This window comes from Triturus cristatus, chromosome 6 (genome assembly GCF_964204655.1).
Source record: "Triturus cristatus chromosome 6, aTriCri1.1, whole genome shotgun sequence".
Lineage (NCBI taxonomy): Eukaryota > Metazoa > Chordata > Amphibia > Caudata > Salamandridae > Triturus > Triturus cristatus.
The window spans coordinates 1317321808-1317393896 of NC_140589.1; positions in this window are offsets into that span (position 1 = coordinate 1317321808).

Here is a 72089-nt window from a genome sequence, read left to right on the forward strand (position 1 = left end):
TGAAGTCCATGGTTGTGTATGTATTTGGGCAGGTTGCTCCACCCCAACGTGCCGTCAACGCCTGCTGAGGATGTGTCTCCTGTGCGCAGCTTGGCCTTCTGTTTCCTGATCCTGTGTCAGTCATCTTTGGTGATTGTTCATCCATTTTCTCTTGGTGAGCCATGAGTAACCTGACACTCCTTCCTTTACATACGCCTGTTGCAGTTGTCCTTTCTAACATCCTTTTCTTTGTGTGCTGCTTTCGGCCTAGTTTCCAGTACATGCCGCCTGCGGCAAGAGCCCACCAAGTTCCCGGATTCTGCAACCCACACGCCTCCAAGATGCTCCTCCCTTCCTCCCTGCACCCATTCATTAGGCTGTCATCAGCTTGTCAGTGCCACTGTTGTGGCCACGCGGTACCAAAGGCAGGACCGTCAGCACATGCAACGTGCACATTGCACAACCCTCATGTCCTTGCATGACCCACAGCACACAACAGTTTCATGTTGCAGCCACCCTCCAAGCAATGTCCAACCAAAATTCAACCGCCTGCTCTCAGGCCTACCCTAAGCGCACACACGACACCTTCGTATGCTGAGTGTGCAACTCCAACTTCCTACACAGCGCTGCCCCACCTTCCAGGCCCTGTCACACAAACCAGGTCATGTCCCTCCTACTCCACACCAGCTCCGTCCAACAGCACGCCATTGGACTCTGTTACCTCCTCAACACAACAGGCCCACACATCACCTTCATGACAGTGACCTAGATAAAAGCATCCTCAGCACACAACTTCTTCATTGCCATCTCAGACGGATACAAGAGCACCCGCAGGGACGGCACTAACAATCCCGGAGGATGAATTGATATCTATTCACAAGTACGCACTCAGGGTCACAAATCCGGTTTGGCACTAACCCCCTGCAAACCCTCAGAGTAACACTCATCTACAGATATCCAGGCCTACATCCACAATTCCGCAAAGCCATCAACACGTCCATTGTCACGCACGCACTTACATCCACAGGATACATGTGGCTGTGGGCCAGGAACTTCTGGCTGGATGAGAACCACACCAGCATCCATCATTGGTCCATCTACATTAGCATCCACGTCTCCGACGAGCAACACACTGCTACACACCCCGCTACCAATCACCCAAAGATGCTTGATGTAAGTCAACACAGACATGCTGTGTGTGACACTGGAACCAACACCACCGCCACACCCAGCAACCTCACACACTGGATCAGCAACTTATCCAACAATCTAGCCACGTTGACGGACTTTCCTGTGACGCACATCAACAATTAAGCCACCTGGGACAAGGCAGACCTACTGGACTCATACACGTCTAGCAGGACTCTTGTGCACAGCTTGCAACACAAATAACCATCAGTGGCCTTACAACCCTGGAAAACAGCACACACAGCCATCACCATATCATCAGCAAGGACAATTGGAGATCCTTTAGATGGGTCCGAGGCCAAAAAAACGCACAACATCAAGGAGCTCATCAGCATTGTGAGTGCACTGACATCAGCTCTCCATCCAAAAGACACCCCACCCTTGCAAGGCTGAGCCAATCCCTTGCAAGTTTCTACCACTGCAAGCTCATGGACATACACGCAAGCCTTGGCACACAAAGGCAGAATGCACTATTATACGCGGGACCAACCCCCCTCAGGTTTTGGACTTCCATCATCAGCAGATACAACACCTGGCTCATGTGCAACATCCCCTGGGGATCTCCATCAGGCCCCTTCCCACACAACATCTCAACCACATCATTCCCCGTCCTTGTAGCCCCCGTCCAGCACATCATGTATGTATCATTGGAGTTAGCCACATTCCATGGTAGATAGAGGCATGCAGTGACCCAGGCCCTTCTTAGACAATGGACGGCAGGAACGCAGGCTCTCAAGGAACATCACCGTGCTTCCCTAGCCAGCAAATGTCATCAGGAAGACAGTCAACGAGCAACTGACAAACTTCCTCCATGTAAAGAGCTCCAGCCAACCTGCACAAGACCATCTTCCACAGTAATCACCCCACTGCAACCGTCATCATTGCCACCAACACTGACAACTTTGCCCTGCTCAACAAGAGTGAGGCCACCCCCCTTGACCTCTCCACAGCATTATACACGATGTGCTCACACACTGTCAGCTCACACATCTCCAACGCTGGAATCCAGGGGATGGACCAGGATGAAATCACCAAGTAGCTCACCAGCAAGGCCATGGGAGTGGGACTCAAGCCTTCAGCATGTAGTACATTGGCGTCATCTGCCACATGGCCCAGGGCTCATCTCTCAGCGTGTCAATCTTCAATGTGTCCATGACCCCCCTCTCCACCATCACATGCGCACACAACCTCATCATCATCTCGTATGCCATTGACAGCCAGCTGCTCCTCACCCTCACCAAAGACACAGCCATTGCCAGTTCCAACCTTCAAGAAGGCATGAGGTCCGTTGATGAATGGCTGAACATCAGCCACCTGAGGCTGGACTTGTACAGGACTACGGTAATCATCTGAGGATTGTCCCCTTACAGCTGGGTCAACTCCTTCTGTCCCACCCGCCAGCACCCAGTGGCTACGCACGCAAGATGGTGTGCATCATGGACTCGTTGCTCACAATTGCCATGCAACTCACCAGCATCTGTACCTCATGCTGCAACACCCTCCGCATGATGCACATGATCCACAGATAGATCCACTCCAAGGCAAGACAGACCGTTCCCCGGGCCCACAACACCAGCCGTGTCAACTACAGCCCCGCCCTCTACGGAGTAAGTACAGCCAAACTCCCGCAAAACTTGTCCACATCCAGGGTGCATCTGCACACCTCAGCTTCAACATCCTGCGCCCCAGCCACATCACCGTCCACATGAGATAGCTGCAATGGATCACTGTCTGCTGCAGGATGACCTTCACACTCCTCACCCACAACCCCAGACCCCAAACCAACCTTGGACGTCTGTCATCCAAGACCCCGTTGGGCCAACTCCTTGTATCCAACCTTGCCCTGGCCACCATTCTTCACATCCACCGAACTACAGCATGCAGGAGATAGTTCTCCCACCTGGCCAAACATACCTGGGACTCCCTCCCTGGGAACCTCCACATGAGCCATGACCTCTCTGCCTTAATGATACTCTTCCAAATTGGTCTGTCCGCACAGTATTCCAAGCCCCCCTCAGCAGCTTGAGGCCATCACGGGTGAGTATTGTGCTCCATGTCTGTATTGGATAATACATTGTGACCCATGTGTGTCCTGTACGGGACTCAGATCTCAGGGTGTGGATGGCTGGAGTTAGTTCAACACTCAGGCATAGTTTGACATTTCCCCACACATATGTTGTGGACTCATGCAAAATGACTGCAACATCTAATTAAAGAAATTTATTTTTATTCTCGTGGGGGGCCTGTTTTGTGGGGAAAAATAGGTGCTATACAGTGTGCCTAGAATCCAAAGTTCACAGGGGGTGATGGAATCCTTGGCATTTGAAGTCATCAGAGTCCAGAACACAGTGTTTGTCATCATTGGTCAGTTTGTGACCAGCAAGTCCATGTGGCAAAGAATGTCAGTGAATGAGGTGATGCTGTTGTGCATGAAGGCCAGGTGCCAGGCAACCTGGGAGATGTGATGGTCCGCTGCCTCTCACGACCCACCTTCCTCGCGGGACCCTCAGATGCAGGCCTTGACGATGCTTGGGACGCTCCGTCGGACCAATCCTCCTCCTCTTCCCTCCCTGTGGCTGGTGGTGGTCTTCGCCTTGCGGCACAGGGAGGGTTGCCCATGTTGTCGGCGATCCGACGGAGTGAACGGCTTATGTCCGTTTGCACCGCCAGGAGCTCAGCCAGTCTTGCCGCCATCCGTCCTTGGTGTTCTTGTTGACTGGCGTGTTGCTCGGCCTGCTGGTTCTTAATCTCTGTGAGGGTCTCCACTACCTGGCTGATGGCCCTGGTGTCACGCCGGTATGCGTCCATGGTGTTGCGTATGTGTGACATACCGGTCCCTTTAGCTGGCTGGTCAGGTTCTCGCCTCCGCCTGCCTCCACTCCCACCACCCCTGCCCACACGAGCCTGGCCTGCCGTTGTGGGCACATCAGGTCTACGGGACCCCTGAGGGATGGCAGTTGCGGGGTTGTCTGCCTCCTCCTGGGTGCCCGGCGAACCTTGGCCCTCCAGGTCGGACTGGCTCAGTTGTTCACTGCGGGCAGGGCTCCTGGGTGTCTCCTGGGATGTGGCAGGAATGGGGGTGGTGGTTGGCACAGATGTTCCTGAAGCAGGTGCTGCAGGGGCTTGGACACCAGAGGGTTCAGGTGGGTTGGGGTCATCCGCGGAGTGTTGCGAGGCATTGCTGCCGGTGGGCTCAGGTTCCTCCCGAGCCTGGGACTGTGATTCTTCCCCCCCATTGTTGGGGGGAGATCCATGAGGTTGCCCTATGTGTGAGAGAGAGAGACAATATTAATGCTGTTTCATGCGACATCCATGTTTCATACATATTCAAGTTAGCACCGTTCCTCCAGGTAGTTGGATGTGCCTAGCATTCTCCTCACTGTTCACTTGTGGATGAGTATGTTGCGGGAGACAGATTGATATGTTCTCATGAGTGTTTGACATGTAGATTTTTGGCTTGGATGCTTCTTTGGCTATGGATTGATCTTGTTGTGTCACATGTCCATTGTGAGAGTGGGTAAATCCATTGCCTGCCCCGGGGGTGTGTGCTTGTGTAAGGGGTGTGTGTGACAGGGCCTGCTGGTGGGTGTAGTGTGATTTGCCAGTGGGTCTCCCAGGTGATGTATCTGTCCCCCCATGGAGCATGCTGCCATGACAGTGAGTGTGAGTTCCTGTCCTAGATATCTGAGCTTGTTGTATTGGTGTTTGAGTTTTCAGTGGTCACAGGAGGGCCTTGTGCTGCCTTCTGCAGGGCCAAGTGTCAGCTACCTTGTCAGTACTTTGCCAGTCCCTGTGCATTGAGCATGGTGCATGGGTATGCCCCTGGGCCATATGGGCTGAGGGCAATGGTGTCTGATTCAGAGTTGAACCATGTGTTTTGTGAGCCCCACCCTCCCAGCATCCCGGACCTCCAGTCTTGGGTTAGTGCTTCGTGTAGCCTGGGACATGGCATGGCGTTGCTTTGTGAATGGGGCATACACATGTGTGTGGCATGAGCGTTGTTTTTGAGTGTGGTTGTGTCCGGTGAGGGCTTGGGGGTAGTTGCGTGCATTTGGTGTAGTTGGGGTGTGGATGCCATTACCCCCATGTCACGTAAGTTGTTTGTGTACTCACCAGGCTCTGCAACTCCTTCGAGTCCGTGTACTCCCACCGGCGGTAGCAGGGCCATCACCTTCTCCTCCCAGGGATGGTAATGTACCGGTCTGCAGGGCAGCCCACCTCCAGTGATGTTGCTCTGGGCGTAGTCCTCGTTCATTTTGCGGTTGACTGCCCTCCGCAGATCGTACCACCTGGCTTGGCATTAATTCCTGGTCCTTCTGATGGGTGCAACAGCATTCACCCTATCGACGATCCTCTGCCACAGGCGTGATTTTTCGGCTATGCTGGTCTGTCTGACCAATGTTCAAAGAGCTGTGGCTCGACTCTGATGACTTCATTGACAAGGATGTCCAGTTCCTCCCTTGTGAACTTTGGATTCTTGTCTGTGGGCATGGTGTGGGGTGAGGGTGTGGATGGTTGTGGGTGTGTGGGTGTGAATGTGAAGAGGGGGTATGTGTGAAGGAGTTTGTGTGAAGGTGTATATGTTAAGGTGTATGGGTGCAGTTGTTGGGGTGTGCTCTGTAGCTGCAGTGAGTCTGTTGCAAAGGCTCATGGTTTGTGTGTGTGGGCCCTTTTTATTGGTCCATTTGTGGGTGTGCCTGAGTTGGAAATTTTGGTGGGTGTGTTATAAAAGGTGGTTTGTGAGTTTGGGCCTCTGTTTGCCTGTTTAGATGTGCCAGGTCAGTCATTTTGATGTTTTTTCTACTGTAGACGTGTTTTGTGGTGTTGTGAGAGTCGAATTGACCCTCCTTGTCCTGGTTCAGTACGAGTCGTTTTCGCGTATGTAAGGTGCGTACATACGCAATGTTGTTGTACCGTGCTCGCATACGCAATGTTGATGTAAGGTCCGTACATATGCGATGCTGGGGTACGGTGCTGGGGTACGGAGCGTCCAAGTAGGGGCTGGGGTACGGTGCGTCCAAGTACGGGGCTGGGGTACGGTGCATACAAGTACGGGGCTGGGGTACGGTGCGTCCAAGTATGGGGCTGGGGAACAGTGCTGGGGTACAGTGCGTGCAAGTACGGGGCTGGGGTACGGTGCATCCAAGTACGGGCCTGGGGTACAGTGCGTCCAAGTAGGGGCTGGAGTACGTTGCTGAGGTATGGTGCATCCAAGTACGGGGCTGGGGTATGGTGCGTACAAGTACGGGGCTGGGGTATGGTGCGTACAAGTACGGGGCTGGAGTACGGTATGTCCAAGTACGGGGCTGGGGTATGGTGCTGGGGTATGGTGCATACAAGTATGGTGCTGGGGTACGGTGCGTCCAAGTACGGGGCTGGGGTACGGTGCTGGGGTACAGTGCGTCCAAGTACGGGGCTGGGGTACGGTGCTGGGCTACGGTGTGTGCAAGTACGGGGCTGGGGTACGGTGCGTCCAAGTACGGAGCTGGGGTACGGTGCTGGGGTACGGTGCGTACAAGTACGGTGCTGGGGTACGGTGTGTCCAAGTACGGGGCTGGGGTATGGTGCTGGGGTACGGTGCGTACAAGTAGGGGATGGGGTACGGTGCTGGGGTACGGTGCATCCAAGTACAGGGCTGGGGTACGGTGCTGGGGTACGGTGCGTCCAAGTACGGGGCTGGGGTACAGTGCTGGGGTACGGTGCGTACAAGTACGGGGCTGGGGTACGGTGCGCTCAAGTACAGGGCTGGGGTACGGTGCTGGGGTACGGTGCTTACAAGTACGGGGCTGGGGTACGGTGCGTCCAAGTACAGGGCTGGGATACGGTGCTGGGGTACGGTGCGTCCAAGTACGGGGCTGGGGTACGGTGCGGACATGGGGGGGTACGGGGCTGACATACGGGGGTACAGTGCGGACATACACGGGAGAGGGGGAGGCTGTACGACTCGTATCCCGGGCACAAGTTTACCCGGGATACGAGTGGTACAGAGTTCGCTACGTACAGGACATTTTACATCCGCTTGTGTATTCGGAAGGGCGGTACGGATCGTACATGTGCGCTCGGACTTCAGTTTCACGATTTGTACGTAAAACTGTCCGGGTACGTCTCGTAGACCTTTTCCCGATGCGATTCGTATGTATTTTTGACGTACGAATTGTGCTTCACCGGTGGGACGGGACTTGTACGATTCGTACGTAAAAATATACGGATACGAGCCGTACGGGAAATTTTTTTACCGGATCGGAATCGGCACCTTATTGATGTTTTTTAATTAATTTTATTTTTTAGTGTTAATTTTGTGAATTAATGTATTAATAATGATTTATATTTTGCTTGTAAATTATTATTAATTAATTAATTAATTAATTGTTATTTAATTATGTTAATTTTGTCATGTTTTACGAAATGGGTGGTGGCATTTATAGGGTATATGGTGGGAGGTAATTTATTTATAATTTATTATTTATTTGTTATTTAATGCAATTAATTAGTTTAAATATGCCGTTTGTGTAATAATTTTGATGTGTGAGTTGTGGTGTTTATAGTGGTAAATGGTGGGAAGTACTTTTTAAAATTAATTTATGATTTGTTGTTCATTATTATTAATTTATTAATGTAAAATTAGTTATGGAAATTTTGTAAATATTTTTAGGTGTGTGTTTTGGTGTATATTGGGGTAGAGGGTGGAAAGTAATTTAGTTTAAATTAATTAATCATTACTTGATTATTAATATTTATTTATTAATTGATAAATATTTTTGGTAATTGTTCAGTTTTATTTTGTTTGGGGATTTAGGTTCAATAGCTGTAATGTTTGGTTTGTACATTAACTTTTACATTTTTAAATGTGCTTTATAATTATAAAAATGTGTTTCATTGATAATTAATTGTGTTAATTATGGAGGTGCACTTTTTTCTTTAATTGAGATGTGTGTTGTAAATTGTGTGGTGTTATAGGGTAGGAAAATAAATTTTACATTTATGCAATTTTTAATTAAAATTAATTTCTATTGTTTAAAATATTTGTTTGTAAATGTTTTGTTAAATTAAAAAAATAATATTTTTATGTCAGTTTCAGAGTTTAGCTACATTAAAATATTTTCATATGTTTTGTTAATTTTTATATTTTTATGTATGTTTTGTTTTGTTTTAGTGTTTTTTTAATTATATTTTATATTGTAGTTGATATTTTGTTTGTTTTAAAATTTGAATTTTGTTCTGTGGCAATAGTAATTTTTACCCCTCCGCTATCCAAGACTTTCCCTACTGTTGCATTTGCAGGAGTGGGGATAGTAATTTATACCCCTACACTACCCAACACTTTCCCTACTGTTGCACTTGCTGGAGTGGGAATAGTAATTTTTGCCCTTAAGCGATCCAATACTTTCCCTACTGCTGCACTTGCAGAAGAGGGAATTGTAATTTTCTCTCCTCCGCTATCAAACACTTTCCCTACTGTTGAACTCATTGGGGTGGGAATAGAAATTTGTACCCCTCCGCTATCCAACACTTTTCCTAATGTTGCACTCCCTGGAGTGGGAGTATTAATTTTATCCCCTTTGCGATCCAATACTTTCCCTACTGTTGCACTCCCTGGGGTGGTAATAGTAATTTTCATCACTCCGCTATCCAACACTTTCCCTACTGTTGCACTTGATGGAGTGGGAATAGTAAATTATTTCCCTCTGCTATCCAACACTTTCCCTACTGTTGCACTCGCTGGGGTGGGAATAGTAATCTTTATTCCTCCGCTATCCGACACTTTCCCTACTGTTGCACTTGCTGAAGTGGGAATAGTAATTTTTTCCTCTCCGCTATCCAACACTTTCCCTACTGCTGCACTCGCTGGAGTAGGAATAGTAATTTTTTTACCCTCCGCTACTGTTGCACTCATTGGAGTGGGAGTAGTAAATTATTCCCCTCCGCTATCCAACACTTTCCCTACTGTTGCACTCGCTGGAGTAGGAATAGTAATTTTTTTACCCTCCGCTACTGTTGCACTCATTAGAGTGGGAGTAGTAAATTATTCCCCTCCGCTATACAACACTTTCCCTACTGTTGCACTCTCTGGAGTGGGAATAGTAATTTTTTACCCTCCATTATCGAACACTTTCCCTACTGTTGAACTATGGGGCCGATTCCGATGTCGGACGGAATCGGTCAGGAGCCGTAACCGACCGACCTGCTGTCGTCGGTTACGGCCCTGCTAGTACAATGCGACCGAACAGGGTTCGGTCGCACTTGTATACAACACAATGCAAGCATGCATTCCGAGCGGAATGCATGCTTGCATCGTGGAAAGCAGGGGTGCAGTTCATCCCTGCACCCTGTGGGCGGCACCCCAAAGTGCCTGCCACCGGGTGCAGGGATCCACAGAGGGGCACCGTAGGTGCCCCCAGGCCACCATACGGCGGCCTCGCACCCATGAGGACCCTACTGGGGGCCCCCAAAGACAGTTACCGCCTGCCTTTTTGTGCCGGAATAACCGACACGAAAAGGCAGTGAAAAACTGCCATCGTACTCCCTCGGTCGCAAAGAGGCGGCCGGGGGAGTACTAAGGGATTTCCGGACAGCGGACGGGCTCTCTGAGCCTGTCGTCCGCAATCCGGAAATCCATGTCGGATTCCTTTACGACCGAGCCCATCAGAATGGCTCGGTCGGAAAGGAATCCGGCCAACATGATCCGATTCGGTCGGAAGGGCTCCGACCGTCGGTCGGAGCCCTTCTGACCGAAATCGGAATCGGCCCCTAAATGTAGTGTAAAATGTAGGTTTAAAACATATTACATATTTTAATATTTTATTTTATATTATAAAAAAATGTTGCCATTTGTTATCTTACAGGTGTATGTAGATATATTTTTATGTTTATTTTTAATATATTTCTAACATTTTATAATTAATTACAATTATTAGTTATTATTTATATCTAAGTAAATATATCTATATATATTGCATTTTATATATGTATGTTTAATTTATGTTAAATTAAATTTATTACTTATAATTGTTAAAATTTACTAAATGTATTATTTAGTTTATTTTACATTTTTTATAATACATATAAAAAAACGATATTTGTACTTCGATATTTTTAACAATGATATTTTTTTCCAATATTTTTTCTGCTCACCATTATGAAGATAGGAGGTCGGTATTTTTGACGATATTTATGTCCCGATATTTCTGTAGGTCGATATTAGTGTTGTTGATATTATGTCTGTGATCCATATGCACTAATAATACTGGAGCTTATATACCGCAAACAGCTACCTCAAACAGAGGTGTCCAAGCGCTCTAACAGCAGGCATTACGCGCAGAGGGGTTTAGGCAAAGAACCCAAGCTTAGTCAAGCCTTACTACTGCACTAAGTTCATGTGAACTTTGCCCAGAACGACCATACAGTAAAAAGCCATCCAGAACCCCCCAGGGCATACAGGACATATTGGGTAACAACTGTAGTTATCTCTGGTTTTCTGGGGGTATGACCTACTATAACTCTGCAGACTGGGCCAACTACTCTAATTCCACACTTGACTCTCAGGGTAGCAAGGGCAAGTAGACACAGATTTCTTAGGGAGATAGTGTGAGCGGCACACATACACAATATTTCACTGCCCAGCCCAATTCTTGTATTAAGAAAAGAAAAGTATTTTAACGTCGCAGGAAAAGAAAATACTATTCACACTAATGTGGGTTTCAGTACAAGGTTTGATATTCCTAACTATGGGTTTCTGCTGAGTGTCCCATCACCTCTAATGCTCTACACCTGGTTCCTATGTGGTCCAGAAAGTCTGTGGCATCTAATGGGGATAAGAGGATACGGGCAGAAACAGGCACAGATTTGAGTTCACGAAACAATCATCATGTTTAAGTAATTTGTAGGTCAGTTTGTGCGATTTTGAGCAAAAAGAGTTTGCACTGGTAATGTTATTTCTCTAACCATGCGCTTTGGGAGGCATCAGCCCTGGTTTCACAGCAGCGCATCAAGTACTCTTTGTTTATTATGTGTAGGACAATCTCCATACTCAATCACAGATGTTTTTTCAGAAATCTTTACAGCTTAGCAAAAATACCTATGCATAGCAGAATGTCATATTTTGGCATCTGCAAACTCCAGTTGCAGGATAGTATGCAAAACATTTCCATTGTCTAGAGAAGCTTTATCGATCTCAATCTTGTGCCATGCTAAACCAGAGGTCATCCAAAATGGACCCCACTGGTCCCAGTGATCATAGGGACAGTGCACAAGGATCCTTGCTACTACACATGTGCCCTACATCCAACATGCATACATACTCTCGACAGACACATGGAATGCCTGTGTAGGGGTCTGTGTTACATTTCAGCTGCACCTTACAAGAGTGGGTCTGCTAGCCCTCACTCCCCCCAGAATAGAAAATGCTCTTGTAAGGACTATTAATCTAAAAAAGCGAATCCGCTGCAAGCAATATTATGGTGCCAATTCCGATCCTGGAAAAACCAGGTACGAACCGTCGGTCGGAGGGTTTTCTCCGTCCGACTCGTACCCGGTTGTAAAACTTTACAAACATGGAAATACGATTCGCACGGAAACACCATTTCCGTACGATTCGTACAAAACACCAATCGAGGAAAATAAACATACAAATGACATCCGGAAAAGCGCCGAGGTGACGTTGGGACGCATGCAGCCTGCTTTCCAGGAACCAGGAAGTACGATTCGCACCGACGTCATCCCGCACGGAGAATATTTTCTGCCGGGAAATCAGGACGACGCGCACAAGGAGCACCTGTACGTGACGGACAGCCATGGACCCGAACCCACGTGTCATCCCGGCCCTCATAGCAGTCGACCTCCTCTACAGGTACCGACGCAGACGCTGCAGAAGGTCAGAACAACACCCAGGGGCAAAGGGGGGGGGGCAGGGGCAGGACACAAAACCCCCACCCAAGTCACACAGCACACATGCCCTGGACATACCAGACCTCCAGGCCCTGGTCACTTCGAGGGGGTGGGGGCGGGTCCAGCAACGCCAGCGTCCGCCACAACGGAAGTGGGCGACGATGCGAACCGGCAACACAACAATACAGGTACGTACCGTACCCACGCCTTAAGAGCGTGGGTACGAGTCGTACCACGCCCATACCCACGTCACCCCAACAATGGCGGTACGGCCCGTACCCATGTGCCAAAGGCCTGGGTACAGGCCGCACAAGCATTCCACAGCGTGGGCACGGGTACGTACGGACCGTACCCCCACCCGTGTATGTATGGAGCATACCCCCACCCCAACAGTGGATGTACGGACCGTACCCTCACCCGCGTATGTATGGAGCGTACCCCCACCCCAACAGTGGATGTACGGACCGTACCCCCATCCGCGTATGTATGGAGCGTACCCCCACCCCAACAGTGTATGTACAGACCGTACCCTCACCCGCGTATGTATGGAGCGTACCCCCACCCCAACAGTGTATGTACGGACCGTACCCCCATCTGCGTATGTATGGAGCGTACCCCCACCCCAACAGTGTATGTACGGACCGTACCCCCACCCGCGTATGTATGGAGCGTACCCCCACCCCAACAGTGTATGTACGGACCGTACCCTCACCCGCGTATGTATGGAGCGTACCCCCACCCCAACAGTGTATGTACGGACCGTACCCCCACCCGCGTATGGATGGAGCGTACCCCCACCCCAACAGTGTATGTACAGACCGTACCCCCACCCGCGTATGTATGGAGCGTACCCCCACCCCAACAGTGGATGTACGGACCGTACCCTCACCCGCATATGTATGGAGTGTACCCCCACCCCAACAGTGTATGTACGGACCGTACCCTCACCCGTGTATGTATGGAGCATACCCCCACCCCAACAGTGTATGTACGGACCGTACCCCCACCTGCGTATGTATGGAGCGTACCCCCACCACAACAGTGGATGAACGGACCGTACCCCCACCTGTGTATGTATGGAGCGTACATGGCCAGACGCAGGAGGGGTGGGTGCAGAGTCCTCCCAGCAGTGCCCAGACGCAGGAGGGCTGGGTGCCTATCACTCCCAGCAGTGCCCAGACACAGGAGGGGTGTGTGCAGAGTCCTCCCAGCAGTGCCCAGACGCAGGAGGGGTGGGTGCCTATCACTCCCAGCAGTGCCCAGACACAGGAGGGGTGTGTGCAGAGTCCTCCCAGCAGTGCCCAGACGCAGGAGGGGTGGGTGCCTATCACTCCCAGCAGTGCCCAGACACAGGAGGGGTGGGTGCAGAGTCCTCCCAGCAGTGCCCAGACACAGGAGGGGTGGGGGTAGAGTCCTCCCAGCAGTGCCCAGACACAGGAGGGGTGGGTGCAGAGTCCTCCCAGCAGTGCCCAGACGCAGGAGGGGTGGGTGCCTATCACTCCCAGCAGTGCCCAGACACAGGAGGGGTGGGTGCAGAGTCCTCCCAGCAGTGCCCAGACACAGGAGGGGTGGGTGTAGAGTCCTCCCAGCAGTGCCCATGGAACGCAAAGGTTGGAGTACCCACAGATACAATGCCCACAAATGTCAGTCAGGTGCACAAAGACCCTGCAGTACATGTACCACATGTGTGCGAGGCTGGGAGTACACACATGCATAGTGCCTAAAAGAGAACATGTCCACATGAAGTCATGTCAACAGTCTACATACACAAGTACAGTGACCACCAAGGATGCCACGAATGATGCAGGTGGAAACATCACTCAGCATGCATGTGCAAAGTTGAAGGAGTCCGTCACACACCCAGCTGATGTAGACACAGCTCAGCACCACATATTGGAAACACCCTGCAGGGAAGATGTCAGGTTACACAGAGGAAGGAACACACCTTGGGACGATGTCACCATGCAGTAACTGCTTACATGAACAAAGTAAATTAGCCAACAGCTTGTGATGGCACACAGATACCAGGGTCCACCCTATGACCAGCACAAGGCTACATTTCCCACACACCCAACACATTATCACCACCCAAAATCATGGAGCAGGTCCACCAACAGCAATACCAGATAAACAGTAGTGTTCCATGGAAAAAACAAATTGCTTTATTCAGCAGGATGTAAGTAATAATCATCATAAATGTCAATATATACAAGGCCCACAGGGCAGTCCATGACTCAAATCCGGATGGGGGACACAGTGGTACGTGTGTCCCCTAGCTTGCCTGCACAGTCAGACTCCTTTGTCTTCCACAGGGGGGGCATCATGTTGGGGGGAAGGACCAGGCACCGCAGGGACAGGAGGGGCAAGGGTAGGTGTTGTGGGTGCAGGGACGGACGACTCCAACACAGGGGGTGGGGCAGCGCCAAAGGTGGATTGGAGCACGGCGCTGCACACTACTGCCAGGTCGCCCAGCGTCTCCCCTGCACCCGAAGGAACCACAGGCCCCAAGGAGGGGGGGGGGTCACAGGGATGGGTCGCAGCGCTACCCGGGGAGGGTGTGGACAGGGGGGGGACTCAAACACCCTGACCGGGGACTGCTTTGACCGCTTGCGGGGTGGTGTCACTGTGGGGCTCAGGGACACAGCGGCCATGAAGGAGTCCTTGCTGGATTTGTGGCCAGGAGAGCTGAGGGGAGTGGATTTGGAGGGAGTGGATTTTGCAGAATGCGGACTCCCACTCTGGCTGCGTGTCTTACGTTTGCCCCTCGACCCAGTGGGTGTGCCTACTTCACCCTGTGTGTGCGTGCCAGGAGGTGTGCGCTTGTCCTTCCCTGCTGGTGTGGTGCCTGTGTCTGGTGGGGTGTGTGCATGCTGACGTCTGGGTGTACGCGGGACAGGCATGGGAGTGGGAAGTGTGGATGGGGCATGGGTAGGAGGTGGGACGAAGTGCTGCAGGAGATCCACTGCTGCAGCCAGTGTCGAGTCAATAGACCGCAGCAAGTTGCGTTGGTCAGCCTGTGCTGCTAAAATGCCCTCCAAGTATGCCTCCATGTTGTTGAGCACTCGGCTGTGGCCATGGAGGACATTAAGCATCGCAGCCTGACCAACCTGCAACTGCCGCAGGATGTCCACAGACTTGGCATTGGCGGCAGCAGTGGAGACAGGGGCAGGGGGTGCGGTGCCTGGCAGGAAGGAGACACGTGGTGACCTAGCACGCCGGGAAGTGACACGAGCAAGTGGGAGGCCGGTGATGGCAATGGAGGGGGCGGGGAGAGATGTTGTGCTGCTGTCAGCTGTTGGAGCAGCCTCCGCCCCCTCGGAGAGCTCAGCCTCGGACCCGTCAGCTTCATATTCTGTGGTGGCAGTGGACAGGTTCTCCGGCTCACTCCCCTCGGCCTCAGTTCCACTCGATGTGCCAGCTAAGATGTCACTGCTGGCACTGGTGCTTGGTCCCTCCGCACGGTCCGTGCCGGTGTCTCCATCCGTGTCCCCCGATGATGCTGTAGGCAAGGTGAATAAACAGGAATTAATCAGACACCTGTATACATATGTCACATGAGTCAAATCTACATAGGTTACAGTGCATAGCCTGAAAAGAAAGATGAGTAACATCTACAATACAAGGTACATATATAGGCCCTGCAACACACAGTTGGTTCACCCACCATGCCACTGAGAAACTATGGAGAACATGACACATTTGCAAATGACATGATATGGATTTGGACAGAGGAGCCAGGCTCTGGGGACAATCCAGCACTGCATCTGCACCACACAGCGTTGCCGTAACTAGGGATGAGCAGGGACCATCTCCATGAACTTGAGGCACATGCTGCAAAGGTAATACTTAAAGACATGCCCAACATGAATGGGTCACTGCACCTTGAGTGTATGTCCAGACAAACATCACACACTGGCCAGACCGAGCAATTAGATTTCAGGTGTCGACATGTAGGCCTTGCCCGCACCAACCACCCCCTACATGAGACAATTTGATGAGACACAGGAAGCACTTGCATCTCTTGGTCTGGGAGAAATACACATGGGCTGCCAGAAACCCATATTGGACCCAAAATACCCCATGTGCGCCTGTACAACGATCTCATGTACAAATGGCCATCATCAGATAATTGTAACAAGACACACAGGCACTGGCCACCGTGAGTATGAACGAGGAAAATTAGGTCAGGCTGTACAGTGGACACTTGTAGAACACGTTACGTAAATATACATGGTGCCAGGGGACAATGGCACAGAGCACATCCTATGCTGTAGACACTGAGAGTGTCCACATATTGTGATGACACACATGATACCTAGCAAAATATGCCCCAGGGGACAGTAGTGGCCACAATATTCCATAGTCCTGAATGGTAATGACTGCAACACAGGCCACCATCCCTGCACTCTGCGTATCGCACACTCATGCACATCATGTCACAGGCCACAACATAGGACATGCTTGCTGTAAGGCATTACACTTCAGAGACATACTCCTATGTCTGGACTCAGCATCAGTGCCAATTGACATGGACCCCACAAGTACTGAACTGGACAGGGCACAGGCAAGTTCCCAAAGCCTGTTACACAGCACCCCCACACCTGATGCTGCAAGCATTGGTCACGTGGATAAACTGCCAGCCCAGATGACCTTGTGAAAGAGTGACTACACACAGACCAGGGAACACATGGCAAGGAGGGGAAGGGAGGAAGGACAGCACCGCTATACTGTGGGTGACAGGACCTGCACCGCACATTTAAACACTGGCAGTGTATCCATGCAACTGCGCACTTACAAATGCTGGTGACACACAACAAACACACATGTACCTACCCCCTTCCTGCTGCTGCTTCTCCCGTAAGCGCCTGTCCATGTCAGGAAAGACCACCGCCAGCACACGCTTGTGGATGTGGGTCAGACGGCGACGCCCATGGTTCTTAGGGCCCACAGGTGAGTCCCCCAGCAGTACCCGTGCGATCCTCCGCGTCCAGCACCGGATATCCTGCCAGCGTTTTCTCACCTGGGCCAGGCGCCGCTTGCGACCATCCGTCCTCCTCACGGCACTGACGGCGTCCCTCCAGATCTGATCCTTGGCAGAGGCGCCTACCTGTGGGGTTGAAAAAGTGAGACTACGTCAATACACCTGCCACATGTCACAGAGACACACATTAGAACAATTTTGCTGATTTCAACAAGGCATAGTATGCAGCCAAAGCATTGCACCTTTGTCATAGGGACATTTTTCTCTGTGTAAGGGCAAATGCACCACGTGCCATTGAAAGTACACAGGTGGCATGAGGGGTACGACACAATAAATGATCCAGACTCACACTGTGCATCAGAAGGTACACCAGGATTATGTGCAGCACCTCAAAGCAGTCACATGCCACAGGCCATTGACGCTACCTCAGCAGAGTACACAGACACACACAGGCACAGGACATTCACCTGCCATTGCCAAATGCAGCTACAAACCTCACTCTGCACATGTGCCACTAGACTGGGGGGGCTCACAGGTGTGGGGCTGGCTCTGCACGTCAGACACACAGCACTGCTCCCTGCTCACATCAGATGGGCAGGGTATATCCATCCCTCATGCAGCTGGGGTGCTACACTCCACATATGCACCCACCCACATGACAGGGGACTTACACACATACCGATATCCAGGGTACGAACACATCATGTGGACACTCTCAGCACAGGTACACTGAACAAACACACATCTGTGGGTACAGTCACCTGTCACACTGGGGTGACCACAGAATCACATGAGGACTGTAGAAGCAACATTCCCAGGAGGATTAGACAGGCAGAATGTGGCATGCACCATGCAGTGATTGTCACAGTAAACACAATGCAAGTGAGGACAGCAGACATGCACCACAGCACACTCTGGCTGGGAGACATTAGGCATTCCCCCCCTGGGACCCACCCTACAGTACAATGCATGTGTGTCACACCTGGACACAATGCCAGAAGTCACAGTCACAAAAAAGGTCCACAGTCTGTGCTAGTGGACTCAGCACTCACCTGAAACCCTGGTCGGCCATACAGCATGGGGTACTGTGGGAGGATGACATCCAGCAATGCCACATTCTCCTCCAGGGTGAAAGGCTGGGCCCTCTCCACAGACCTTGACATGGTGCCAGGGAATCACGAGCAGCAGCAGTGTTGTGGAATCAAAAGATGTGCAGGCAAGTGCTCTCTCATGGGACCTGGCTGCCTTATATCTGCCTTGCTGGCCTGTTTCATGCACAGGAGTACAGAGTGATTGGTCACTCACATTTGCATCCTATGTTTCCTCCAATCCATTTAAACCTACCCCTGTGAGGGGGTTAGATTTTTTTAGAATTCAGCATGATGTAATTTCAACAACAACTTTGCAACAAAGTAGATTATTTCAAACCGACTCATTCAACAAATTCAAAGTTTAAACTCGGTCTCCATGGCAACCAGCATGCATCTCTGGCTTCATATTTTTCCCTCATGTGTCCCCTATGTAATTTGGAGATTCACATACAGGTATGGTGTGTTCTGGGGCCCTAGGGTACCCCAAATGCATAGCAACGGGCCGTACGGGCGTGTGTACAGTCCGTATCACCATGGGTACGCATACGCGAGCAAACCCATAGTGATAGTGAGCGTACAGGCGTGTGTACGGTCCGTATCACTATGGGTACGCATACTCGAGCAAACCCATAGTGATAGTGAGCGTACACACGCATGTATGCTCACTATCACTATGGGTGTGCTCGCGTATGCGTACCCATAGTGATACGGACCGTACACACGCCTGTACGCTCACTATCACTATGGGTTTGCTCGCGTATGCGTACCCATAGTGATACGGACCGTACACACGCCTGTACGCTCACTATCACTATGGGTGTGCTCGCGTATGCGTACCCATAGTGATACGGACCGTACACACGCCTGTACGCTCACTATCACTATGGGTTTGCTCGCGTATGCGTACCCATAGTGATACGGACCGTACACACGCGTGTACGCTCACTATCACTATGGGTGTGCTCGCGTATGCGTACCCATAGTGATACGGACCGTACACACGCCTGTACGCTCACTATCACTATGGGTTTGCTCGCGTATGCGTACCCATAGTGATACGGACCGTACACACGCGTGTACGCTCACTATCACTATGGGTGTGCTCGCGTATGCGTACCCATAGTGATATGGACTGTACACACGCGTGTATGCTCACTATCACTATGGTTTTGCTCGCGTATGCGTACCCATAGTGATACGGACCGTACACACGCGTGCACGCTCACTATCACTATGGGTAGGCCTACGGCAGCACTCCCATAGTGATAGGGAACGTACACACGCCCTCAGAGCGAATGTACGGTGCCTTTCACACATAACAGTGGTGACAGGCAGCACACAGAAAGGAATAGAGCTGACATACTTGTCCATGGATGGACATCAAGGCATTGTCTGTGCAGTACTACATGTGTGGGGCACAGGTGTGAAAGGCTGTGATGTGGCACATTACTCCTGAGTTGTGAAGGCAATAGATGTATGATGAGATGTGTACAGATGTTATGTGTGATAGTGCACTATGTGCCAGACATGCCCTTCACTCCTTTGACATGCGTGCATGTCGTACAGAACACTTGAGATAAGCGTCACTGGCATGGCACAGTCAACAACACACGCAAGTGTCCCCTGATGCCCGCTACAGGGGTTACCACACCTGACATGTGACTACCCACGTTGCACGATGTGACTATGTCATGTATGTGTGGTGTGTTCCCAATAGCTTGATGTTGGTGTTCCCTCAAATGCATCTGCAGTTGCTGCAACCAACATGTGTCTGTGTGTAGATGGCCATGGCACACTGTTACGCACACCAGGCCCCATGTGGTATCGGATGTAAGGTGTGTATGTATGCATGGGACACGGAGTAGCGTAACAAGGACCTGTCTGCATACTCTCAATGTATGTGTGATCAGTCATGACATGTACACCTTCATGGCAAGGTGTGTGGGCTGTCCTAGTGTTATGTCATGTGACCTGTGGCTCTAGTGTTCCGCTACCTGTCTCTGCAATCAACATCCTACATCTGCTGATATGTTGATGTATGTCACTCCTGTATTGCGTCTGGCTGTTCACTTACACTGGGACACAGCTAGTCCCATGCCATGGGAGGTGGAGGTTCACAATCCCCGTGTGTAGCTGGGTCTTGGTAGGAGTGTCACATGGCAGCCATACGTGTCCAGGGCATGTAGCACATACCTGACTCCGTATGTAGCATATGTGTATTGACAGATTAACATGTGCTCAGTACATATAAATTGTTGTTGTGGTGCACTCACTCTTCCTTGTCACTTCCAAATTACTGCAGAGCGCCGCCTCTTCCCCGACCAATTCCGGACTTGGCTGACATGCGGGAGAATGACTCTACTATACGCTGCTACAGCTTCCCCCAACCGTTGATTGAGGAGTTGACGGCAAGGCTGGCACCACACCTGCAACCGCTGCACAGGTATCCTACGGCACTGACACCCAAGCTGAAGGTAATGGCAGCCCTACATTTTTTTGCCACGGGTACCTTTCAATATACCATAGCTCATGTTGGTGGCATGTCCCAGACCATGTTCAGCCGTGTGCTGCATGATTTTTTAGAGGCCATGTTGCTTCACCTGGATGAGTTTATCCATTTCCCAACTCCTGAACAGTTGACATGTGTCAAGCGTGGATTCTATGCCCTGGGAGGGATGCCCCATGTCATTGGGTCCATAGATGGGACACATGTGGCTTTGGTACCACCACAGGCACAGGAGGTAGCGTACAGGAATCACAAGCACTACCACTCCATCAATGCCCTTGTGGTGTGTCTGTCCAACATGGTGATTTCACATGTCTGTGCTCGTTTTCCAGGATCAGCACACGATGCCTACATCATGAGGTGTAGCAGGGTGCCTGACATGATGACGCAGCTGCGCAACGAACGAGCATGTGTTGTTTGTGGGTACACTCTGTCTGTCCTGTATTTTGTGTAGACTTCCTGCCCGACTGCTTCTCCTGTCCTACTTTTGTCCGTGTTTTTTCCATGTAGGGGACGCTGGCTATCCCAACATGCCATGGCTGATCACACCTCTCCGCAACCCCAGCACGCCGGCCCAGCTCCGCTACAACACAGCCCATGGCCGGACAAGGCGAGTGATAGAGAGGACATTTGGCTTCCTGAAGAGCCGATTCAGGTGCCTACACAAGACCGGCGGCGCCCTCCCATATGCCCCGGTGAAGGTCTGCAAAATCTTCATAGTCTGCTGCATGCTGCACAACATGGCAGTTGAGAAAGCTGTGCCACTCATCCTGGATCAAGATGATCAGGACCATCCACCCGTGGAGGACGAAGGGCTTGGCAATGGGGCTAGTGATGTGGAGGATGTGGAGCCGCAAGAGGACATCCGGAGTCGGCTCATACGTGACTTCTTTGCTTAGTGGTGAGTACCAGTGTCTGAGTGTACAGGCATTGGTCCTTGTGTGGCATGTGTTGCAATGTGTGTGTCCATCTGCATGTATGCCACGTGAGTCAGAGGTGTGTGTGGATGTGTCACTCGAGTGATGGTGCCAGTGATGAGTGTATTTCCGTACTCATAATTGTGACCTAGCATGTTGTCATCCTTATATGTGTCGAGTACATGCACATGCAAGTGGATGAGCTTTTTGTGGCTGACTTCTTGTGTGTCTCTCATCCCCAGGTACTTGCGCATGCCGTCTGCTGGTTGCATTGTTGTGGCACTGCTATTCCTCATGGACACGTCATCGTGTGCTGACTCAGCGTTACACGCACGGACAAGTTTGGAAGTCTCCTTAGGGTAAGGTATGCATCAGGGGTGTATTGGGTGTGGCAGTTGTTTACGATGTGTGCACACTGCCCCTGTCGATGTTTGGTTCCTCTGCAGACATGTTGCATCACCATGGGACACATGACATGTAGCTGGATTCACCTGAATAGGTGGTCAGACTTGTTGACAGTCATCTGTAATGGGATAGTGGATTGTGATGAAGGCATCAATGTGTGTTACACTGCCCTCGGACACATATGGTTGGCATTGGCTTGACATGGTGTGGGACTTCCACATCAGAGGATCAATGGTGTATGGCAGCCTCTCCGTGAGCAGCAGGGGGTGTTTAGCTGTTACCCGACACTTGTGTGCCAGTTCCATGGATATCAAGCATTTGTGGTGCAGGAGGGGGGTGCCAGTGTTGGACCCACATGTTACTCCACATGACCTGTGTATGTGTACTCCGAGTTGCCTCTGCATTCCGGAATACATGACTAATAAAGGTGTCCCTATGCCTCCAAGGTGCCTCTTCTCAGTCAATGCTGGTGTGTTGCCACGGTGCATACGGCATGTCTGGCATGGTTCTCAGTGATAGTGGCTATGTGTCTATGTGTAGAGTAGCAAGATGCAAGCTGTTTGTCAGGGATTAGACTCTGTATTGTGCATGATGTCCATGACTGTGTGGGTATTGTGACATGTGCCATCCCCATGCATCCAACGTTGGCCAGGCCACCATTCTCTGCATCCACCTGACTCAAGCTTGCAGGACATGGTTCTGCCACCTGTCTACACATACCTGGGTGCCCCCCAGGACACTCCACATGATCCCTGACCTCTGCGCAAGACTGTTGCTGTACTCAATATGTCTGTCGGCACAGTTGTGCGGCCACCCCCTCAGCTGGTTGGACCCATCACGGGTGTGTATGGTGCTCCATGTCTATCTTGCCTAATACATTGTTACCCATGTGTGTCCTGTGCCAGACTCAGGCCCCAGGGTATGGATGGTTGAAGTCATATGAGAACTCAGGCATGGTTAGACTTTACAAGACACATGTAATGTAATAATGCAAAATGTCTGCATCATCTCTTGATCGTGTAAGTTTTTATTTGTGTTGGGGGGGGGGGTATGACAAGAGGGGCTTTCCGGGGGTGTGGAATCCAAAGTTCACTGGGGGAGTTGGTATCCTTGCCATTGGAAATCATCAGAGTCCATGCCACAGTGTTCGTCAACATTGGTCAGATAGTGACCAGCAAGTCCATGTGGCAGAGAATGTCATTTGCTGATGTGCTGCTGTTGGGCCAGTGTGCCAGGTGCCAGGCCAGGTGTCCTGGGAGGTGGTGCTGTTGCGCCGACCCTCACGGTCTTTTCCGTGGATGACCCGCCCTCCTGCGGGAACCCTCTGAAGCAGGCCGTGACGATGCTTGGGATGCTCCGTCGGATGTATCCTCCTCCTCCTGATCCCTCCCTGTGGGTGGTGATGTTCTTCACCTGGTGGCACAGAGAGGGTTGCCCATGTTGTCGGCTATCCGACGGAGTGAACGGTTAATTCCTGTGAGCACCGTCACGAGCTCAGCCTGTCTGTCCTCCATCCGTCCTTGGTGTCGCTGTTGACAGGCATGTTGCTCCGCATGTTGCTGGGCCTGCTGGGTCTTGATCTCCTCGAGGGTTCCCTTCATCTCGTTGAGGGTGGACACAACCTGGCTCATGCCCGTGGTGTCCTGCCGGTATGTGTCCAGGATGTTTCTTACATGGGAATATACCGGTTCCGCAGCCAACTGGTCAGGCTCGCGCCTCCGGCGTCCTCCACTCCCACCACCCCTGCCCACTTGCGCCTGGCCTGCCCTTGTGGGCACATCGGGTCTCCGGGATCCCTGAGGGGTGGCATTTGCGTTGTCGCCTGCCTCCTCCTGGGTGCCCGGTACACCGTGTCCCTCCTGGTCAGCCTGGCTGCGCTGTGGTGGTGGGGCAGGGATCCTGGGTGTCTCCTGGGATGTGGCAGGAGTGGGGGTGGTGGTTGGCCCAGTTGTACCTGACGCAGGTGCTGCAGGTGGTTGGACACCAGAGGGGGCAGGTTGGTCGGGGTCGTCCACAGAGTGGTGAGAGTCGTCGCTGCCGGTGGGATCGTCATCCCGCAGAGACAGGTCCTGTGAGTCTCCCCCCCAGTGTTGGGGGGTGATCCACGACGTTGACCTGTGTGTGAGAGAGACAATGGTATTTTTGTTCCATGCAACATCCATGTTTCATTTGTTTCAAAGTTGGCACATTTCCTCTGGGTATTTGGATATGTCTTGCATTCCACTCACAGTGCACTTGTGCATGGGTATGTCCCTTGGCCGCAGCTTTTGAGACTTTACCTATGTGTGACACAGTCTTACTTGCTGCATCAATTGTGACTGCAGTCAGCAGTGGAGTGAGCAGGTGTGGCGAGCCATGCATTGGCGCCTTCCGTGTTGCACTGTACGTGGGCAAATGGAGTTGTTCCACACACTTATATGATGCAGGTAGCTGGCGTTGTGCTCGTGCACAGGTTGACACATGGCCCAGTGTTTTGCCATGGAGAAGAGAGGGGGATTCAGGCACTGGCCACCCTTGTCTACATGCACGCAGTCCACCTGCTGACGAGCAGACATTCCCACACCACCCAAGGCTGAATTGATCTCCCTGTGTCTCCCTTTCTCACTCCCTCTCTGTCCCCCTCTCCCTCCCTCCCTGTGTCAGCCTCCTCCCTCTGTTCGTCTCCCTGTGTCTCCCTCCCTCTCTCTCCCCCTCTCCCTCCCTCTGTGTGTCACCCTTTGTCGCCTCAGCCCAGCTTCCTAGGCACACACTGTTTGCAGATCTTTGAATGGCCCTTGGCTTGTTCATGTGAGTTTGTTTCTGATCTCCAGGCACCCATTGGGTGTAGTGTCTGTGTCTGCGCTGCTGCTGTGGTGGTGTGTGCTGCCACTCTTTCACAGTGTTGGCTGTTCATTAGCTGCTGTCATGTGCAAAAAGTGCCTTCACCCGTATGTCTTCATGCAAGGCGTCCGCCATTTGCAGGCAAGTCTTTCCTGTGTGGGGACACACTGTTTGTCTGGCTGTGACCTAGGCCATATGGGCTGAGGGCATTGTTGTCTGCTTCTGAGTTGCACTATGTGATTTTTGAGGCCCACACTCCCGCCATCCGGGTTACCGTGTCTTGTGTTGGTGTTTTCTGTGGCCTGTGACTTGCCATTGTCTAGCTGGGTGCATGGGGCATGGTGGCGCTAGTGGCATGTGCGTGTTTATGGAGTGTGGTTGAGTCATGCGATAGCTTTGGGGTGGTTGCGTGCATGATTGTGAGTTTGGTTGTGGATGACGTTCCCCACATGTGAGGTGAGTTGTTTGTGTACTCACCAGGCTCTCGGAGTCCTTCTACTCCCTCCACTCCCACCACCGGCAGTATGGCCATCACCTTCTCCTCCCAGGAATGGTATTGTACGCGTCTGCGGGGCGGCCCTCCTCCAGTGGTGTTGGCCTGGTTGTGGTCGTCGGTCATTTTGCGGCGGACCGTCCTCCGCAGATTGTACCACCTGGCTTGGCATTCATGCCTGGTCCTTCTGGTGGACCCAACAGCATTCACAGCATCAACAATCCTCTGCCACATGGCTGATTTTTCGGAAATGCTGGTCTGTCTGACCAATCTTCCAAAGAGGTGTGGCTTGAATCTGAGGATTTCGTCGACAAGGACCTCCAACTCTCGGCTAGTGAACTTTGGATTCTTGTTAGTGGGCATGGTGAGGGGTGTGGGTGTGGATGGTTGTGGGGGGTGTGGCTGTGGATGGTTGTGGGTGTGTGGGTGTGGTTGTGCAGGTGTGTGTGTGAATGTGATAAAGGGGTGTTTGTGAAGGTGGTTGTGTTAAGGTTGCAGGTGTAAGGTGTTGTGGAGGTTGTAGTATGGTGCAGTTGTTTCTCTGTGTGGTCTGGCAGCAGTGGGTCTGTTGCAAAGGATCATGGTTTGTGTGTGTTGGGCCTTTTTATTGGTCCATTGGTGGGTGTGGCTGTGTTTGAACTTTGGGTGGGTGTGTTATAAGGAGTGGTTGTGTTTTGGGCCTCTGTTTGGGAGTTTGGCAGTTGCAGGTCAGTGAATAGGTTGTATTTGTGCTTGTTGGACATGTTTTGTGGCTTTGTGCGATTCGAATGGAGTCTTCTTGTGTTGTTTTCCTTTGTCCTGGTTGTGTACGTATGTTTTTAGCGTCTGTACGGTGCGTACATCGCCCATTTTGTTGTACAGTGCTGTCCTTGTCTCTGGCTTGGTACGACTCGTACATGCGCGATGTTGGGTGAGGGTGTTGGTGTTGGGGCCTGGGGTGCGCTCCGTACTTAGACTGGTGGGGTGTGTGTTCGCTCCGTACATACACGGGTGGGGGTACGGTCCATACATACACTGTTGGGGTGGGGGTGCACTCCATACATACGCGGGTGAGGGTCCGGTCCGTACATACACTGTTGGGGTGGGGGTACGCTCCATACATACGCGGCTGAGGGTACGGTCCGTACATACACTGTTGGGGTGGGGTACGCTCCATACATACGCGGCTGGGGGTACGGTCCGTACATACACGGTTGGGGTGGGGGTACGCTCCATACATACGCGGGTGAGGGTACGGTCCGTACATACACTGTTGGGGTGGGGGTATGCTCCATACATACACGGGTGGGGGTACGGTCCGTACATACACTGTTGGGGTGGGGGTACGCTCCATACATACACTGTTGGGGTGGGGGTACGCTCCATACATACGCGGCTGGGGGTACGGTCCGTACATCCACTGTTGGGGTGGGGGTACGCTCCATACATACGCGGGTGAGGGTACGGTCCGTACATACACTGTTGGGGTGGGGGTACGCTCCATACATACACGGGTGGGGGTACGGTCCGTACATACACTGTTGGGGTGGGGGTACGCTCCATACATACACGGGTGGGGGTACGGTCCGTACATCCACTGTTGGGGTGGGGGTACGCTCCATACATACACGGGTGGGGGTACGGTCCATACATCCACTGTTGGGGTGGGGGTACGCTCCATACATGCACGGGTGGGGGTTCGGCGCGTACATAGGAGGGCTGGGGGGGTGGTTCGGCACGTACATACGGGGGTGGGGGGGATGTTCGGTGCGTATGTGGGCACATGTCTCCATGGTTGCTATGGGAGTTCGGTGCAGACGGTGTTTTTTCCATACGGTTGTAACATCGGACGCACGGGATGGATCGTACTTGCGCGGTCGGACTTCACTTTTCACATTTGTACGGTAAATCGTCCAGGGACGTGTCGGACACATTTTCCGACCCGAGGACGTGTGGGGAATTATTCCCAATGCGATTCGTATGGACTTTTTCCCATGCGAATCGTACTTGGCAGTTTGTATGGTACTTGTACGATTCGTACGGTAAAAAGACCGGATACGAGTCGTACGGGGAAATTTTTTCCAGGATCGGAATCGCCACCTCAATGTCAGTAACACAGGGCATGGGCAGTTGTCACGTTATTACAGAGGTTACACTTGGTATGCCCTTCCATGTCACAGAACAAGTTCTGGACCTTGTCTTTACGATGGACAGGCCTTAGCTGCAGTGCACACTCAAGATTAGCACGCTGCTGAGTCAACACTAAGGGGCCGATTAGGAGGGCGGTCGGAAAACCATTCCGACTGCCGCGGACGCGGAAATGAACCGTCCGCATGTACCGCGGCAAAACCGGCGGTCCGATTACGATCAACCGCCAGAAAAATACGACCGTGGTGGAACGATGCCACAAAAGAGCACCAGCAGCGTGCGGAGCATGTGAAAATCCGTCAGCGGCAGTCGGATTCACAGCGGAAAAAGCCAAAACCGCTGCACGGCCAGAGGATTGACCGCACGCGAAATTAGGATACCATTGCGGTGACAGCTTAACGATCCGCTGTTTCTGACAGCCGCAATCGCAACCAGTGATGAATGGGAGACCCGGCAGAAGGGCGGTTGTATACCCACCGCCGCGGCCACTCCGGAACAATATTGGCGGTCGACAAAAAAAAACACACAACATGCCCACCAAGTATACCCATCAAACTGGCTCAGCCTCAAAATACACCTAACACACCCCAATTACACATCTCCATGGCAACTAAAAAAATACAAATCCCAGGTTTACCCACACAACACACCTGACATGAATACTCCATTTTGACACACCCACATAGCTGAGTATAAAACCAGACCCTTCCCTGACCAGAATCCTTTGCAATACTCCACCACTGAAGGAACCAACCCAACAGCACAAAGGAGAGGCAAATCTGCACACATCTCACCAGCACAACATACACATACACCACTTACATCACCACCACCACTCTCACACCTGCACCTTTAATCCATTTGCACATCACACGCACAGAAGAAAATGCCAACATTCACTGACAGTGAGTTGTCAGTCATGGTAGATGAGGTAATCAGAGCAGAACCACAATTGTTTGGAAACCTGCTTCAACAGACACCATTAGCCACCAGAACACAAATGTGGGCAAGGATAGCCAACAAGGTCAATGCAGTAGGGACTGTCCCACGCACCAAGAAGGAGATCATGAAGCGGTGGCATGACCTCAAGATCAAGGTGGAAGAGAAGAACAACAAGAACCTCAAGCTGGCTCAGATGACTGGCGGTGGCCCTCCCATTCCACTAAGAACATACACCGCATGGGAAGAGAAGGTGCTTGGCATACTGCATCCAGAGAGTCTCACAGGAGTAGCCGAGGGAGTGGAGGCTGGTAAGTACAAACAAATGTCAACCATTACACTGCTATGTACTGTCTTGCACAACTACAAACCTACACCTCCTAGGCCCAAATATATACATGTGCACCACACACTCCCCAACACATGTCTCACAGATGTAACATTCACTCCCTCGGAATCACCCTAAAGGTAGCTAGCAATATTTCCAGACTTGCATGTGTACAGGCAGCCAGCACTACAACTCCCACCAGGCCCCCTTGTCCCACAGCTCAGAAAGATGGAGCAGTCCCCTACACCCAGAAGCATGTGTCAGCCATTGCATTGTACACTGTCAATTAACAGGTAGGTAGCCATTTTCACAGGGAGGGGTGTTTGGGGGTGGCAAGTCAGTACTACAACTCCCACCAGGCCCTCTTGTCCCACAGCTGAGCTGCATTGGATAGCCCCCCCCCCAACTATGTGACAGACATTGCATTGCTCCCTTCAAACTTACAGGTAGGTAGCCATCTTAAGAGGGAGGGGTGTTTGTAGGTGGGACACCAGTACTACAACTCTCACCAGGCCTCCTTGTACCACAGCTCAGCAAGATGGAGCACTCCCCCACACCCAGAAGCATGTGGCAGCCATTGCATTATTTGCCTTCCCCTAACAGCTAGGTAGCCATCTTAACAGGGAGGGGAGTTTGTGGATGGGAAGCCAGCACTATAACTCTCAGCAGGCCCTCCCAGCTTGTCCCAGAGCTGATCTGTATTGGATAGTCCCCCCAACCATGTGACAGACATTGCATCGCTACCTTCAAACTTACAGGTAGGTAGCCATCTTAACAGGGAGGGGAGTTTGTGGGTGGGAAGCCAGCACTACAACTTCCACCAGGCCCCCTTGTCCCATAGCTCAGGAAGATGGAGCACCCCCCCCCCACATCCATAAGCATGTGGCAGCCATTGCATTGTTCACCTTCACCTAACAAGTAGATAGCCATCTTAACAGGGAGGGGTGTTTGTGGGTGGCAAGGCAGCACTACAGCTCCAACCAGGCCCCCTTGTCCTAAAGCTCAGCAGGATGGAGCACTCCACCTCACATCCACAAGCATGTGGAAGCCTTTGCATTACCCTCATCAAAACAACAGGTAGGTAGCCATCTTAACAGGGAGGGGAGTTTGTGGGTGGGAAGCCAGCACTACAACTCCCACCAGACCCTCTTGTCCTACAGATAAGCTGTATTGGATAGTCCCCCCACCATGCGACAGACATTGCATTGCTCCTTTCAAACTTACAGGTAGGTAGCCATCTTAACAGGAAGGGGTGTTTGTGGGTGGGAAGCCAGCACTACAACTCCCACTAGGCCCCGTGTCCCACAGCTCAGCAAGATGGAGCACTCCCCCACACCCAGAAGCATGTGGCAGCCATTGCATTATTTGCCTTCACCTAACAGCTAGGTAGCCATCTTAACAGGGAGGGGAGTTTGTGGATGGGAAGCCAGCACTATAACTCTCAGCAGGCCCTCCCAGCTTGTCCCAGAGCTGATCTGTATTGGATAGTCCCCCCAACCATGTGACAGACATTGCATCGCTACCTTCAAACTTACAGGTAGGTAGCCATCTTAACAGGGAGGGGAGTTTGTGGGTGGGAAGCCAGCACTACAACTTCCACCAGGCCCCCTTGTCCCACAGCTCAGGAAGATGGAGCACCCCCCCCCACATCCATAAGCATGTGGCAGCCATTGCATTGTTCACCTTCACCTAACAAGTAGATAGCCATCTTAACAGAGAGGGGTGTTTGTGGGTGGCAAGGCAGCACTACAGCTCCAATCAGGCCCCCTTGTCCTAAAGCTCAGCAGGATGGAGCACTCCACCTCACACCCACAAGCATGTGGAAGCCTTTGCATTACCCTCATCAAAACAACAGGTAGGTAGCCATCTTAACAGGGAGGGGAGTTTGTGGGTGGGAAGCCAGCACTACAACTCCCACCAGACCCTCCTGTCCTACAGATAAGCTGTATTGGATAGTCCCCCCACCATGCGACAGACATTGCATTGCTCCTTTCAAACTTACAGGTAGGTAGCCATCTTAACAGGGAGGGGTGTTTGTGGGTGGGAAGCCAGCACTACAACTCCCACTAGGCCCCGTGTCCCACAGCTCAGCAAGATGAAGCACCCCCCCACACCCAGAAGCCTGTGGCAGTCATTGCATTGTTCACCTTCACCTAACAAGTAGATAGCCATCTTAACAGGGAGGGGTGTTTGTGGGTGGCAAGGCAGCACTACAGCTCCAACCAGGGCCCCTTGTCCTAAAGCTCAGCAGGATGGAGCACTCCACCTCACACCCACAAGCATGTGGAAGCCTTTGCATTACCCTCATCAAAACAACAGGTAGGTAGCCATCTTAATAGGGAGGGTTCTTTGTGGGTGGCAAGGCAGCACTACAACTCACACCAGGCCCCCTTGTCCCACCCCTGAGCAGGATTGAACCCTCCCCCATCCAAGAGCCTTGTGTAGCCCATTCCCTTCCTCTGCTCCACTTCACAGGGAGGCAGCCATCTCAACAGGGGGGGTGGATTGGCAGCCAGCACTACAAGTCCCACCAGGCACCCTTGTCCCACAGCTGAGCAGGATGGAGCACTCACCCCACACCCAGAAACATGTGGCAGCAATTACCCTCAACTGTGTCACAGAACAGGCATGCACCCTGTCATTCCTCTCAAAAAACATGGAGCCATATGACCACACCAGCCCTCACATCCCACCCAACTTGGCAGAGATCCAATAGCCACTTCCAGTGTGCAGACAGCTAAGCATATGTAACTGTCACAGAAATTAAAGTTTGACTCACCAAATTACATGTTGAAGAAATTCAGGGCACAATCATGTACAGCATTGAATGCTATGTGTAAGTGCCAAGGGGGCAGAGCATCAAGGCCCATATGAAAACAAAACAAGCATGGTCAGTTTTAAAAATAAAGCAAAGAACATGATATGACAGAGGGGTACATGAGATAACAATAACTAGTACATGTTCAGAATGAAGGTGTTCAATGCAGAGTAAACAAAAAAGACGCTTAACATAAAGTTGTTGTGCTGCTAGTCGTTAGATGACGACATGTCCTTGTAATCACACAAGCTGTACGTGGATCATGGTATCTATTGACATATCACACCATGGACAAGTAATGTAGGTACCTACACATCATGTCATAATGCCCAGTACCGTGCAGCTATACAAAGTGATCTCAATGTAAACTGTGTGGTGTATACCATGTAACATCCAAACACTTAACACCAAGCTTGTGGAGTGCACTTCAATGACCATTTCTTCTCTGTTCTACAGGTGACCAAGAATTGACTGCTGCAAATGGCAACGCCAACCTGCAGAGCCAGTCTCCCCCCACCCCCCAACATGGACTCTCGGATGCAGACTCCTTAGATTCCTCGGATGAGGACACAGGACCTGGCCCGTCAGACCTGCCAGGGCGCACAAGGTCCCAGGTCCCTGGCTCCCACTGTCCCCACAACCACCACCTCAGCAACAACAACTGTGCTGACCCCTGCTGTAACGACCTGTGCGGCTCTGGAAGAATCGCATGAGCTCCGGCGGCTGCTGAGGTCCATAGACAGGCGTATGGGTCAAATAGTGAACCTGTTGGGCCAGCTTGTGGGTGTTATGAGGGACCGGCCTGCGGCCCAAAGAACAGCTCAACCTCCCTCCAGTGGCCCGCAGGATGACAGTCCCACCACCTCACCAGCGGCCATAGAGAGGGGTGAGCTGGACCAGGATGAGTCCTCAGACACCTCTGAGCCCGCAGCAGAGGCCCCCCTGCCAAACTCTCAAGGGGACATCTGAGGAAAAACAAGGGAGGATCACGTGGCAAAGCACCAGCCAAACGCCAGTCAAAGAGCTAGCCATGATGGCACCTCTCTTCAACCTTGCCATTGACTTTGTTGAGTATCCTTACTCACACTGCCATGCTGATGGCAGGCGTCTGTTGGACTGTGTCACCACATCAATGTGGTGTCTACTCTACCATCACTGACAACTCATTTATTCACTTTGCACCTTTTTGTAAATGATCACTTCCCTGTCACATATACTTATTGTAAATAAACACCCTTTACACACCTATGTTTTCGTGTCAGCTCCATTTTTATCACAGGATGTACAATGTTGACTCTGATTACAATGTACCAGGAGCACTGATTGTTTTCAGGCATTGAGAGGCTGAAGGGACCTAGGAAAGCACAAGAGAACAACATTCACTTGTCAGACGATGGCATCACATCCATTACACAACACTTGTTATCAGTGCACTCAAACCTGCACACATTACAATGAGCAACAATATTGACATAGACATCATGTAGCTGTGCATAACTACCCTGTCCCAGAAACATTAACCCTCTGCACAGATCCAACAATAGGCAGCAGTCACAAAGCTCCCCTAGGCCTTTTCAACAACAACAAAAACAGCAGACAATGGCACCGTCATACAATGTCACTCACCTTCAAGGGAAGTAGCGGTTGATGAGCTGTTGATGCAGGTTGACACCTTCGTCCTCTCCACTTTCCTCGTCACTTGACATGTGTGGGTTTGCAGGCGGGGGCCTCGGCTGCTCGTCATCGTCCAGGAGCAGGGGGATCTCTTTGCGCAAGGCCAGGTTGTGGAGCATGCAGCATGTAACTACGATCTGACACACCTTTTGGGGAGAGTACATCAGTGCACCTCCGGTCCTGTCCAGGCACTGGAACCGAAACTTCAGGAGACCAAAAGTACGCTCCACAACACGACATGTCCTCCCATGGGAATCATTGTAGCAAACTTCACTTGGGGTCCTGGGATTCCTCAGTGGGCTCAACAACCAAAGCCGGTTGGGATATGCAGAGTCACCTAGGTGTGAGATACACAGACCAATTTTGTAATATAACTGTGACAGAGGACAGCATGTCACACATACAGCACGCTACTTCACTCTGCGTATTTACCCACAATCCACGCATGGTCTGGATGCAGATTTGCCATCGGCTGTGGTACGATGGTGTTACGCAGGATAAACGAGTCATGGGCTGATCCTGGATATTTGGCACAGACATGTGAGATTATCATATCCACCTGGCATACCACTTGCACATTGATGGAAGGGAAATGCTTCCTATTCCTGTAGATGTGCTCACATGCCTGTGGTGGAACCAGGCCAACATGTGTGCAGTCAATGGCACCAACAACATTAGGGATGTGGGCAAGGGCATAAAAATCACCCTTCACAGCCGCCAATTCATACCTCCTGGGGAAATGGATGTATCTGTCCTTGTAGGTCATCATAGCGGACAGGACATCACGTAGCACCATGCTGAACATAGATTGCGACATCCCACCTGCGCTGGACACCGTGTACTGGAACGAACCAGTAGCAAAAAAATTCAGGGCCGACATCACCTTACACGTTGGTGTCAAAGCAGTCGGATAGGTTCTGCGGGTCCTCAGATGGGGCTCCAACAGAGCACCTAGGTCTTGAAGGGTAGGTCGATCCTGACGGAATTTCCGTATGATGAAGATGCATATTTGGCCGCCTCCTAGGTGAGATGAAAGGGGACACATGTCAATTCAATTCCCCGCTGAGATGGGTACAACATCTTACGTTTTGACTGACACAGCGCCAACAATGACTGGTATGAAACTACAGCTTTCACCACAAGTAACACCTTGTTACACCTTAATCTAAACTAGTCGTACACTTGTCCAGTATTCACACAGTGAGTACCCCAAAAACAGATTCAGACTATGTGAATGCCAAAAGGTACATTTCAACATCTTGTCTCACCAACCCTGAGAGTAGTTCACACAGCACACGTGTGAGACAGCAACATTGCTAGCTTCTACGTAGCTGCTGTACTTGCCACATCTTCTTGCCTAAGTCGGACAGGGCGCACATTGACAACACAATGAGCACAGGGTGTGCACAAAGATCTAGTATGTTCAGGAGCTCAGCAATGTACACAGTGAAATAGGCACATTATGTAGTGAGGCCATCATTACTGTGTGTTGCTTAGCCATCTCTCACATTGAAATGTGTACACATTTGAAAGTCCATCACACCACAGATCTGTGTACATGCACAACAATATCTTTAGTGACATGGGAGGGAGTACATGCCAATGCATGTAATCCTGTGCACTGACATGGCATGTGTAGTCATCAGTGAGTTAAATGTTACACTAGCACTGGTTTGTACTATATGGTGGCATGATTCATAGTAAGTGTATACTGTTCAATGTTGAGAACTGGCCATTGCCACTGCCACAGCATGATGTGTCCTTAGGTGCCATAAGCGTGCACTGCCACCACAATCATGTCCATAGGCACCAATGTCAAGTGGCCAAATCGCAGTAGTGACCGCCTGGGCACCGCGGTGTGTCACCGCCAATGCGCAGCCCTTACAGCCAATGGGATCCGCAATCGCGGTAGTAATATACACATTGGAAGATGGCAGTTGGCGTGCTCTGCCACCACAGTCACGGCCATAGACACCAATGTCAAGCGGCCAAATCACGGTAGCGACCGCCTGGGCACCGCGGTGTGTCACAGCCAATGCCTATGCCCTTACAGCCAATGGGATCCGAAATCGCGGTAGACAAATGCAATTTTGAAAATCGCGGTAGGCATGCTCCGCTACCGCGCAGCAGGTCATTAAATGCAATTGTAAGATGCACGATCGCTGTAGCAATCGTCTGGCCCCTGCAGTGTGTCACCGCCAATGTCCATGCCCTTACAGCCAATGGGAACCGCAATCATGATAGACAAATGCAATTTTGAAAATCGCGGTAGGCGTGATCCGCTACAGCGGGACCGGTCATTGGATGCCTTTGAAAAAAGCTGACCTGGAACACCAATTGCAGCAGCTGAGTTCCACTGAAACAACCCCAGGGGGCTATATATTTGTGGGAGAGAACCACATATTTCCATTGCTTCCAGACTCTGCTGACTGACACTCTTCACCCCCAATTGCTGCTGTTCCTGTCTCCTGGACCAAGTGATGGCAAGAACTGAGAACATCAGGGCCTGGCAATTCACCACAGAGGAGCTGGAGGTCCTTGTGGACGAGGTGCTCTCACAGTATGGGAGGCTATATGGTGCTCCAGATGCCATGGTAAGTGTTTCAGAGTGGAAGTGAGAGTGAAGGGAGTGCACAAATGAAGTTGATCTGCTGCAGTATGTGCCTGAGAGTGTGGGTTTGTGTGATACACTGCCTAGCGTGCCGACTTCAGTAAAATGGGGTTTGTAGCCTATTTTACACATTTCCTGGGCTGCATTTCAGGATGGGAGGGACATGCAGTGTTTTTGCGACCATAAAGTGACACTGCAAGTTTGGAAAGTGGGAGACAGGACAGACATTGCCTGTGCTAATGGATGTTTGAGTCCATGAGGTTTTCACAGGCTCAATTGTGACATTACAAAAACACTTTCCGTCCAGAGGGTACGGATGGAAGTGTGTTTGACATTGTATTGCCCCAATGGATCTGTGAGCAGTATGCACAAGAGTGAACTGCCCAAGGGTGACACTCTTGGTGGAAATTACCATATGACACAGCAGATTGTTGTACTTCAGAAATATCCCCTTCCACTATTTTCATTATGTGTACTGACTCGCATGTGTAGGCACTGTTTTCCCTCTCATATTGTACATGCATGTGACAGTTCATATGGCCCATGTTAATCCTCAGTGTGAGCCCCACTGGCCTGCATAGTTACTGCCCAATTAGACAGGGAGCCATCACTGAATGGACAGAGTGAGACATATGTGTTGTCTGCCACCCTATTTCTCAAAGAGCTATTTTAGGCCTGTGGATTGCACAAAACAGACCTTGTGAGAAGGGTGTGAGATTGTAAGATAATGTCCCTAAATGTGACCTCCATGACACAGTGAGCCATTCACAGGCCAAGGACATTGAGGATGTGTAGTGTTGGACACAGTGAGTCTGCCCCAACACATCATTTACAATGTAAAGTATGTCTTGCTCACTCACAAACTGCATCGCAGATGTGGGCCTTCCTCACATTGCTTTCTGTGCTGGTGTTCTGCATGTGTATGAGATGGCCAGGTACTGTGTCCATCCTCATACCTGCATGCATTTAGGTATGATTATCTCATGCTAATGTACTACTTGTCATGCTGTATGGCCTCTGCTAAACGTATCTGAATAGCTGTGCTGAGTTTGTGCATTCTCCTGTACTGAGGCACGGTGGTACAAAACCCAGTGTCACCGAAAAGTCCTCCTCTTGTCTCCTATGCCTGCAACTCAAAGTCCACCAGCGTAAGGCTGCATGGAGGGCCATTGCATGCAAGGTGCGGGCTCTGGGTGTCTCCAACCGATGGCACACACACTGTCACAAGAGGTGGGATGATATCTGCCGGCTGAGCAAAAACGTGGCAGAGATAATGCTGGGGCTGCTCCCTTCGACTGGCAGGTTGGCACGCAGGAGCAGGACACCACTAATGGCCCCCATCTTGGCAGTGACACAGCCAGAGCTGGATGGACGCTTGAGGACCCATCAGCAGCAAGTTGGGGGTGAGTGTTCTGGGAAGGGTTACTATGGGTGTGAGTGACTGCATGTATTCCAACCCTGAGCCAGTGCGGAGCTCTGTGATGTTTCTAGTGTGATGCAATGGCTTGTACCTGGCCTCTGTGTTGGGTGCAGCTATCATGCATTTACGGTACTTCTACTTTCTCATGTCTTTAATGTAATGGCCCTTGACATTGCATGCAGAGATGTGGCCTTATGGTATTGGCTGCATTAGGGGAGTCATGGACATCCCCTGGCAGTGAACAGCAGTGTACCTCATCTTAGTGTGCTTTCGTCGATGTGTGCAGTGCCTGACCTCGAGAACTACACATCTGACACCATTGTGCAACTGTAGTTGTGCACCAAAGCACAACATGGTGGATGGCAGGAGCTCATGGCCATTGCAAAATAACATTTTGGAGTCTGTATCTGTGTTGTCCCCTTATGGTGACCCAATATGTGACTGTGACAGCATGTTGAGATGTACATCTTTTTCACCTACAGGGACCTAGGCATGCTCACAGAGATCTGTATGTCAGGTTACACGGAGGCAAGGGCAAGCTATTTGGCTGTGTGAACACCACATTGGTCATTAATGTCAAGTGTGCATGTTGCCATGCATCTTTTGAGTTTTGAATTAAGGTTGCATAATGTGACTGCACAGGATGGTGTGCATTATGGGGATATCATCATCTTGTTGTGTGCTTTGCTTGCATATGATGTTTGTGTGTATGGCACTAAACTGAACCTATATCTCTATCTCTTGCAGCATCTACCGAGGGAACAGAAGGACAGGGGACGAACATCAGTGGTGAGGCATCTTGCAAGACTGCTACACATGAGCTCAGCGCCTCGGAGGGGGACAGGAGTGCCCTTGATGAATCACTCCCAGAAATACCAACCTCAAAGTCATCTGACGCCAGTGGTGACTCCTTGATGTTGGCAGGCACAGGGAGTGGGAAATCATCCACCACACATTGACCAGTGCCCACCCTCCCAGCTACTTCCACTAGTGCTGCCCGTGCCCGCAGCAATAAGAAGGGTAGAGTGTCCTTCCCCACAGGCACCGCTGCCCCTACCCTTGTCTCCCCTGCTGCCCTCAGTGTTGAGGCGGTGGACCTTTTGCGCCAGCTGTGTGTGGGTCAGACTACTCTCCTGAATGCCTTTCAGGATCATGACAAGAAGTTGGCACAGGTAGTTGCCTTCATGGAGGGCATTCATTCTGATGTGGGTGGGATACACAGAACTGTCCAGTCTTTGTCCTCCACAGTGACGGCAGCCATTCAGCTGTCACAGGCTCATAGTCCAGCTCCAGTCCCTTCGGCAACCACCCTGCCAGTGGCAACATCTGACGAGAGTGACCACACACAACAGCCCTCAAGCTCCAAGTACTCCACACAAACCACAAAACAGCAGCACTCCAAGTGGACAAGAGCGCAGACACCATCCCCAAAACCCAAAAAAGTCCCACAGGAGCGCAAAAGCCCTTCAAGTGACACTCAGGGGCATGATGCCAAGAAGCAGGGCTCAGGCTCACATGCATCCAAATCAGCCCCATCCAGGGACACTCCCATCCCAAAACGTGCTCCCAAAGACAGGCAAACAGTTGCCGTGCTTGCTGTGAAGCTGGTGCCTGCAAAGAGTTCGCAGTAACAACTCTCTAAGGCAGATTCACCCACAACCTCAACTCCCACCCACACCCCTGTGAAGCTGGGGCAGGAGGGCATTGTGGGGGGTTCACCTGGTCAACAGGGGATGGAGGTTAAAAGGCAAGGCCAGGCCAAGCATACCAGCAGATCACCAGAGGGAGGGCCACCACCTGCACCTGATGCACCTTTGGTGGAGAGTGAGGTTGTTGTGCCCGCCCCACTTCCCACTCCTACCAAGACAATTATTACCTATCGAATTCCCAAGAAGTGTAAAGGCAGCCCTCCACATTCTCCCTCACACACTGTCTCATGGCAGCATGTCTCCGCCTCCCTGTGCCACCATACCACCCGCTCCAAGCAGCCCTCCAGCTCACAAAGCCACAGATGCCTCTACCTCAGCTGGTCCTCCCTCTCCCAGGTCCAGTCCTCCAACTAGCCCAGACAATCAGCCACCGCCCAGTTCAACTGACAGCCAAGTCTGAGGCAAAGCCCCCCTCCCAAAGCCATCTCTCCCACAGCAGTGCCTGGACTGCCCATCTGTATCCCCTGAGTGAAGTACTGGGTATTTTAGTCCCAGCGGTGCAGGGGCACACACCCTATGACTTCTGGGTTCACCCTGTTCCAGACCTACAGAAACACAGAGTCTTCTGGGTGAAGTCAAAGATTCGTTTATTGGCTGCAGACCAATTACAGGTATCCTAGAAGTACAACAGCGTGTATGTTCTCAGGAGACTGCTGAAAATCATAGGAACGGGCTTCTCCTTAAGTACAAAATATCATGCTCCAGGCACACATTCCTTGGTTTACGATATGGCCATTATAAGTATACATTACAAACGAAAAAGCAGAGTCATGATGACCATCCCACATTCCAGTTCGGCCAGCCCACAATGATTTACACAGTAAGGTTCAGATCCCACATTTGATGTCAATAGACCCCCCAATAAACATGAGCATCTCCTGTTTTGGGAAACAAGTCATAAAGCAGGAACAAGCAGGTGTGGAAGAGATTAGCCGGGGGATTGTATAGAATGAAAGGGTTTTATGACGGGTCAAGCCCTGATGCTAATCACAGGTGGACGGAGGAAGGGGAGCTCGTGAGACCGGTTTGACCTGGGGCAGCAGAGCCAGCTGCCCAGGTCACAGAGAAGTCAGAGGAGAAGCCCATGTACTGTGAGGCCCGTATTTACTCCATTATAGCCTATGTGAGGGCAATGACAAGATGGCCACTGCTTCCAAAATGGAACCCGCGTAGTGAAGCAGAATAACGTGTACACAGTGCATTCATAGCTAGAACGGTATATAAAGCACTCGTACATGCCGCATTTACCATTTGCGGTTTGCTAATACCAAGATAGACAGGGGTAGGGCCCTGTCCCCTACGCGGTCCCGAATATTAAAGTACGACAGACCCTCCTTTTGCCCTTACATAGGCAATCACTATACTCATCTTAATCCGAGTCTAGGTCAATGTTCACAAAGTCATGGAGATGTTGCTGTAGCATCATCCTATTACTTAGTTCGTCCCTCGATACAGGTTTCCTTACACATAAGGTAGCACAGAGGCCACATATCGCAGGAGCACACTGTATGCACAGACAGAACAGGAAAAGAATGGCTAAGATCATTCCAATGACCATCAGAACTTTCCAACCCCAGGCAGATATCAATTCCCAGAACCACCCCACCAGTGACCAATCTCCCTTATCCACGTGTATGGATTCAGATATTTTATGGAGTTTGGAGATGGCTTGATACACTGTTGGAGCATTATCTGGTATGAAAATGCAGCAACTGGATTGGATGACCTTGCATACCCCACCGCGGTCTGCTAGAATAACGTCTAGAACCATGCGGTTCTGCAGAGTCATAAGGCGATCCGCTTGGAGCTCAGCTGTCAGATTACTAAGGGCACCAGCCGTTACATTGACAGTGGATTCAACCACACGAGTCAGTTGTCTCAGGTTCCTACTATTGACCATAGGTCGCCAAAACGGCAGGAAACCCAAGAAGAAGTCTCCCGCTTCCTGACCGGCAGTATCCTCCTTACTAATCACACCTCTCACAACTCTGGTCTTGTGATAGTCAGAGGCAGCAGTAAATGTCGGCGGTAGCAAGTTCGCAATATAACATGTGCCCGAGAAATCAGGGGGCAGCCATGTATATGCTCGGTCATTACAGATGAAATATGTGCCCTTGGCAGCCAAAAACGCAGGGGAAAACTGTGACAGGAAGGTGTACGTTTCAGTACAGTCACTTCTTCCCAGTTGAGCTCTAGGATTCTGACCATTACCCTGTAAGCAGAACCGACCCATGTGGGGTACGACCCAGATTGGAGATGAGATTTTTCGCTGTCTTTCACCCAGACTAATACTATACCCCGTCGCGTTCCATCCTACATAAGGTCTCAACTCTTCTTTGGGAATGGATGAGTATGCATCGATATCCCTACTCATATCGGCAACTCCTTTCATCAAAGCCTTATTATTGGTGATAGGTCTGATGGAACGTGGTTGGCGAGGGGAATATGTATCTAGAGCATAGAGAAACATGGTTTGGAATGCCCATGACGATCCATTGTAACTATACGGCAGCACCAGGTAGGGAATACCCTTGTTAATGGTATGGGGCATTAACCCACATACCCAGCAATTGGTCGTATTCATTACCAGTTGGTGCTGGTGCAAGAGTTGGATAAACGAGTTATTTACGAACTCTGATCGTCTGGTCTGTTCGTGCTCAGGCAAAGGGTGAAAAGAGTGAGAGGAGGCAGTAGAAAGAGGTATAGGCTGTTCAGTGGGTTCAATGGGCTTTTGAGCGGAGAAAAACACAAATCCTACAATAAACATTATGATACTACACAGTGTAAAAAGGCACAAAAAGACAAAACATTTACTTTTCATAATTTTACATATCCTTGCGTTAAAGTTCATTTCCTCAATCGGTCTCTCCATCTTAAAAAACTCCATCCTCTACTCGGGCCGGTCGCGGTGGATGAGTGTCTTCTGCTAAGGAGTACGCCTGTCAGTCCAGGGAAACGTCCTAGACCAACCAGAACCGTTGACCTAGCGTCTTCGGCCTGTACCCCAAAGTCTTGGCACCGCGACCCTGCGGCAGAACCCGGATGGTGGTTCGAAAAACAAAAAATCAAGAAAGTCTTTCAGATGGGAGAGCAAAAAATGTTAAAAAAGGAAATAGTGAGGAAATCTTTATTTGTCCATGGGCCTAGGTCTCAAATTATAGCGGAGACGGCCAGGTGCTGTTTGGTCTTGAAACAAAAGTTCAGGCTCAGTGGTGTCCAGTCGATTTGATGGTGGCACAGCTTCCTGCAGAATATTGTCACTCTCTTGGTCTGAAACTGTGCCTCTTATGCGTGCGTCACTGAATGGTACAAAACGAGGTACAGTGTCTGTCTCAGAGTCGGCGATACCCTCCTTGACCCACTGGTCATATGGCAGAGGCAAGGGGACTACTTTACAGTGGGTACCATGGATCCAGTGCTTCTTCCCTTTCACTCACACTGCTGATCTTGTCGAAAGAAGAACAAGATGAGGGCCGATCCAGCGAGGCTCGTCGTTGCTCTTGCGCTGGAAATTTCAGACTAGCACCCACGTACCAGGGTTGATAGGGTGTCCAGGAGGTTCAGAAGCTTGGGGAAGAGTATCATGTACCTGTTGGTGCAAAACACGCAGTTTAACAGTCAAATCATACAGGTAATCGAGCAGTACTGGATGCTCTATCTCACTGAACTTCATGGGCCTCGGTACACCCCATACATTGGCCGGACGGCCACAGACAACCTCGTAAGGGCTAAGCCCCACTCGTGAGTGTATGGTCATTCTGGTGGACAGGAGTGCTAAAGGCAGGGCGTCAGGCCATTTAAGACCGGTGCTCGCCTGGATTTTGGCCAGCTTGAGCTTTAAGGCTCCATTGTAGCGTTCTACCAATCCAGCTGATTGGGGGTGATTTGCAGCGTGGAACTTCTGCTTTATTCCTAGCCCTTCACATACATTCTTCATCACTTTACCCACAAACTCACTTCCGTTATCACACCACACCATTCTTGGCATCCCAAACCTAGGGAAAAACTCTTTCACAAGGGCTTTGGCTGTGGATAGGGCAGTGTTATCTTTCAGAGGATAAGTGTTGTGATCTCTGTAGAAAGACACCTGGAGCCAGGAGGTATTCTTAAGCCATCTTTATTCAGTCTCCAGTTCAGGTTACATCTGTCTCTACTCCAGCCAGCCAAGTGTGGTACCAGCCCCACCAGGAGCAGCCTCCCTAGCTGCTCAGCCCATCTTCAACTGCCAACACTCATCCACTCAGACACCCAGGCATTCCATGCATCACAGGCACACCAACATTCCATGACCATCTCACGCTCTGGCTGAGCAGCTAGTGGCAGCAGTGCTGGACTACAATGTTAAACAATTAAGTAGGATATAACATTATCCCTTTTTCTTCAACAAAAACAAACATGCAAGTGATAAACATCAAAGAAGAACTATCCACAAGAAAAATGAATAGTGGTACAAGTCCCACGGATGCAAACATAAAATAAAACATCGCAGGAGAAAGAACCATTATACAAAGAACGGATAAGATAAATACATTTGAAAAACAATATCTCCCATCCCTTCATTAAAGATAAAAACATTATGAAGCAAGAATAACATTACCCGAAATACATTTGAAGCATTTTGCATTAAACACTGTGACATAATGCACTACAACTCAAAGGGTAAAAGACCCCACTCAACCAATGCCCAAAGTACTAACCTAGAGTAGCACTAAAGATAGCATACTCTACTACAACAATCCCAAAAGAAAGGGAACCAAACATGTATATGGGTCGTCACCCATAGAAACTCCCGTGAAGGGATGTACATTAATACTGCGCGCAACTATTTATGGACTAACCCAAAACCCAACCCTGTGTGAGGGTTAACCATGAAAAGATGTACATCAATACTGCGCGCAACTAACTATGGACTAAGCCATAACTCTAGCCTGTGTGAGGGTTAACCTAGGTACCATGCATGTAAGGGAACTGAACCAATGTCCCAACCTCCTTGTGGAGATTACGTACCCCCATGTAGGAGTAACCAAACGAAACTGATAAGAGCTCCTGACCCCCTTGTGGAGGTTACACACCCCATGTAGGAGTAACAAAACAAAACTGAGCAAAGGGATGTTACCCACAACCTTCCCTCGTGTAGGGAAACAGTGTGATGACCACCCACAGGACTAATGGAAGACCCTTCCTCAAACTGTAATCCTGTGGCATCACGACATCAACTATACTGTTGAAGAAAATTACAAAAACTAACCTCTAAGAGATAAGAACTCTATAGGAGTAAACACAGCACACTAGGCCAAGTTGCGAAGATAATGACATAAATCAACACTGTGAACATTTAGATAGGTAAGCAGTACCATAAGTCATAGGTTATAAACCACACTGTAGTCAAAATTAATGGAGTACGTTCTTGTGTGTGGAAAACCCCTCCCCCCACAAATTTGTTGATACAGACTAACCCAGTCAGATGACATAACTTGCCAGAAATACGGCACAGAATTTTTATAGTCAGCCAGTCTATGACAGAACATATTAAGCACACTTTTGAAAAAAAAATGAGTTCAAATACAATAGTAGCTGAGACGTGAAGTTACCGCTGAAAATGTCACTAAGTAGATTAGAAATACAACCTGTTATTTAAAAGGAAGAATCCATTCAGCTTTGAAATTGTAAAAACAGAACCTTCCGAAGAAATGCTGCACAGATGAGATGATAATCAATTACCTTCTCAGAGCGCCACAAACTTGTGTCCAAATGCTGCTCAGCTGATCAGTGTAATTATTTCCTTTTCTGCGCGCCGCTCAGCTGTGAAGAGAAATGAAGAAAGCTTTCCGTGCAAACAATCTTTTAATGCACTCACACGCAGCATTGTGAAGATAAACGGCATTCCAGAAAGAACTCAGAGGATTGATGATTGAATGAAACACGAACACCGTGGTTGGCAAAAGGAAGCTGAGTGGACGGCCAATCTGCAGCATACAGGAACCACCAAATTGGAAAGCAATAGCGGCCGCCAGCCACAAGATGGTGGCACGTTTTCAGACGCAGAGCCGAATGGCTAACAGGACGTCTGAGCATACAGGGCATGGAAGCAAGCAGCATAACACGGGTAACTTGTCCCCGGCGTCACAAAGATCCACGGAGGCATCATGGGTGAAGGTAAGACTGCGCGCGGGCTGGAGACAGCGTGTGCCTTCATTTTCAAATCACAAGAAGGCAGTTGAACTGCCAAACGTTGAGGGACTGTGAGTCAAAATATTATAAAATTGACTTACTTGAGCATGAAAAAAAACATTTTGGCAGGGAACGTCACCTCACAATTGGCATCCAAACAAACTCGTAAACAATAAGAGCTTCGTTCTCAAAAAAATGTACACAGCTGCCCCTGTGCTAGCGAAAACAAGTGCCCGTGTGGGGATATCTATTCCAATGTAGACAGGAGCTAATGTGTAGATGCCACAGAGTGCCCGAAGACATAGAGCTGGCACCTTGCCTCTATAGCAGACATCAAGAGGCTGACAGACTTGAAGCAGGTCGGTCCCTTGTCTCTCCAAACAATCTGCTGCACAGTAGTACATTTAACAAAAAAAAATGTAGTCACTTTCATTGAAAATCCATGACTCTCACAATGGTCATAAGTCCTTAATGGAGCATTCCATGAATTATCTATGCCCAATTCTTGTAATACCACACCACAGCAGTGTAGCGCTAGTAGGTACTAACATTGCTTCAGATTCCAACATGCTGCAAATGTCCCAAAGCACCAAAAATTCTCCATCTGTGCACTAACGCTGTTTTTCTGACCTCTTATTGACGAGGAATCACAAATTGTGCCTTTATCTTAAAAACACTGTAGACTCTGTAGAGCGCTGTGGCTGGAACCCCAACAACTGGCTGTAGAGAAGCTACTCATCCAACTCTCCAAACCTTTTTGAAGGTAACAACGTGGCTGGAACACCAGATGTGGCTGTAGTGCAACTACTCCACCAACTCACTGTAATCCTTTATGTGGCTGTAGTATTCCCAGGCTGTAGTGTCCTTTGATGAGGACACTGCTCTTTGGGGCTGTCCGTTGGTGAGGACACTGGTGGGGCTGGCGCTGGCTTTCCTGGGAATTCTTTCTTTATATATGTAGTAGCTTGTAGGATCTCTTGGTTTCTCCTTGTTTCCTTTGTAGTTCCTTTGTTTCAGTGGTTCACCAAGAGTCTCTAGGGTTCAAGTCCGCTCGTCGCCAAAATAAATGTTGTGATCTCTGTAGAAAGACACCTGGAGCCAGGAGGTATTCTTAAGCCATCTTTATTCAGTCTCCAGTTCAGGTTACATCTGTCTCTACTCCAGCCAGCCAAGTGTGGTACCAGCCCCACCAGGAGCAGCCTCCCTAGCTGCTCAGCCCATCTTCAACTGCCAACACTCATCCACTCAGACACCCAGGCATTCCATGCATCACAGGCACACCAACATTCCATCACCATCTCACGCTCTGGCTGAGCAGCTAGTGGCAGCAGTGCTGGACTACAATGTTAAACAATTAAGTAGGATATAACAATAAGCCTCTATCCATTTTGAGAAAGCACAAACAACCACCAGTACATATTTCAGGTTGTTGCATCTTTCCATGTGAATAAAGTCCAGCTGCAAAACTTCAAATGGACATGATGGGGGTGCAAAATGACCAGCTGGAGTTGGGGTTCCCCTACCAGGGTTGTACTTCAAACATACTATGCAATTCTTGACCACATTCTCTGCACACTTGGGAATCCCAGCATTCTGCCATACTGGAGCCAACAACTTGCATATACCTTTCGTACTGATATGTGCCATTCCATGTGCCATAGTAACCACTGGAAGCACATATGCATCAGGCAACAACCATCGCCTATGTTCTGTCAGATCAATCCAACAACCATTCTCATCCAACTTACCCATACTTTCTCTCCACTTCCTTAACTCTTCCTCTGTGGCTTCAGCTTGAAGCGACTTCACACTCTCTATTGTGTTCTCACACATTCCCACATCATTAACCCATCTTGCGGGGCCTGCAACATACATTCTAGTCTTCACATTCTGTGCTGTTTCTCTCGCGGTCTCATCAGCAAACGCATTCCCACGTCCAACATCATCTGTGACTTTCCTGTGCGCACTGCATTTCATGATCGCAACTTGCAACGGTAGGGTCAGTGACTCAAGGAGATCATTCACCAACTTGCCATTCTGAATTTTAGCTCCATGCGACGTCAGGAACCCACGCTCCTTCCACAGTTGCCCAAAATTATGAGCCACGCCAAAGGCGTACTGGCTATCTGTGTATATATTCATTCTCATTCCTTCAGACAACACACATGCTCTCGTGAGGGCGATTAATTCTGCTGCTTGGGCCGAATTATGTGGCACTCGTGCAGTTTCCACGACCGTGTGCAAAGTCGTGATAGCATATGCAGCAGTCGTGTCACCATTAGGGAGCTTGAAACATGAACCATCTACCCATAAAGTGCCATCACACTCAGTCAGGGGAGTATCTTTTAGATCCACTCTCCCTTTCGTCTCTTCTTCTGTTCTGAACAGACAGTCATGTTGCTCAATCTCATCTGAGTCTTCTGGAATTGGCAACAATGTGGCTGGATTCAGCGTATTGCATCTCTTTATGTGTATGTGATTTGCTAACAGTGTAAGTTCATAACCTGATAATCGCGCACTAGTCAAGTGTTGTGTCTTGGTCCTATTTAATAATGTGTCTACAGCGTGTGGAACCATAACAATCAATGTATTGTCCATTACCAAACCAGCAGATTGTCGGATAGACATCGCTGCAGCAGCTGTCGCTCTCAGACAGCTTGGCAATGCCCTTGCTACAGGGTCCAAGGTTGATGAGAAATATGCGCATGGGCGCGGTCTGTCGCCAAAAGGCTGTGTTAATACTGACAACGCACATCCATCTTTCTCGTGAACATACAATGTAAAAGGCTTACTGTAGTCAGGGGTACCCAACACAGGTGCTGAACATAATGCATTACGCAATTCCACAAAACTTTTCTGGCACTCTTCAGACCATGGGATAGGATTCGGTGTGTCTTTGCATGTTAAGGCTAACAAAGGTTTTGCCAATAAAGAAAAACTAGGAATCCAATGCCTACAGTATGAGGTTGATGAATACAGGCCCCAGCTAGGCCCGCAAGGCACAAGGGTTCGCTCTCCTGTAACGGAATCTATAAGGAAGTTGGCACGGAAACTGCAAAGTACAAAAACAGCATTTATTAACCCTTAAGGGTGGTCCTACAATCCACACAACACCCTTCAGTATTGCATGGAGTAGCACACAGAACTTGCGTACACAGTCCCCTTTTATACACAACAGAGGGGCTCATAAGTGGGTGGATACAACATGAGGCCGAAGAACATTACCATTTATGGTCATTCTCGATACTGAATCAATACATGGGCGGAGCCAACACACTCCTTGAGCCCGCGAAACACATGGTCAAGCAAGGCTAATTATAACAGATGTGGTCAAGTCTGGACATGCGCCAGATGGACAAGAGAGAGCTATTTATAAACTGTTACTAGGCAGATTACAAGAGCAACTAACACAAAGGTCGGACTCTCCTCGTGGCGAACACGTGGCACATGATAATACAAAATGGATTCCGAACTTCGGTCAACATAACGGAGAAAACATGATCTAAAGGGAAAGCATTAATGTCTTCAGTAAATGCTTAATCACATTGCTGTTTTAATTTACAACAGACGACCCTTTCAGCATTTACTGAAGACATCCGGTTTCCAAAAATCATCGTATATGTCAATTATCATCATTCCTTTAACCTCTTTAGCTAGACGCTTCTGATGAGCAACATCGGCAATAGCTTTCTTATCCGGGATGCAGAATGAAATGCATACGGAACAGAACAATGGTCCACATTGAACACACATACAGAAAAAGAACAGAATTGCTATAATAATACAGAGACCAGTTAAGACCTTCCATCCCCAGGCAGTAACCAATGCCCAAAACCATCCAGAAAAGGACCAAGTGCCGTTTTCTGTGTGGATTTCAGCTGCTATTTTATGCAGCTTGTTAATAGCGTTATAAACGGATGGCGTATGATCAGGGATGAACACACAGCAACTACTTCCAATAATTTTACAGGCTCCACCTCGATCAGCTAGCATTACATCTAATACCATACGATTCTGCAATGCAACAATCCTAGTTATTTGTAACTCTTCCGTAAGATTCCCAAGAGCAGCAGCAGTCTGATTTGTCACAGCTTCTACCACTCTTGTTAATCTTCGGATCTTCCTACTATTCAAAGCGGCTCCAACAAAGAAAAACAGTCCTAAGTTAAAATCAATATACTGCTGCAAGCTGGTATCAGTCTGATCCACATCATCAATCGATAAAGTACGTTTATACCTATTTACAGTCACATTATTCAACAATTTCAAATCCTTATGGTAAGATGCTGGTGCTAGGAATACAGGAGGTAATAGGAAGGATACATAACATACCCCAGACCACCCAGCCGGCAAACGGTAATAACCTTTATTTCCGCACACAAAATAGGTATTATGGGACGCTAGGAAGGTACTGTTATTCAATCCATCAATGTTCAAGACAGTTAGGCAATCACTGACACCAACAGGGATAAAACCCACACTCTGGACACACAGGTCCGCTTGAGCCTGTGCCACTTGGATCACGAATTTGTCCTTCCCCACAGTGTCTCTGGTGTTCGTGAAGATATAGGGAATGGATTCATTGTCTGGTCGGTACTCTTCCCATTCCCAAATTGTCCCATTCGCTTGCGGATATCCATTTTTATCCTGATGACATTCTTTATTAAGTCTGAAAAGCAATCGTCCCACTGTCGGTTTCCGAGTGGCAAACAGTAAGGTGTACCATGCTCTACAAGAGCCATTATGAGAGAAAGGAAGTGGTATGAATGGCGTACCTCCTTTCTTCTGATGGGCCGGCATCATCCCACATATCCAACAGTTCGTAGCGTTCGTAGCAACGTGGGTATGATGCAGCATCTGAATGAAAGTGTTATTCAAATAAGACTGTCGATGCTTCAACTCTTGATACGGCAATGTATAGAAGTAGTGCTCCGCAGGCACCGGAGTCGTCAACACAAGTGTTTTCCGAGCAGGAGTTACCTCCTCTACAAACCATGTTGTTATTCCAACAATAGCTACTGTTAGCATGAACCCCAACGCACAAAGGATTTTCTTCTTCTCCATGTCAAAGGAAACAATACCCTGATATCTTCCTGAAACTAAAAAGTCTGTCAGAACTCTTCCCCTTGGGCAGCGGTTGATTTCTTCACCAGCGGGCCAAGACGGGTGTCACTACACTAATGCAGGGCTGATCCCCCCCCCTTGCCTCATCGGCTCTCCGTTTCACTAACCCAAGGGCCGTTCTGACAGTATGTCCCGGTACTGGAAACCTCACTTCCTCGGTCGAAGATGATATCGCCTTCCTCCAGAAGTCGCGTGGTCCGGAAAGAGCTCCTCAGTGTCACCCGGCTCCGCAGCACAGCCTGTCTCTGCTGCCAGGATTTCTCGTTGATCGGTCAGCACGGCAGACTCCACCAATCCGGGCGGTACCTTTCGACAGTGCAAGGAATGGATCCAATTCTTCCTGTTCGAGACTCGCACAGCCGTCCTCGTTGCAAGGAGGACTTGCTCAGGGCCCACCCATCTCGGCTCCAAACTGTTCGTTCTGTCGAAGACTTTCACCATGACATGGTCACCAGGCCGTAAACCATGTCCTTCACCGGTAGACCGATCAGGGAGCGCCTCTCGGACCTGTTGATGAATAGAAACCAAGTTATCCGTTAACTGTGCCAGATAATCGCTCATCATTACACAAGGTACATCATACACAGCCTTAGGCCTTGGTGGACCCCAAATGTTCATTGGGCGTCCAAATACTATTTCATACGGCGTAAGGCCGGTTCGAGAGTGTGGCACTGATCTAATTGACAATAACGCCAGTGGCAGGGCGTCTGGCCAAGTCAAAGACGTTGACGCTTGGATTTTGGCTATCTTAAGCTTCAGTGTACCATTATACTTCTCGACTAGTCCTGCAGACTGAGGGTGGAACACGGCGTGGAACTTCTGAGTGATGCCTAGGCCCTTCAAGACATACTTTATAACATCCGCTACAAAGTGAGGCCCATTATCACTCCACAGAAGTCTACAGACGCCGTATCGAGGGAAAAACTCTTTTAGCAGTAGCTTCGCCGTGGTCATTGCAGTATTGTCTTTCGTAGGGTACGCCTCAACCCATTTACTGAAGGCGCAAACCACTACTAGAACATACTTCAAATTGTTACAGCGCTCAAGCTGGATATAGTCCATCTGCAGAACCTCAAAGGGTGCAGTGGGCGTCGCAAATCCTCCTGCTGGAGTTCGAGTACCCTTTCCTGGGTTATACTTCAGACAGATCATACAGGTCTGCACCACCCTCTTTGCCGTGCTAGCAATCTCTGGATGCTCCCAGACTTGGGTAAGCAATTTCACAATTGCGGAAGCTCCAACATGTGCTAGCCCATGTGCCATCTGAACCATAGGTTGTACGAAAGCCGTGGGTAATTTCCATCTATCCATCTGCTTATTTCTCCAGCAGCCCTCATCATCCAGTTCTCCTTCACTAGCCCATTGTTCCCGCTCTTTGTCAGAAGCGGTCCTTTGCATTTCTCGCACTTCCTCCTTCGCATCACGCCATCTCTCCACCTGTGACTTTACTACATACATGGCAGTAGCACCGGGCTGCATCGCAGTCTCCCGCGCTACTCGGTCTGCTAACGCATTCCCTTCTCCAACTTTATCAACTACTTTCCTATGGGCGCTACACTTAACAATGGCAATTTTCTTTGGGTATGTCAATGCGGTTAAAAGATTGTGAACTAACTCTCCATGCATTATCTGCACCCCATGTGACGTTAGAAACCCTCTCTCCTTCCAGAGTAGGCCGAAGTCGTGCGCTACTCCGAAGGCATAGCGGCTATCTGTGTAAACATTCACACACAACCCTGTACTGAGCTCACATGCTCGTGTTAATGCTATCAGTTCCGCTGCTTGAGCTGACTTCTGTGGTATGCGTGCTGTCTCCACTATCGTTTGCAACGTGGTAATTGCATATGCTGCTGAAGTCGTACCATCTGGTAGCTTCAGACAGGATCCATCCACCCACAGTTCTCCATCTACATCTGGAAAGGGCGTATCCTGGAGATCAATACGACCCTTTGTTTGTTCCTCAGTCACAAGAATACAATCATGCGCTTTCCGCGCCTCAGGCTGAGTTTCGGGGTATGGCAACAATGTTGCCGGGTTTAGTGTTACGCACCTTTTCAACGTAATATGAGGAGCCAAAAGCGTCAACTCATATCCCGTCAAACGGGCACTGGTCAAATGCTGCGTCTTTGTTTGATTAAGCAGGGCATCAACAGCATGGGGGACTAATACCAACAGCTTATGAGATAACACAATTCCCTCGCTTTGGCGTATTGACACAGCTGTCGCCGCAACCGAGCGAAAACACCCTGGTAATGCTCGGGCGACAGGATCAAGTACAGCCGAAAAATATGCACAGGGGCGCTGCTTGTCGCCGTGCATCTGCACTAAAACTGACAATGCACATACATCTTTCTCATGCACATACAACGAAAAGGGTTTTGCATAATCAGGGGTCCCTAACACTGGTGCTGAACAAAGGGCCTGTCGCAGTTGCTGAAAAGCAGCATCACACTCATCTGACCAAGGGATTGGGATAGGCGTATCCTTTGTCAAAAGGGCTAACAATGGCTTAGCTATGTGTGAAAACCCCAATATCCACTGTCTACAAAAAGAAACAAGGCCCAAAAATGCACGGACATCCTTCTGTGTGGATGGTCTCGGTGTATCCAAAATTACTTGGATACGATCCGGTGTGAGTGCACGTCCCTCCTTAGACAAAAGGTGACCCAAATAAGTCACCTTTGGTCTACAGAATTGCAATTTCTTCCGAGATACCTTATGATTGTGGGATGCTAAAAAGGAAAGTAAGGATAGCGTGCTTTTCTCACACAATTCCAGGGTGTCAGCCGCCAACAAGATGTCATCGACATATTGAATGAGGGCGACCCCCTCGAGTAAAGCAAAGGAATCCAACTGTCGTTTCAAAGCCTGACTGTAAATACTAGGGCTTTCTGTGTAGCCCTGGGGAATTCTACAAAAACGATAAGATCTATTGTTTAATGTGAACCCAAAAAGAAATCGGCTATCGGGGTGAATGGGAATAGAAAAGAAGGCATTTTTCAAATCAATCACTGAGAACATGGTCGCCGTAGGCGGGACCAAGGTAAGCAACGTCGTGATATCGGAAACCACCGGGTACTGAGGTATCACGATCTTGTTTACCTCCCTCAAATCAATTATGAACCGATAGACCTTTGCATCCGTGTCCTTTTTCAGAATAGGGAGAATCGGACTGTTACAGATAATATAGGGAACTTCTTCCACTACTCCCACTGCGATCAAATCTTGCACAATCTGTATGAGAGCCTCCTCGCCCTCCTGGGAAATACGATACTGCGGGAGGCGCGGTAACACCGCCCCCTCCTGGACACTAATGTGGACCGGAGGAATCACCATTTGTCCCACATCTGTGTCCGAAGTCGCCCATAAAGCTCGAGGGAGGGTGGCCAACAACGCATCCTCTGATATCGTACACATCCGCCCTGACCGGGGGTAGTTGTCATTTAAGATCACCCTCACACCCTCAGGGGAGCAGCGGATCGTAGCCCTAAAGTGCTTTAACATATCAAGGCCCATAATGTTATCCGGTGTATACGGAGCAAGCAGAAACGGACAGGGCGCAGAAAAAGAATCAACCTTAAATGTAAGGGGCTGTGAAAGAGGGCTTCGGGAGAGTGTACCGTCAAACCCTACCGATGTAACCACTGAGCCGGATGGGGGAGCCCCCGGAACCAAGTACCTAGACAATGCACTACGTGTCGCTCCTGTATCTACTAGGAACTGATCAGTAGAACCTAAAACCTCAGCCGATACATAAGGACCCGTCTGATCGACCGGCACCTCAACTGATTCAGACCCCCATCCAACGCATTCCTATGCATGCTGAGAATCATGATATCCTGATCGATCAATCTCCGATACGTGATACTGATGCTGGCGATCGAAAACATTTGAGCTATCTCGGTGCTGCCCAGCGGTATCGAAACGAACATGATCGTTAGAATTCCCTCTAAAGTTCGAGGAACCCCCTCTACCTCTCGGGCCACCCGGAGTATGCCCCTGACGCGAAGCACGCAACACTGGGCAATCCCTGGCCCAATGGCCCAATTGCTTACAATACGCACACTGGTTCCTATTCAAATCAGATCGGCCCGAAGGGGGACCATAAGATCCTCCCCTTCCTCTATTATTACCCCGTCGGGGCGGGCCATATACTTGTGCCAACATTACCTTAGTCTTAAGATCTTTCGATTTCTTTTCCTCCTGGCCCTTCGCCTCGTGCTCCTGACGCTCATAATACTGAGCGATAGTCAGAAGGGCCGTCGGCGTCGCGGAGGACCAGGAACTCTCGCTCGCTTTTAAACGGGCCGCAACTGCCGGTAGCAGATTAGCCACATATTTGTCCGCGAAAAGGTGGCGGCCCGTGTCGTCAGTAAGCGACTGGCCACTAAAATCATGAAACGTTTCCTCAAAGCGCGTGAAGAAATCTGCAACTGACTCGTCAACTTTCTGTTTACATGCAGCTAACATATTCCAGTCAATCTTTTTAGGGGGAATAATTGTTTTCAACTTAGCCACAATAGCAGCAGGGAGATCTAAAATATTCTGGGGTGGTTTCTGTGCGGGCTTCCTCTCCCTGTCTTCATCCTCAAGCTCAGACCACCGGGCCTTGAAGGCAACCGCATCATCTACCTTTCGGACAGACCGCCACGTGTCCGGTGGTAGAATAAGACCAAAGAACAGGTCTATATCCGCTAAGGTCATAATGCAAGAATTCAAGGCCCCCTCGACTTCTTCATAGAAGGCCGCTGGATTCTTGCGGGGGTCAGGCAATGCATTCTTTAACGCCATAACATCGGCCCTATGCCATGGAGTATAAACCCAATTATACACAAAATATCCCCTAGCATCGGCAGAGTTAATGTCCGAGCTAGTCCCCGCTCCTTTAGGAGGAACATACAAAGGCGCCGCCTCTCGCATTGGTTTAGCATGCACTACGTCATCCTTATCTGACTGGGAGGTGGATGGGTGGCCCCCTGCTGCAAACGAATCCGACTGCTTCTCCTCCTCCGTTTGTTGGCGTGCTTTCTCTCTAAGGGCCAGCACCTCGTCCCGCAAAGCGAACAACCGCCGAGCCGCCTCAGGAGCCTTAGGGGGAGAAAAAACACCATTACGTAATGCTCCGGCATCCGAAGACACTTCGTCAGGCTCAAGGACACTAGAATATTTTCGGAAAGCAGTAATTACTTCATCCGCGAAATGAGACAGAAAATACACCCTCTCTCTATCTTGCCACGACCCCCAAGTATGGAACAACTCCTCCTTAGACATCTTGCCCTTAAGTGCACGGAGGGAAAGTTTCCGAAGCTCAGCCATATGCTCGGCCGATAACATGGACCGTGTGTCTACCTTACCCGAAGCCGGGCCAGAATCTTGCGGCCGCGGAGCAGATGCGCCAACATAAGGGGGCGGAGAGCGATCTAGCAAATAAAAATCATCATCAGGATTATTAAGGACAGGATAAAGTGGCTGGCGAACAACATATTGACCCGAAACTTGTAGCCTACGCTCTTTCTCTTGTCTGTCCGCCTGCTCTTTGTCCTCCCGACGCTTCGCTTCCTGTGCTCGCACATGATCATTCTTCCGTTGGTCTTTATCATACAGCGCTTTCTCACGCTTCTCTCGCTCACGCACTTCCTTCACCCATAATCGCACACACTCAAACATATCCTGACGAGCACGTCGCTTACACATACACTGTTCCACATACTCAATCTTACGTATATCAAACGATCCATACAAAGGCCATCGCAACTCAGGATCCTTCTTCGTGTATTTCCTCCATACTGTGCTGTACATTATGGAAGAAAGACCATGCTTCACATACATATCCCTATTAGGCGTCCCCTCTGGGGGAGCTGGAGCAGATTCCTCGAGGTTCAACCGGTTTCCAAAGCAGCAGCACCACTTACGGAGTGCGCTGAAAGCAGGCATGCTCAGAAATAATGCAAAATATGCAATATTATAAAAAATGGCACTTAATCGTTGCGCCGTTCAAAGTTACACAGCTCTGGAGAAATCTCTCCACATTACCTGCCTATATGTGTTGCAACGCATATATTTTCACAAAGACAAATACAAAATATGACTAGTCATCATCAATCAAACTCAAGTAGCCAACCCAGGCTTCAAAAACTCGGAGCAAGTACCGTACAACGGTTCTTACCAATCAAGAGTCCAGATTCCAACTGCCAAGCTCCACAATCGCCCAAACGGCTCTCACGGCAGGACCGACAGAAGAGGTCTCAGTCGATGACCGGCGCCACCCAGACGGTCAGCTCGGAAGGGAAGGAAGAAAAACCTCGGGATGCCAGGGCTAAGACGCCGCTGGCAGTGATCACGTCCCCGGCCAAACTCCTCACCTTCGTCGCGACCAGTCCTTCGAGCATCCGAGTCGCCGATGAGCCCCACGTGACGGGCGCCAATTGATGAATACAGGCCCCAGCTAGGCCCGCAAGGCACAAGGGTTCGCTCTCCTGTAACGGAATCTATAAGGAAGTTGGCACGGAAACTGCAAAGTACAAAAACAGCATTTATTAACCCTTAAGGGTGGTCCTACAATCCACACAACACCCTTCAGTATTGCATGGAGTAGCACACAGAACTTGCGTACACAGTCCCCTTTTATACACAACAGAGGGGCTCATAAGTGGGTGGATACAACATGAGGCCGAAGAACATTACCATTTATGGTCATTCTCGATACTGAATCAATACATGGGCGGAGCCAACACACTCCTTGAGCCCGCGAAACACATGGTCAAGCAAGGCTAATTATAACAGATGTGGTCAAGTCTGGACATGCGCCAGATGAACAAGAGAGAGCTATTTATAAACTGTTACTAGGCAGATTACAAGAGCAACTAACACAAAGGTCGGACTCTCCTCGTGGCGAACACGTGGCACATGATAATACAAAATGGATTCCGAACTTCGGTCAACATAACGGAGAAAACATGATCTAAAGGGAAAGCATTAATGTCTTCAGTAAATGCTTAATCACATTGCTGTTTTAATTTACAACAAGGTAATGCCCAAGAAAGCACGTACTTCTCTCTGTGTTTTTGGCACACTCAACTGTGCAATGGCTTGAATTCTTTCTGGGGTCAGTTTCCTTCCCTCCTTCGATAAGAGATGACCTAAGTAGGTCACTTCTTGTCGACAATATTGCAGCTTAGAGAGAGACACTTTGTGATGGAAAGCGGATAAATGGCGCAACAGTGACAATGTGGCTTCTTTACAGATCTTCTCAGTATCCGCGGCAATTAGTAAATCATCCACGTACTGAATCAGGATAGCGCCACTAGGTAAAACAAGTGCATCAAGCTGCGCTTTCAAAGCTTGACTGTATATGGATGGACTCTCACAGTAGCCCTGGGGAGCGCGTTTGAAGCGGAAGCTTCGGCCTCCCAGACTAAAACCAAAAATGTCTCTACTCTCTTCTGCAATTGGGATACTAAAGAAAGCATTCTTTAAATCGATCACTGAAAACCATGCAGCAGAGGCTGGAATCATTGTTAACAAGGCAGTTATATCAGGGACAACCGGAAACTGTGGCACAACAATCTTATTAACCTCTCTGAGATCGATCACAAATCTGTAAACAGGTGGCTGTGAAGGATCCGTTCATTTTAAGACAGGTAAAATCGGACTATTGCAAACGTTGCCTCTTGTCTCTTCAATCACACCCTTATTAATCAAGTCGCTGACAATGTCTAACAATGCTTTCTGCCCTTCATTAGAGATCTTGTACTGGGGAATACGTGGCAGTCTGACATTAGCCTTTAAAGTCACCACATATGGCGGTATCTCCAAGAGGCCCACATCATTGGGACCAGTAGCCCAAAGGGCATCCGGAAGGGATGACAATTCAGGTGGCATTGTATTTTTAGACAAATACATTGGGGAAATCACTTTCTTGCCTAATGTAAGTTGTACTCCTGAAGGAGAACAATACAGTGTAGCGTGCAATCTTTTCAACAAATCTAATCCCAGCAAATTCTCACCACAACCTGTTGTCAGAATCAGGGGTGCTTTCAGCTCGCAAGGTCCAACAGAAAGTGACATGGGACTAGAAATCGGGTTCCTAACTGGGGTGCCAGAAAAACCTACTGAAACATTTATATCGCCAGACAAAGGTGCGCCAGGGAGTTTTGAATGCATGATTGAACTCTTTGCAGCACCAGTGTCTAGCAGAAAAGGCTCCGTTACATTTGCTGTAGTCACCTCAACATACGGTCCACTCTGATCCACTGGCACTGAAACAACTCCCTCTCTCTGTCTACGGCTGTCCTAGTAGTCATTACTTTCTGCATCACCGTCCTCTGCATAATAATCATTATTGTAATACTGGGCCGTATTACTAGTCGCGTTAGCTTGCTGATCAAAGCTATTGATGGTACTCTGAGGCGGCAGAGGACGCGCGTTCTGGGGAACACTTCCACGCCCTCTGCCTCTAGGAGCTTGCTGACCACCCCTTCCTCTGGCGCCATACATATTGCCGTTACGCTGCATCAATTTAGGGCAACTGTATTTAAAATGACCTTCCTCTTTACAGTATGAACATTGGTTGGGACCTACAGGGACACGTGGTTGGTAATACCCATTCATTTGCTGATTGTTCTGAAACTGTTGGGGTTGGTGATAGACACCTTGGGGTTGCCTATAATTATTCTGACCTCCACGTGGCGGATAGGCCTGCTGTAAAAGGACCTTTGTCTTTAGTTCCTTCGTTTTCTTTTCTGTTCTATCTTTCTCGTCTTTATCTCTATTTTCATAATACTGTGCAGTAGCCAGTATTTGCGCTGAAGAAGAAACAGCCCAAGAACTTTCTGAATCTTTTAACTTTTTACACAGGTCAGGAAGTAGATTCTGCACAAACTTATCCACAAATAACCGTTGGCCACCCTCAGTACTCATATCCTGCCCACTGTGATCAATAAACGTTTCTTCAAACCTAGTAAAGAAGTCTGACACTGTCTCATCTTTCTTCTGCTTGCATGCAGATAACTTGTCCCAATTTACGCGCATCGCAGGCATTATTGTCTTCATATACGTGATGATTCTACCAGGCAGTTCAGCTACTAAAGGTTCTGGTTTCGCACCACCAGTTTGTCTAGCATCAGCAGCAACAATGTTAGCCCATGTATCCCCTAGTTCTGCATTGTGATCTACATTACGAATTGACCCCCATAGAGGCTGTGGAACAACATTACCAAACAACATGTCTATGTCGGCCAGATTCATAATGCATGACCCTGCCGTCTGTGACAACTCTTTATAATAACCTGCTGGGTTTTTACGGGGATCAGGCAAGGACTGCTTAAGCGCTAACACCTCAGAGCGCTTCCATGGAACATGCACCCAAACACGCTGGAAATGCGCTGCCACAGCGGGGTTACCACCGGCAGCTGCAACCGCTTCCTTCCATACCGGGGGAACTTCTCTCATAGGGTATTGTCGCGCTTTTACCTTTTTCCCCACAAGGACATCTTGTTCGAACAATGACTGTTGGCAATCATCATTCCTAAAGGACAATACAACCGCAACTGCTTTGTCTACTCCACGGTCCACAATTATACCAGTTCCAAAATCGAACCTCACTCTACACAATTCCTGCGGGTTCGGATTTTTACCACTATCCTCCAATTCTTCACAGAGAATTTCGCACATTTTCTCAAACACATATCTCTGTTTCGGGGCATCCCATTGATGGAAAACGTTGACAACTGATTCCACATCATACAGTGAAGGAAAAACAATCCATCTACGCGCCATGTTATCTATTACCTTTTTCTCATCGGGGTTAGGCAATTGGCTACGCAATTGCTTACGCTGTAAACCAGGAGTCGCACCAGATGACTCAAAGAGAGGAGACATTAATGTAGTAACCACATTAGCTAAGCGCTGTCGCGCTGAAGGAGAAGCTGAGGCGAGAACAGGGGGAAAAACAGAGGGAAGAAAAGAGGATGTAGAGACAGGTACTGGAGTGGTGGAAGGAAGAGTGTCAGGGGAGGCAGCTGCTGTATTAGGCAAAGTCGCAGGAAGTGCGGGGGCAGTTGGAAGCACAACCGGCGGTCCTTGAGAGGGCTGCGCTACAGGGATAGGAACCGGCTGCAAAGCAGCTGGCGGTAGCGGCAAGGCTTGCAGTATATGCACTGGAGGTGGCATATTTACAAGCTGGGGAGGCGCCGTGGCAGTTTGGGCATACGGGGGTGGCGAACTCAACAAATGTGACATCAGGGGATCTTTCTCCTTTTCTTCGGACTCATTCTGCTTAGAATGTGGTAAAGCTGGGTAACATTTGTCAATCCCTAACTTGCGCTGCCTGTGCAATTGCTCACTCATTTGCTCCTCCTCATTGTCTTTAAATTGTACAGCTGCTTGCATCACTGTCATACCTTTCTCTCTCTTATTCTTTTTCGCTAACTTAATTTCCTTTTGTTTGGCTTCCTTTCGCCATAAGCGGAAAGAGTCAAACATCGCCGGCCGGGCTTTCTTCTTAAACAATTTAATTTCCAAATTATCTAAATATCGGTATCAAAACTACCATTTTGGGGCCATTTTAAAACACCCTCTTTCCTGGTGTAGTGGATCCATACTTCGTTATATGCAATGGGGCCTACGCCATGTTTTACATAGAGCTCATAAGTTGGAGTTCCAACCGGAGGAACCGGACATGATTCCTCTAGCTGGAAATCTTTTCCACAACCCAAACAGAATAATCTACCAAATAGTCCAGAACCAGGCATCTTTGCTCACTAGTCTAGATCCAAACGTCAAAGGATTATCGAATACGATATTCTCGTGAATACACGAGTCCTCTGGTTTTGGCGTTTGCAAACTCCAAAGTACCAAATTACCAAATCAAACGATCCCGAAGGATACCAAAAACAAATAGGAGACGCTCCACTTATACTTAACTGAATATTGTTGATCGATGGCGTCACCAGAAGACGCTCTCGATTGTTTCGCTCTCTCAGACTCGTCAAGGGTCCAAAACAGGTCGATTAATTAGGGCAGCAGTCCTTCGTAGCCGTCGGGACGCGGAGAACCTCGCAGAAAAGACTTTCGGACCACGTCGACATGCAGGGGTCGATGAAGTGGCGGCCTTCCTCCGGAATTTCCACACGAAGCTCCTCACGAACCTCTGGCTTGGACTGGTACCGCTGAAATCGTCCCGAGTTGGGCGCCAAACTGAAGTACTGGGTATTTTAGTCCCAGCGGTGCAGGGGCACACACCCTATGACTTCTGGGTTCACCCTGTTCCAGACCTACAGAAACACAGAGTCTTCTGGGTGAAGTCAAAGATTCGTTTATTGGCTGCAGACCAATTACAGGTATCCTAGAAGTACAACAGCGTGTATGTTCTCAGGAGACTGCTGAAAATCATAGGAACGGGCTTCTCCTTAAGTACAAAATATCATGCTCCAGGCACACATTCCTTGGTTTACGATATGGCCATTATAAGTATACATTACAAACGAAAAAGCAGAGTCATGATGAGCATCCCACATTCCAGTTCGGCCAGCCCACAATGATTTACACAGTAAGGTTCAGATCCCACATTTGATGTCAATAGACCCCCCAATAAACATGAGCATCTCCTGTTTTGGGAAACAAGTCATAAAGCAGGAACAAGCAGGTGTGGAAGAGATTAGCCGGGGGATTGTATAGAATGAAAGGGTTTTATGACGGGTCAAGCCCTGATGCTAATCACAGGTGGACGGAGGAAGGGGAGCTCGTGAGACCGGTTTGACCTGGGGCAGCAGAGCCAGCTGCCCAGGTCACAGAGAAGTCAGAGGAGAAGCCCATGTACTGTGAGGCCCGTATTTACTCCATTATAGCCTATGTGAGGGCAATGACAAGATGGCCACTGCTTCCAAAATGGAACCCGCGTAGTGAAGCAGAATAACGTGTACACAGTGCATTCATAGCTAGAACGGTATATAAAGCACTCGTACATGCCGCATTTACCATTTGCGGTTTGCTAATACCAAGATAGACAGGGGTAGGGCCCTGTCCCCTACGCGGTCCCGAATATTAAAGTACGACATGAGCTGTGTTGATTCCCATGGCCGTGTACGGTGTCACCCATTCCCTGTGCAGGTTCTCATGCACACATGTCCCTCCTTTGAACTATGGACTGGCTACTGGCCTTGCTGTTTGTAACTTTGGATGCCCATTCCCTGTGCAGGTTCTCATGCACACATGTCCCTCCTTTGGACTATGGACGGGCTACTGGCCTTGCTGTTTGTAACTTTGAATGCCCATTGCCTGTGTAGGTTCTCATGCACACATGTCCCTCCTTTGAACTATGGACTGGCTACTGGCCTTGCTGTTTGTAACTTTGGATGCCCATTGCCTGTGCAGGTTCTCATGCACACATGCCCCTCCTTTGAACTATGGACTGGCTACTGGCCTTGCTGTTTGTAACTTTGGATGCCCATTACCTGTGCAGGTTCTCTTGCACACATGTCCCTCTTTTGAACTATGGACTGGCCAGTGACCTTGCTGTTGTCTACTTTTCATGGCTATCTTGGTGATATGTAATAAAGACAGTTACTCCTGTTTTCTGATTTGTCAGTGTCCTTGCAAAATAAAAGTGTTTTCTGTATGGGTATGATTACATGAGACTAATGCTATGTATGCCACTTTAACATTGCCAATAGCTTCTTTTACATTTTCAGGGTTTGCCAGTGGTGAGGGGCACATTAGTTCTTCATTTTGAGGCTTGAGGGTGCAATGATGGGTGTTTGTGATGATCTACTATTATCATACTCATTATATGGTCATGTTATGATGTAATACCAAAATAGAGGTGAATTCTATCCACAGGATTACTTGCGGTCTGGCCAGGGTCCATCATATCTATGTGATCTTTCTTGATGTGTGAACAGCAGTGTTGATGTATGGTCATCTTGTGATGGCCTGTCTTCCTAGTCACATGAGTGCATTTGTATATGTGCACTTGTGTGGTCATAAAGTGTGAAGGGGTGACTTTTTCAGTGGTGTTGATGTGTGTGTGCTCCTCCAATGCAAACTGCACACATGTATGACATAGAAGCTGAATGCCTGTTTGTTTCAAGTGTCTGCCATGTGCTTCATATTGTGGGCACATGTGGGAGTTGTGGGTTAGGCACTGTGCAGTGTGTGTGTGCACTCCTGGGGGACACCTACTTGTTGTTGCTGCCAGTTGTGAGTATGCAGAGTGTGTGACAGCCAAGTCTGTGTTGTGTTGATCAGCCATGTGTCTTGTTACTGGTTGTGCATACTGTGCAGACCTGCTCAGCCACACTGACATTATTTGTGAGTTTTCTCATGCATTGCTGTCACTTGACCCTTTGTTCCCTCCATAATGGCATGTGGTATGTGGAGTCATGTCATCCCCTATAGGTGCTTTTGATGCATACACATTGTGAGTAACTCCTCTATGTATTTGTGTACTGTACACTGCTCACCTGTCCACTACTGAAGTACACACCACTTGAATCTCATGTCTCCCACCCCATGGCTTGCCAGTGTGTGAGCCTCCCCACCACTTATAGTGTGATACTATGCTGTGTGAGGCTGATCTGTGTACAGGAGCAATGTGCTACTCAGGACAGTTTCCCAATTAGTTATGTGTTATTTTCTTGTACTTGTTTGCTATCATGGTTGCTCATGTGCTGTGCGGATATTTGGGAAGCACAGTCCTCTGGTCATGTTGTTTGCACCTGGATGTCCCTGAGTTGTGCATCTGTGGGTGTTGGGTGAGCTGTATGTGTGTTTGCTGAGGTGCTGCTACCCTTTCTGAGTGTGATGTTCTCTATGTGCTGTGATGATTTGTGTTGTGGGAGTACATGGTGTGCACTGAGATGTGTGTGCTACTGATTTGGTTGGTGTGCACACACTGCTTGGTGTGCATGCAGTGTTGTCTGTGTATTTTGCTTTGTACTTGCCTTGTGTGCATCTCCCTGATGTTCAGCTGAGTTTGCAATGTGATGGATTGGTGTGTGCATCTGTTGTGTCTTTTTTGTGGATGTATACAGTGTTTGGCCTGTGTTGGCTCTTTCTACTGACAGCTGCTATGTGTGTGTGATGTTCTATTTAAGGGAGAACTTAAGAAATTGCACTGGCTTCCAGTACCATTAAGATCACGCTTTAAAGCACTTTGTATTGTCTTTAAAGCCGTGAATGGAACAGGTCCTGAGTTCCTTAAATCCAAATTTTCATGGTATATTCCAAACCGAACACTAAGGTCAACTGGGTCCAAACGAGTAATAACTCCCCCTTTTAAGAAAACTAACTGGGGAGGCAGAAGCTTTGTTCACTGCGCCTCCAAGGCATGGAAAGAACTCCCGTTCCAACTGAGAAATGCCCCAGATCTTATTTCTTTTCGGAAGGGTTTGAAGACATGGTTCTTTTCTGACCTCTAGGCCTTATGATCCTCAGGCAATCAGTGCTTAGCGCCAGGACACCCTAGGGTAACCGTGCGCTCTATAAGCATAAATAACATAACTTAACATATTTGCATGATGTTGTGTGTGAGTGGTTGTTGCTGTGAGATACATTCAGATGTGTGTTGCAGGTGTAGTGTGCATTACCTATGTGTCTGTCACATGCAGCGAGGTGGATTTGTGTTGCTGGGCTTGTTTTGAGTGCACATTGGTGGTTTGTCCTCCTATTTTTGACATGTTACTTTTCAGAATTGTGCATGCTTCTGGTCCAATATGGTACCTTGTCCACTTGATGAGTGGTGTGGTGTCTCTGTCTGTGTTAGCTGAATGTCACATTGATCCCAGTTGGTGCTCATTGTTGATTTTTGATGATGCACCTCTTGTTTGTGTTGAGGTATGGTGTCTGTGCATTTGTCCTGAGTGACAATGTTGTGTATTCCTGCTCTGTCTAGGGTCACATTGCCTTTCCACTGTTTGGCTGCCCATGTGTGGGCTTGTTGTACTTCTGTGTATGTTGTTTGTGAGTGTTAGAATCCGGGTTCTCTGGTTGCAAGGTAGGTACTTGTGACAAGCAGGGAACCTTTCCTCTAGTCAGGGAAAGGGGTTACACTACTAAAACAACCCCTGCTCACCCTCTAGGTAGCTTGGCACGAGCAGACAAGGCTTATCTCAGAGTGTTATAGGTTAAGCATCCGTGAACACATACAGTAACCAAGTGACAACACTCCAAATGGGCACCACACAGGTATTTATATTAAAAATAAGGATTCTTTATATAGGATTATCACAAGACCATTAAACGATTAAAAATACACAATACAGTTGCTTAGTTGGTAGAAGATTGCTTAGTTTCTCTTAAGTTCGTAAATGCGACACTTTAAGTCAATGTACCTTAGATGCGACACGCAGGGCAACGAAAGTGTTGCCGCGATGCAGATGCGTTGAAGTTCTTGGTGCAAAAGAAATAAAGACGGGATCTTCCAGATGCGTTACGCTTCTCCGATGTTGCAAGAAGACTCGACTCGATGCATCAGCTACAGCGGCGTCACCTTTGGCAAGATATGACGACAGCGGCCTTGGCAGCGGCACTCTTCTCCGACGTTGCGAGACGCTTCCGCTCGATGCGATGCTGCAGTGGCGACACCCCTTCTGCGAGATGCGACGACAGCGGCTCCGACGGCGGCACGCTTCTCCGTGGATGCGAGGTGCTTTTCTGGTTGCGGTGCAATGCGACAATTACGATGGCTGCGATGGCGACACGCTTCCTCCTCGATGCGAGACTCTTCTCTCGATGCGGTGCAATGTGACAGCTACGATGGCTGCAATGGCGACACGCTTCTTCGGCGTTGCGAGACACTTCTGGAATGATGCAAGACACTTCAGCTCGATGCGATGCTGCAGCGGCGACACCCTTTGCGAGATGCGACGACAGCGGCTCCGACGGCGGCACGCTTCTCTTCCTTGCGTCGCGCTTCCAGCTCCTTGCGACACGCAGTCCCTCATAAGGCCCAACAACAGCAGCAGGCACTTCCAAAAGACTCTGGGGAGCTGGGGGTGAAGTCCACTGGTCCTGGGACTTCGTTCAGGGGGCAAGCTCAGTTCAAGCCCTTGGAGATCTTTTCAAAGCACAAGTTGAATCAAAGTCTTTAGTAGTCTTTCTCCTCTCCTTCAGCAGCAAGGCAACCACTGCAGGCCAATCCCCCAGGTCAGGGACAGTACTCCTCCTACAGCTTTCCCAGTTCCTTTTCCTCTGGCAGACGTTCTTCTTGTTTCAGCAGGATCTAATTTCTTGGGAGCAGGGTCCCAATACTTATACCCCTAATTCCTTTGTTCCTCTGGGGTTGAGGGGCCTTTGCCCAGTCCAAACCAGTTCTTGAGCACTCTGTTGACATGACTCTGCCTTCCTATTCAGGGTGCAGGGCAGAGACATCAGCCGCTCCGCAGGAGGTGGAGCCAGCATTGTGGTAGCAGAGCACAACCCTATTCAGAGCCCAGGTGTACTCCTCCCACCCATCTGACTGCCAATCTTCCTATTCACCACCAGGCTACCTAGCCCTGCCCCTCTGGGTTTCCCCAGCCCTGTCACTCACACAACCAGACAGGCAGATACACATCATAGCAGAGGCGGGCTGAAATGGTCAGGCAAGCAAATACCAACTTCCTAAAAGTGGTATTTGCAAACACAGAATATTAAAATAAACTTTACTAAAAGATGTATTTTATTATTCTGAGTTCAGGCATACTAAACTCGAACTTCTACCATGTTCCCTGGGTCTGTTAGGATCATAGAATGTAACAATTCTAGCAGCCCATTCTGGCCTATGGAGAACAGGTAGCCTTACAATAGTGAAAAACGAAAATGGCTGTAATTCACTATTAGGACATGCCACACACATCAGGGCTTGTCCTACCTTATGCTTACAATGAACCCTGCCCTTGGGCCTACCATAGGGGTGACTGATATGAAGTTAAAGGAAGGTTTAGAGACTGGCACGTGTGTGCACTTACCAAGTCAGCATGACAGTACCAGACTGCACGCAGGTTCTGCAATGGCAGACCTTAGATACATTTTACCAGGCCGCTTCTGTGGGTGGCACAACCAGTGCTGCAAGCCCACCAGCAGCATTTGTATTTACAAGCCCTGGGCACTCCTGGTGCACTTTACTGGGGTCTGACAGTAAACCAAATAAACAAACAATACAGTTAAAAAACGAGAGGGTCTTAGGGAATTTTAACGACCACAACAAGATTTGCTCCCCATAACATGTGTCAAAAAACAGTACGAAATCTTGGGGTCAAATAATAAATGAAGTGTTATCAGAAAAAGTTTATCAAAGCACTATTACCGTTCAATCAGCCACCCAGCTCTGAAACATTGACTAAACCTCACAGCAATAAAGTGTGGGCATATCCCTTTACAGGACGAAATCCCTCACTCACCATAGGTGACATGCTTCATCATTTGAGAATCTCCTCCCAGAGGAAAAACCTAGTTCCTCTGGGGGCTACAACTCCCTCTCTACGAGGAAGGAGCTCAGGGATGTTTTGCAAATATAGGTGGAGTTTGCTAAATCCACAAATGATGGGCAAAGAGAGATGTGAGGAAGGGCGCAGCGCAAAATATAAACAAATGTGAAGGAAATGTGATTAAAACTAGCTAGAGAACGCAAATTGTATATTTTATTCTAATACATTCTCTGCCAGAGTTAAAAAACAGTGCACCAGCAGTATAGATTTAAACCGCTTAGGTGAGGTGAAAAATTATGGTCGACATGTTTCAGCAAAAAGCCCTATCGTGGACTACGCTTTCATCAGGACCTCTAATGATGCTGCTGCAAAAGTGTGTAAGTGAGATAAATATAAAAGGATACACGAACAGGAACTTGAATCAGTCAGTCTGTTCTCCTAACAAGTATTACCTAAAGAAAAAGATATAAACACAGAATAATATACAATTCATCCGTGCTTATGCTTAAAACGTGCCAGTGAGACAGTGAGGGAATGGCAAAGCAACATCCTAACAAGTATTACCTAAAGAAAAACATATAAACACAGAATAATATACAATTCATCCGTGCTTATGCTTAAAACGTGCCAGTGAGACAGTGCTGGGAATGGCAAAGCAACATGAAAATAAGAAAAACCAAGTCTGCTGGGTAAACAAAACACCTCAACCTGGCAACAGCTCAGGATGGGGCACCGCTCTGTAAAAAACGATATACAAACCAATATTAGGTATAGCTATATAAAGGTCTCAGGGAAAGAAATATTCTCATTAAAGACCTGATATAGCTTTTAGTAAAAGAATGGGGAGCTCCAAAACAAGAATCAAAACACAGTAACCTGATGGCTAATCATTGTCAATCGCAACCAAACAACTAAAAAAATAAACAATATCCAGGAGCAAAATGGCTCCATACAGTACACAAACTTAAATTCTAAAAGCAGAATAAACAGCTGATGACCATGAAAAACACCACCTAATAACCTAATACTAATATACTGAGTGGCCACATGTACATCATGCCATTTGAGTTAACGCCGTAACACCTGTATTGCCAAAAAGCTCGTAACTCTAAGCATGCGTATTGACTAAACAAAGGACGCATACCCAAAGGTGTTCTACAAAATGCCTGAAACTATGTAGTCCCATTATGTGTGTTAATGATGTGTGTTAATGACGCTATCGCGGAAATAATAATGAAGAGCTAACGTATTTACTGTCACACACACCATCAATGGGTCCCTACATCAAAGGACTCATCACTAAGTTACAGTGTCTAAACAAGAAAAATCCACAGAAGGCTGCAAGCAGGGGCACTCACCTCTCCGTCGGTACTCCAGACATGAAATGAGCTTGTACCCGGAGGTGAGTGTCCTACGAAAGGCTGCAAGTTTATACCGGAAGGAGCCTTGTCGGATGAAGATCCGGTGTGATGCATTGGTAATCCAGGAGCTAGCGAACATGCGCGATAGCGGTGACACTTATCAACCGCACATGCGCTGAATCAACACGCCGTATGCTCTCATATATGGCCCGCGTAGAAAAAATAATAGGGATGATGTGACCCCAAAGTTGCATGGCAACAAATCGGCAGCTTACATTTCGGCAATTGAAACACAAAGTGCATCATGTGCACTCTTACAAGAAAAACAAGGAGAAAAAGCAAACCGGGTCATGTTGTGGTGCAGCTATATCAAACCTATTGGGACAGCGCTAAAAACACACACAAACAAGCCCACAAGAGCTATTCAGTTATCTTGTCATGGGTAGGGGGTGACAAAAGAAAATAAAATAAAAAATAAAAAATAAATGCCTCGACAGACTGAATAAATCGAGGTCATGATAACCTATCTGTAATAATGGGGAGACACAGAGGTCAAATCCTTATGCAAAGCAGAATTTCAAAGCAAAAATTCACAATAACGTGAACAGAAATAGTGTAAATAATGAAAACAGGACTACACATCCTCTTCAAAATGGTTATAGGGAGACCCACGGAATCTCATCATTCAGACCTATAAGGTCTGTCTTGAGTTTGTGTACCCACCATTGTTCACGTCTAAAAAGAAAAGTGGATACATCGACAATGTGTCTAGGAATACATGGTTTCTCCAAAACAGACCAACGAAGATCTTGGGGACCATGTTGAGCTGTCAGAAAATGATTAGTCAACCTCGTTGCGGTCTTTTTGCACCTGATCGTGCTCTTGAGCTCCAAAATACGGGTCTTGACCTCGCGTGTGGTCATCCCTACGTAACGGAGGGAACAAGGGCATGTTATTATATAAATCAAGTCCTCACTGTTACAATTAGTATGTGTCATCAGAACCCATGGTCTGGGGGAACCAATCTCGACCTCAGTTGTATGGGTCATCTGGAGGCAAACTGAACAAGACCCACAGGGAAAATTACCTCGAACTGGGGGCAAACCCCATAGAGTATCCTGTGTGTCTTCTATGTCATTGCGTGGACGAGTATGTACTAACCGGTCCTTGATGTTGCTACTCCGCTTGAAGGCGAAGAGCGGACGGGATAGTGGCCTCGTATCAATATTCAAGATCTTCCAATTGGATAGAATGCTTTTCTTTATTTTGTGAGAAAAACTACAAAATGTGTTAACACAAGTTAGTCTTTCGGATGGCTCCTTAGGAATTGTAGGCTCTAGAAGAGCTGCCCTGTTATTATTAGCTGCACGTTTCATAGACCTCTTGATTAACTTTTTAGGATAACGTCTGATTTCAATTTGGACCGACAGATTCTGAGCATGCTCTTTGTATTTAACCATAGTAGAGCAATTCCTTTTAACTCGCAAAAATTGCCCAAAAGGTAGATTAGCTCTCAAGGCTTGCGGATGAAAACTGTCAAAAGCCAAGAGAGCATTCTTAGCCATTGGTTTTCTGAACAGTTCAGCACTCAAACCACCTTCTGAAGGAAAAATCATAATGTCTAGAAATGGTAAATTTGTCTTACTGTATTCGCAAGTAAAATTCAAGTAAGCATTCCTAGCATTAAGCCATTCTTTGAACTCCATAATGGATGGAAGTTCACCCCTCCAGATCACCAGCACGTCTTCAATATACCGTCTCCATAGACGGATATGATCTTTGTATGGATTATTAGTGCTGAATATATGTTCCTGTTCAAAAATGTGCACATAGAGATTAGCCAGGCTGGGAGCAAAAACGCTCCCCATAGAAGTTCCGGACACTTGTAGGAAGAACTGGTCCTCGAACTTGAAAAAATTCTCTTTCATAGCTAACCTGGCGCAGTTAATGATGAAAGAAACAGGGGTAATGGAGTCCGGTGTCTTCTCTAATAATAGAATTTCAATGGCAATAAGAGTCTCATCCTGGGGAATGCATGTGTATAGAGATTCCACGTCAAAAGAGACGAGGAAGTCTCTTTCCGTGTCAAAATCAATGTTATCAACTAGGAGAAGAACATCTTTAGTGTCCTTCAAATAGGTGGGCATCTCAAATACCAAAGGTCTAAGAAAATGGTCTACAAATGTGGAAAGTGGTTCCAACAAAGACCCTATACCTGAGATGATGGGACGACCCGGTGGAGGCCTTTGATTTCTATGAACCTTAGGGAGCGTGTAAAAATAAGGTACAACTGGGTAAGGCTTCATTAGGAAAGAAGATTCCTGAGTAGTTATCCACCCATTGGTATGTGCTTCTTCCACTGCAATTTTGATCTCTAGTTCAATCCTCTTCGTGGGGTCTTCATTCAACCGCTTATAATGGCGGGTGTCATCTAGTTGTCTGAGACACTCCGTGCGATAAGCTACAGTGTCCATGACTACAATCGCTCCCCCTTTGTCAGCGGGTTTGATCGTAATCGTGGCATCTGAAGCCAGACTTTGCATTGCAGGACTTTCATTCTTGGTATGATTCTGAAACTGTCTGTTGTTACCGGCACAGATTTTGGTCACTTGTGCATTGACAGCCTTTTCAAAAGTCAGCACCTGTGGGGGAACTTGACTAGACAGAGAATGGAAAGTGGATTTATTTCTAAGACCTGTGTTAATGTCGAGTGTATCTAAGTTATCTTCTTTCCTGTCTCTAAAGAAAAAATTGAGACGAACCTTACGGAAAAATTGAGCAAGTTCCTGCTTTATCTCAAAGGTGTACAAAAGGGGGTGGTGATGGACGGAGCATCAGAACCAATCAAACACTCACACCCAGTCAACAGATCTGGGTTTGATCCATCACCATTCTTTAGCCCACTCTGCCACCCCAGTTCAGACATGGCCATATGCAAATCAGTCTGACCCTGTGCCTCATGGGAACAGTCCAGCCCGAACTGCCAAGCCATGCCTTCCCTGGACCAGAATCAAACTTCCTAGGACCGGTATCTGGCATTTCAGCCGTCTTCAGCCAGGCTTGCTTGAATCCAGTGGCAAAGTGAGCAAGGGACTCACGTCTGAGCATACCCTGCCAACTTATGGCGAACAAAGCAGT